Source organism: Melitaea cinxia, chromosome 13 (assembly GCF_905220565.1).
Source record: "Melitaea cinxia chromosome 13, ilMelCinx1.1, whole genome shotgun sequence".
Classification (NCBI taxonomy): Eukaryota; Metazoa; Arthropoda; class Insecta; order Lepidoptera; family Nymphalidae; genus Melitaea; species Melitaea cinxia.
Genome location: NC_059406.1, coordinates 13,803,068 through 13,867,637, shown reverse-complemented (window position 1 = coordinate 13,867,637; position 64,570 = coordinate 13,803,068). Strand labels below are relative to the sequence as shown.

General features: G+C 32.9%; 3 protein-coding genes across 3 annotated transcripts; 1 reads left to right on the top strand and 2 right to left on the bottom strand.

The window, feature by feature from the left end:
- Positions 1-9,250: 9,250 nt before the first annotated feature.
- LOC123659310 (60S ribosomal protein L36) lies at positions 9,251-12,135 on the bottom strand. Its single transcript, XM_045594558.1, has 4 exons — positions 12,025-12,135; positions 11,755-11,878; positions 10,299-10,391; positions 9,251-9,427 (listed from the first exon to the last, which is right to left on the bottom strand). Exons 2-4 carry the CDS (start codon positions 11,875-11,877, stop codon positions 9,275-9,277), a joined length of 369 nt encoding a protein of 122 aa, XP_045450514.1. The 5' UTR covers position 11,878; positions 12,025-12,135; the 3' UTR covers positions 9,251-9,274.
- Positions 12,136-15,980: 3,845 nt separating this feature from the next.
- Positions 15,981-19,261, top strand: LOC123658838 (MATH and LRR domain-containing protein PFE0570w-like). The gene is made up of 3 exons (XM_045594134.1): positions 15,981-16,123; positions 16,455-16,616; positions 17,785-19,261. Exons 1-3 carry the CDS (start codon positions 16,085-16,087, stop codon positions 19,096-19,098), a joined length of 1,515 nt encoding a protein of 504 aa, XP_045450090.1. The 5' UTR covers positions 15,981-16,084; the 3' UTR covers positions 19,099-19,261.
- Positions 19,262-28,567: 9,306 nt separating this feature from the next.
- LOC123659061 (organic cation transporter protein-like) lies at positions 28,568-54,009 on the bottom strand. The gene is made up of 6 exons (XM_045594331.1): positions 53,837-54,009; positions 47,225-47,447; positions 38,592-38,847; positions 30,467-31,099; positions 29,323-29,501; positions 28,568-29,105 (listed from the first exon to the last, which is right to left on the bottom strand). The coding sequence occupies exons 1-6, from the start codon at positions 54,007-54,009 to the stop codon at positions 28,890-28,892; spliced, it is 1,680 nt and encodes a 559-aa protein (XP_045450287.1). The 3' UTR covers positions 28,568-28,889.
- Positions 54,010-64,570: the final 10,561 nt, after the last annotated feature.

Genomic DNA, 64,570 nt, shown 5'->3' with positions numbered 1-64,570 from the left:
CTATCAAGATTAATAAAATTTTCATAACAGTGCTCTAATGCAGTGATACCACTTTTATAGTCTGATTTATCAAGTCCCTAAAAATACTCATATGCAGCACCGATGACTTCCTCGTTGCTCTTAAATTTTTTACCTCCAAGCCACTTTATAAGGTTAGGAAACAGATACTAGTCACTGGGGGCTAAATCTGGCGAATATGGTGGTTGGGAGAACAATGCGAGCTTCAATTCGTTGATTTTAGCCATCGCAAAGACTGACGAATGGGCAGGTGCGTTGTCATGGTGAAACAAGATTTTTTTTCGCCAAGTTTGGTCGTTTATTTTTCACAGCGTCCTTTAAACGTTGCAATAAATGTGCGTAGTATTGACCATTGATAGTTTTTCCCTCCTCTAGATAATCAATGAAGGAAATTCCTTTTGTATCCCAAAAAATAGTTGCCATAACCTTATTTGCTGATGAAACTGTCTTTGCCTTCTTTCAGGTTGGTTCACCTGGTCCAATCCATCGTTTTGACTGTTGTTTATTTTCAGAAGTGTAGTGGTGAATCCAAGTTATAAATTGACGTAAAAATTTGCTGGGGTTGCGCTTGTACAGCGCCAAATTTTTGATTGAAACAGTTTTTCGGGTCAACTTTTGATCGACCGCTAGCCAACGCGGCAGCCACCTAACACAGAGCTTCCCCATGCTCAAATGTTCATGTAAAATATTGCATACACGTTCAATTGATATCCTAGTATCATCAGCTATCTCACTTACTTTAATATGCGGTTCTCCATTACCATTTTATGAATTTTTTCAATCATTTCGAGAATCGTGACCTCAAAGGGGCGTCTTGAATGTGGTTCGTCAGAAGTACTCGTTTGACCTTTCTTAAATTCAGAAACCTACTGTTTCACTATTGAATATGACGGTGAAGAGCCTTTCAGTGTGGAATCCAGCGCTTCTTTAATTTGAAATGGTTTTAGGCCTTTTAAATAGAAGTATTTGATGACCTTCCGCTTCTCTGATTTTACCATTTTCACGTAAGCAATCGAGGTGTCTTGTTCAAGCGCCTCTCAAATGTATACTATCAGAGCCATCAACCCGAAAATTTATATAAATGCTAGTGAGATATAGTACTATAGAATACAAACCAAAAATTAGACCTGCTAGCGCGATCTCTAGGTCAGGCCGGAAACTTTTCACCCCGCCCTGGTAATGTATCTTTAAAAATCAACCCCTTTTTGGGGTTGAAACGGGGGATGGTACGTTGATTCACTGATCACGAAATCTCCGAAACTATAACACCTACAAACTTGAAATTTGGCAGGAAAGCTTCATATAAGACGTAAATATCCGTTAAGAACGAATTTTACGAAACTCGACCCCTAAGGGGGTAAAACGGGGGGTTGGAAGTTTGTATGAAAGTCCTATGTTTTAGAAGTAAAAGACTTGAAATTTAAAATGTATGCTCTATAGATGATGAAAAGGCGTCCAAATAATGTATCTTTAGAAATCAACCCCTTTTTGGGGTTAAAACGGGGATGGTAGGTTGACTCACTGATCACGAAATCCCCAAAACTATAACACCTACAAACTTGAAATTTGGCAAGTAAGCTCCTTATAAGACGTAGACATCTGCTAAGAACGGATTTTACGAAACTCGACCCCTTAGGGGGTAAAAAGGGGGTTGGAAGTTTGTATGAAAGTCCTATGTTTTTGAAGTAAGAGATTTGAAATTTAAAATGTATGCTCTATACATGGTGAGAAAGTGTCCAAACAATGTATCTTTAGAAATCAACCCCTTTTTGGGGTTAAAACGGGGGATGGTACGTTGACTCACTGATCACGAAATCTCCGAAACTATAACACCTACAAACTTAAAATTTGGCAGGAAGGCTCCTTATAGGGCGTAGAGATTCGCTAAGAACGGATTTTACGAAACTCGACCGCTAAGGGGGTAAAACGGGGGGTTGGAAGTTTGTATGAAAGTCCTATGTTTTAGGAGTAAAAGAAATTTAAAATGTATGCTCTATAGATAGCGAGAAGGTGTCCAAATAATGCATCGTAATCTATATATATATAAGAGAAAGTTCACTGACTCACTCATCACGAGAACTTAATAACCGCTGGATGGTCCATCCATCCAGGATGGACAAAGATGAGGCAGGGAGGTAGATTATAGTTAGTTGACGTCCGCTAAGAACGGATTTTGCGATATTCCACCGCTAAGAGGGTTTAATTAGGGTTGATAATTTGTATGAAACATATACAGCCTGAAAATAAAACTAAAAATGTGGTGTATAGAGAGGTTTTATAAAAATAACTATTAAATTATACTAAATTGTGCCTTTTAAAAAGTTACTTAGTTTGATAAGCATTTCAAGTGACTGAAATAAAAAAATAATTTGCGTTAAACATCTTAATAGTAATGCATATCTTCATAACCACGCGGACGTAGTCGCAGGTGACAGTTAGTGTATTATAAAATAAAGTCCCCAAAAGTATATGTGAAAGATTCCTTCAAAATCTACTGAACGGATTTTCATGCGATTTCACCAATGGAGAGAGGGCTTGGAGAAAAAGGTTTACGGAACGCCTAAGCCGATTTCGATAATAGTTTCACTGGAAGTTTGCCGGGAAAACTTTGTGACACACTGATTTCTACGCGGGCGAAGCCGCGGGCACAGCTAGTAATATATAGATAATTTTACGATCGTGATATTATATGATTATATAGCAAAAAATAGTAGAATCGAAGAAATAAGGATAAGCGTCTGTGTCACCGGTTGCTGATAAAGCTATCTCATGTATAACGTAATCAGCAGATCCGATCAGATTTTTTTTCACCATCAAACCTCACTATTTGATAGATTCGCTGTATGGCTACGGCAGTAAAGAATATAGCCACCCCCTTTCTTTCCGTGGGTGTCAGAGGCGACTAAGGGATAACATAGTTCCACTACCACCTTGGAACTTAAAAAGCCGACCGATGGCGGGGTAACCATCCAACTGCTGGCTTTGAAATACACTGGCCGAAGACGAGCAGTAGCGACTTCGGTGCGACAAAGCCAGCCCTGCGGTCACCAACCCGCCTACCTAGCGTGGTGACTATGGGCAAAACACATGAGTTCGCGCCATTCTTGGCGCGAACTTATGCCTATGTCCAGCAGTTAACTGCGATAGACTGAAGTGATGAGATACTTTTATTCGCAGCTTATGAATGCAAAATTACAGTTTATTAGTTAAAACCAAACCAGCCATACATCTTTTACCTCTTGCCAATAATGCATATCTTAAGTAATGTACGATATATCAGCAAACGCTCAAACATGCCCTAGTTGTATTATAGAATAGCTAGCTATATACAATATGAAAAAAATTAGGTAACCGACAATGTATAGATGTATAGTAAATTCATAAATTCCAACTTTCTTTTTGTTATAAAAACACGTGGTACAGTCAGAATGCTCAATACGCGGCATTTGGTTGTTAGGAAAACGGTTGTATTTAAATTTGACAACCGAAAGTGATGAATATGTTGAACATTAAACCGAATGTGGCCGAAGAAATGCGATTAATAATAATAATTTTATGCAACTGTATTTTATACAACATGTTACTAATTTGGTACTAAAACACAGTTTATATATTATTTTCAAAAGAGTAACTTCGGAGTTTCTTGCCGATTCTTCTCTGCAGAATCTACATTCCAAATCGTTGGTACTTAGCTTTACTTTTACAAAAATAATAATTTATTTTTAAAGTTTTAATTTGTAAAATGACGATTCGAAAGTGCTCTTGGGGCTTATTTGAATAAAGCCGTTTTTGATTTTTATTTCATAATAATAAGAATTAATGAACGCTTCACACTCAACGGATCCCCCAGTAGAATTTTCTTCTGTGTTGGGTTCCGGAAACACACACAATACACAAACACAACGCCCAGACCACGGCTAACATCTATATGGTCGATAAAAATGTCTGTCGTGAGCGGGAATCGAACCCGCGGCCGCCAGCGTAATAGCCAGTGCTATGATCGCTGCGCGAACGCGTCGTCAATATAAATAACTTTAACCCTTTAAATTCTTTTGGCTTATTCCGCCTCCTTCTTTATTCCTTGTCATTAGACCAAGATGCTCGACTCGTGGCTACAGTAAGGTAGTTAGAGATCCGTTATATTTAAAATTGACAATCGAAAATGCCATTGCCATTTTTGGCGCGAACTTAGAGAGGTCTAAGTCCAGCAGTAGACTGCGATAGGCTGATGTGATGAATGATGAATCTAAAATGAAAGAACGTGTTGCTTAAGTAATGGTTATTTATTTTTTATTATAAAATTAACCCTAAACTTAATTAATGTAGTTAATTAAAATCACGTTAAAGTTAGTCTTATTTACTTGAAAAGCGGTAATAGTTAATTAATAAATTGTAATCCTATGGAAAAAAATCTCATCAAAAATCTACTGTACTGTTAACTAATTGAACGTACCTTTGATGATTGGCAAAAGTCAGGTTGCAATTTAAATTTCGTTATGATGAAGAGATTTTGTAAATTCATATTGAATAGATCCGATTTGAAAAACCTAGGTATATAAAATATCTCTTTTTAGATAGGCAAATCCACATCATACACAATAATTAAATTAGTAAAAAAATATGTGTACGAGAGCAGACAATATCAAACCAAAACAAGGTTCGTGACGCAATTTTACTTGCAATTAGATAGCTATATGACCTGGTCCCCCGTCGTCATGATAAAAACAGATAAGAATTTGCGTAAATTTATTGTACAAATAACTTTGTTATTACAATAATAAATGAAATACCATCAAATAATAAATACCTAATGTGTGAATATAATTATGATGAAAATACTAACTCAAAGACAAATGTTAAGAGGTACCTTTTACAAAAGGCTCGTAAATATAAATAGTCTGTTTCATATATCTCGAATATATTCGTCAGCATTTGCAAACTAAGTCAGCGTATTTTTTAAATTAGAAAAATAAAAAAAAAGCTAATAGAATACAATTAAATTTTTATTTTTTTTACATCATACTGTAAACGTCAAATAACTAATACGACAAAAAGGTAAAGCTACCGAAACTACTTTCTCAACTGATTTTACTGAGGTGTTAGACTATATATTTTACTTCTATAATAATAGCTATACGATCAGATATATTGAACATGAATGGCATTAAATTGTAGTACAATTCAGAATAAAAAAAACTAACGCGCCGCTTTATCCACTTACGCTGACGTAAGGGTAACTGATATGGTAATACAACGTACTACAAAAATGCTAGTCTTTAGGAGATCTAAAAGAAAGTCCGCAATACACATATCTATCTCTGCTGGGTAAGGCAGAATTTTAAATATCACAGTACATTGTACACACATAGGTACATCACAATTACATGCAAGGTAATTTATTATGCAGTTGTTAGTGTATTAGGCAATAGCCATACATGCACGTGTTCTTATTGTATTCCAATCTAAGAAAAAAAAAAAAACTTTTTAAGTTAAACGGTTTTATGTTAAACATACATTACAATGTTTAAGATAAATGTACTAAAAACCAAAAAATAATAAAATAGATACAGTCGTGGGAATTATAAACATATGCATAGACTAGACTAAAATAAAACCGTGGGGCACGTCAATTGTCTACAATCGTTGATTAAAATGTTTGTTTTGTAATGTTACACTACAATTAGGCAGTTGTTCAACGATGACGTGTGATAAGTAGGGCTAGAATGTGGAAACAAGCTAGCAAGCTCGATTATAAGCGAGTTTTAGGGTTTCATAGTGGTGAGCGAGTAGTACTTTTATCATATGTTTTGTCGATTAAAGACAAACTACGAGCAGTGAAACGATTCCTCGCCAGCCAGCAGTGTGAATGTCCAACGATAAACTAGTTGAAACATCTCTTTTATTTACATGGAGTGTATAACTATTGGAATTTCCATGAGCAAGAAAATAGTAAGTAATTTCCTCACCGTCTGCGGGCCAACTGCCTATTATAACGACGAATTAAACGATTCTTCTATCGCACATTAAGTCGATAATTTGTAGACAATTGACGTGCCCCACGGTTTTATTTTAGTCTAGTCTATGCATATGTTTATAATTCCCACGACTGTATCTATTTTATTATTTTTTGGTTTTTAGTACATTTATCTTAAACATTGTAATGTATGTTTAACATAAAACCGTTTAACTTAAAAAGTTTTTTTACCTATTTTTATTTTCTAGTTTTTAGTTTTTATTTCGCATTCTGTTTAATTCATTTAGTGCTTCATTACAATGTTTAAGATAAATGTACTAAAAACCTTGCAAGGCCCATCTTAAATATTGAGGTTGTATAGTGCACTGTATTCTTCTTGTCAAGCCCTTTTATTTGATACCCATATTGGTGGGATTGATAAAAAATTGTTATCAGACATTTGGTAGCGGCGGCCAGCTTAGATTTCAATTTTGCATAGTAAATTGTATTCTACTTGTTGAGACCTTTCATTTGATACAAATGTTGATGGGATTGATAAAACCTAAGTTATCCGCCATTTTGTAGAGGCCGCCATCTTGGATTTTAATTTTATATAGTACATTGATTATACTGGTTGAGCACTTTCATTTGATACCCATATTGATGGGATCGATAAAACCTACCTTATCCGCCATTTTGTAGTGGCCGCCATCTTGTATTTCAATTTTTTATAGTATATTGTATTCTGCTTGTTGAGCCCTTTCATTTGATACCCGTATTGATGGAATCGATAAAACCTACGTTATCCGCCATTTTGTAGCGGCCGCCATCTTGGATTTCAATTTTTTATAGTATATTGTATTCTGCTTGTTGAGCCCTTTCATTTGATACCCATATTGATGGGATTGATAAAACCTACGTTATCCGCCATTTTGTAGCGGTGGCCATCTTGAATTTATAATGATAATGAATAAACATAATTGTATTGTCACCAAAATCCAAAGTGTATACAAAATTTCAGATTAATCGGTTGACAGGAAGAGGGTGAAATTTGAATTACTAAATTTGACCCAAGAATAAATAAAGAAAAAATAAAAAAACAAACGGGGTGAGCTAAATATAAAACCGTTTAATAACTAGCAAAACCGGCCAATTTTAATTTAGTCAGGTCCTAAATTCCGGATGTAATTCACAAAAATATTCAAGTTCTCTTTCTCCTAGTAGGATAAGGATTGGAGCTTAATCCACCACGCTGCTTCACTGCGGGTTGGCGGTATGTTCCCTACTATGAGTAATATCGTAGGTACAGTAGCCTACATCATCCAAACTGGAAAGAAATATGTTTACAATTTTTATTTTACAAATACATCTGTATATCAGCAACTACACGTAACACTACAACCAGAGCGGTTGTTAACTCCACACCTCAACGCAACTCCACACTTCTACACAACTCCACACCTTGGTTGCACGCACTTCGCGCAAAAACTGTCACTCATGCGTCTTTCATGATTTGTTTAATTACTTTGATCTGGGGATGCCATAACTTTGGTTCTAATAATATAATAACGTCAATCAAAATCCATTACCTTATTAGCTTTATGACTTTACTTATGAAGAAATGGCTACCATTAAACTAATAGCATTCGTAATTATTCGGATGTAGATATATAAATTTAATGAATTTGTACTCAATATTTATATTTTACTAACCGACCTGGCGAACTTCGTACGGTCTTATTTTTTTTTTGAATATAATAATTATATATATAACGAAATAAAATATAGCCTATCTTTTAAGTGGGATCAAACTGCACATGGAGTGTAAATTTGAATAAAATCGGTTAAGTTTTTTAGGAGTCCATCGCGGACAAACAACATGGCGCGTAATTTATATACTTAGGATTCACTTTTATTTTTGTACTGAAGAAAACTATTTTCTGTTTGCACGATGTGGTTCCCACTCCGTCGCTGAGCGCTCAATATCCGTGCCGATATTAATTTAAAACTTTACGCAGAAATTACTTAATACTTGTTATGTTGTTAATAAAATAAATATTGAACCGTCTTTCATCCTAGTTAGATAAATTTAGATTTTGATAACGTTATAAGATGATTGATCAAGCTAATATTGTGACGTACTCCTTTATTTTAACGATTTAACATAAACAAATCGAAATATGAAACAACTTTCTATGAGTTTAATCAGTTAGGACCTTGTTCAGTACTAGATAAGTTTCTCACCTGACAGAATAATTTAACTTCTATTACACTTGTTAAAATTCTTAAGTACCTACAGGCACTTATATTAAGTTGGTATCCCTATCTTTTTTTTTTGGTTTACAGCAGTAAGTTAGACTGCTACAACGCTAAAATTTGTTTTTAAATTACATCTTATCACCACTACTCTCACCTGTATTTTCAGGAAGACATTCTTTACTGAAAATAAAGGGTTAGGAATAAACCTGATAAATCTTTTTAAAATACTAACAATTTATATATTAACACCATATTGTTGTTTGTATAAGCTAATAGGAATAGAATTTAGGAAAGTTATCTACATATTATTAAATGGTAAATTTATCTTGAAATTGGCACTTGTTTAATCTATATGAAAGTTAAAAAAAATATGGTTTTCAATTTCCGTTTGAATAATAAAAATTTATATCTTACGAGTGTTTGCAATAGTTACTCACACCTAAGTGTTTTTTCTATATGATTGTTGAACGAAATTTTTTAAGCCCGTATATAAAGAAAATATGACTTAATTTTTTGTGACTTATACTGTATGTATTTACAGTATAAATATTATTGTCTTAGTAACGTTAAATAGTAACTAAATAGTAACGCTTGACGGCCGAGTGGAGATCGCCTTACGATTCGTATACAAGGCACACCAATACGATTTTTTTTTTGATTATTCTAGTACATAATTTTATTTCATATTAAAATATTTGAAATTAAGAACTTTTAAAAAAAATGGTAATTGATAAAAAATATTAGTTAAAAATTAAAAGTAATTTAGTCCTGCAATAAAATTCAAACCTCAAAAGTTTGTAAACAAAATAATTTTATATTTTGCGTTTTTCGCTGGCTGCTAAATCACGCTTTTTTCATTAAAGTAAGTTATAATAGTAAAACTAGAGTCCGACAGAAACAGATTTTTGCGCCGAAACCGAGACCCACATGGACAAATTCAGGTTGAAATTGCATAGTTTGTTTAGCTAAATGTTGAGAATCAATAAACATGTAAAAAAGAATTGTAAATAAAACAAGGCATATCTTATAGTAGTTTATTACAGATTAGTGCGCATGTGTGGTGGCGTGGTGGGCTTGAGCGGCCGCCTTCCTCATCTGTACCAACACATTGCTCATCTCTTCACGCTTCCTCTTGGCACGAATGTGTGTGCCGAGGCGACGCTTCAGGAACTTAAGAGCTCGCTTGTCTTTTGACACCTGGAATTATTATAATAATTCTATGTTAGATACAACAACCGTTCTGGTATAGTGGTGTGCCTAAACACTAGCGGTTTAGGGGTTCGACTCCCGCTTGCTATTGATATTTTTATTTGTATAGATATTTGTTTCCCATTTGGATGATTGCCCTTGTAAGTAGAGTACGTAAATCTATCCGTTCCGGTTATTGCATACACCTGATAGCGATCGTCAGTCATAGTAGAAAATATATCCACTAACCCATAGTGGAGTAGCATGTTGGATTAAGCTCTGATCCTTTTTCTACACGGAGAAAGAAGCCTATGCCTAACAGTGGGATATTACAGGTTGATTTGTGATTTTAGGCTCTCCACACTGGAGTTAATCCTATTGACCCATTGAATATGAGGGTTGTATTTGTTAAGTGCCTAATTTACTCAATAAATATAAAATATGAGACCAGTTTTTAAAGTTATTAATTGAAATTTAGACATATTTAAGAATTTTGTATCATTTTCTATAAGAAATTATAAATTTTTATATGCTTAATATACAGAAACAGCAACCTGTTCATAAGGTAGGTAACTTAAATGCATATGTTTTAGGTACCAGGCAACTGATATATAAATATTTACAACCAGATTAGGGGCAGAAGTGGAACCTTAAGAGCAAAAAGTACACTGCTTATCACCCTGACGAGAAAGCTTACTAATATAGACATATATTATAAAAAAAAATACACAAATAAATATGTATGACACCCAGAGATGTACAGGGAACCAAACCAGCCAACCCTTAAATAAAAAGGTGGGTGGGCCAACTTCTTCAATGGGCCTGCCATCTGACATATTCAATGTATTTTAATTTGAAGTTAAATCTCTTCTAAACATACCTTAAGTAATTCCATAGCCCTCTTTTCATACGGAGCGTGTCCTACGACTTCTCGGACTAAATCACGTACAAACTTGGAGTGCTTGGTTTGTAACTGTAATGACATCAAACAATATGTTTAGTAATATAATACATAAGTAGCATGTTGTATTTAAACTAAGGTATAATAAAGTTTACAAAATTAAATATTCAATTAAAAATACAGCTTTAGCTGGCTGGTATGACGGCTAAATAGTAAAAATCTTCTAAAAATATTTTATGTACGGATAGATGTGTATGGATTTCACTTAAGTTTAAATGTATGAATCTTGAATAAGTAAATAAGCAGTCTATATTATCTTAACAATATTTCGTTTATTTGATAAGGTTGTCCTAAAAAAAGTTTATTTTTAAACTCATATAACATGTTTGGCAAGATCAGATCATTTTTTTTAAGAAATTATACTGAAACAAATCGCTAGTGACTATTAACATCGTCGGTACTGCAAAATTGCATTTTTTGTTTATTCCATAAAACGTTCCCAAATAACGAAGTCTATCATCAGCTGAAGAGAAATTTTTTATTTTATGCATATATTATTTAGTTGTGTTACTTCTGACAAATCAGTACCTATTAGTCTTAACCCGTTAAAAATGTAACAAGTGACTTTTCTCATATTTACACATTAAATACCGGCTAGTAATAATATTAAACATAAATAGCCTGTACAGCATTACTTTAAAATTTCATGATCCTGCTTAAAATAAGTAAAAAGCTACACGCAATTTACACTTTGAATCGCTCTCCTGTAAAGTTGCTGTTTTTCACATCCGGCGTTTTTAATAGTCATGGGCGAAATGACCGCTCAGAAGTGTTTTGTGTTTAGTTATTGAATTAAATTAATTTAGTTTTGGTAACTTGCAAAAGTATCGTCCGCAGATTAAAATATTCAGATGTTTCTCCTAAGTATTGGTCTGTATTGAAATCCTTTCAAATGTAGAAACTAAAATAATCTAAAATCTTCAATTACTACATTAGGTTTGTCCCCATTCAAAATATCCTATTAAAAGGGAATATTCTTTAAAAAGTTATCCTCCATACAACCTAGTTTATAGGGAAACTGATATGACTAATTTTTTCATTATATTAAAATAAAAATCGATTATATTAATTTAAATTTATCATTAATTTAAAAATCGTTGTATAAGACGGTTAAGTTTAGTTAGAACAGTGATTAAGTGTTTGTTAAGTTGTTATAAAATTTTGTACTTTTCATTGTGATTGAACACTACAAGACAAATAATAATAAGTAAACATAGTATAAAACGTATTAAAATAAAATAGATGCATATATATAATCTCTAAATTATGAGGTTCATTGAATACCGGAGCCATAACTTTTTTTTTAATTTCTTAGGTTAAACTTTTTTTTAAACTTATAGTATTTTTTGTTAATTAGGCTAAATAATTTACTTACACCCTTTAGTCTGGCAGGTCTGATCTTAATCGCTTTGTCTGTAATACCCTTTTTGCCAGCGGATATTTTGGTTGTTTTGTGGCCTTTTCGCAGACCAACTGCGATCTCAAACCGGGGCGCCATGCTGAAATGATCAAAACGTAACACTTAGGAACTAAATATGTTGGCACAACAATCAATCGTTATGAAAATGCACTTAATTTAACACTTAAACTAATTTAAAATATAAGATTAATTTGATAAATACGAGTAAGAAATTTTTTTACGTACTTCGCGGATTGACAGTTTGTTCCAAAAGGGATTTATAATCTGACAGATAAACATACGTCAAAAAAACAGTAATTTTTTTTAATCTGTGTGGGTAGATTATACATCAGCAGGCTCAGGGCTTGTTACCGACATAACTTATTCTATAAAATAAATAACAAAACTAATTAAAAGTCACAAGTCATAACAACAATTTTAAGTAGTTTTTTTTATAACTTCGAGTAAAAAAATAATAGTAAAATTATTAATAAACATGAATTTTTGAATTCAAAAATATACAATAATACGATGAAATTAGTAGCATCATTAACAAATTACCAATTTAAAAATGGTATTAAGACGATTCGTAGGCTGGGCAGGTGGGTTGGTAAGCAGCTGCGGCTGGCGGCGGCGGGATCTTTGCGCAAAACACACAAGTTCGCACCATTATTGGCCCGAACTTGTGGAGGCCTATGTTTAGCAGTGGACGGCGATAGGCTGAGGTGATGATGATTAATACGATCAGGCCCAGACTTAGGTCTAGGACCTAGACCCCAAGGGGAGGAGTTAGATAGGGGATGCTACTCGCGGTTTAGCCGCCGCGGGTGGCGGGGTCTTCGGACCCCCGCGGACCAAAACCAGACGATGCGCTTCGGGTACTGCTCTGGTTCTCAGAGTGGACTTGTGAGCGGTGTGTTGGCATGGAGGTGCGGTGGTGTGTGTGGCGCTGAGACGGCGTGGAGACGTGGAGGTCGGATTTTTCTTTCCCCACGCGGCGGACGGGGTGAGCGGGTTCGCTCGCTCTATGGCGCGCAAGCACATGCCGCCGGGTAGCGCTCGGCGCCCTGCTGTTTCTGCGGGGCTGCTAGGTGGGCCCAGTGGCCGAGGAAGGGTTGGACCTTACGGTCGCCTGGACTTAGGCGGTGGGGCAGCTCCTGGACCTCGTCTCCCTCCTGCAGACGGCAGAGGGATCGACTTGAAAAGGTTGAGCGTCCCTTCCGACGGGGCCGAAAGGCCATCACCGAGGGGCGTCGTGGTAGTGTGCGAAAGCGATCCCATGGCGTCCCCACTAAGGTGCCGGCGGAAAAAAGATGTGGGTTTTAGTGGATAGTCTGGTATTGCACCTCACGCCGGGAGTTCCACACTCCCTTCATATTCGTGTGGAGGGGTTAGTGCGTAAATTCATTTCTCCAGCTATAAAAAAAAGGCGGACATTTCTCGAACAAATAAAGGACGTTTTAAAAAAAAGGCCAGGTCAAGAGTACCCTAAATCGAAGAGCATGTATGAAGGGAATAATGAAAGTGAACGAAGCGAAACAAGTATGTAAGAATCGCAAGTGGAAAGAAGTGGTCTCTGGCTACCTCTACGGGAAGAGGCGTGATCATGTGTATGTATGTATGTATGTATGTGGTTAAAATGTATCTGATAACTCTGATATTTAATGAATTTTTATTTTAAAAATAAAATTGAACCTAATCGAATGTTTGTTTGTTTTAAGTTTTTAAGAATTTTAATATTGTGAAAAAGTAATTTAAAGTAATCAATATTGTTATTTTTGTTTGTTCTCAGAGTAGGTAAGGTAGGTTATATACATTTAAAAAAAACAGTACACCTGACTAAGTGACTACACCTGCTTATGTATGGAAATTAAATTTTTTATCAGTATAGCCCCAAAGAGCAACACGGAGGGGAGTAGCCATGTACAGGCGTTCCCCTCTGTCAAGGTATAAGGCCAAATGGCCATATGCGTACAATAAAACTAGTTGCAGCTGCACTGATCACTAGACTAAATCTAGTTGCGCGATTGAATCAACGTCCTTCAAAAAATGCCAAATTGTTCTGTTTTTTGCTTCAAAAAAAGATCTGCCACGTCAAATTTACTAAAACATGGCGTTACCTTTCATACGTAAGTATTTTTAATCACATTATTACTTGTATACTACTTTTAAACCTTTTTTAAACTTAAAAATTACAAATATTATCGGTCGTGTTGACTCGATTTGTTTACCAACATAGGCCCCTCGCCCTCATACAATATGCGGACCGGTCGAACGACTGATCGGAGTCTATTTCCGAGAAGTCACTGTCGCCGAGCGATAGTGTTGTTACCGGTTTGTTTGTAGATAGCTATCGATAAAAACGGCAAAGGCAAAAGAGGTGACAGACATTTTTGAGATCTTGATTTATTTATAATATAATATTGCTAGCTTTTTTTAATAAACATAGTTATATAATAAAATTGCATTAAATTAAATATAATACGCGTATTACGAGTATTAATACATTTTACTAGAATTACTTAATGTGAACTTCGACCATAATGTTTTATATAAAAATTTGGCAGGTTTTCTGAAAATCCAAATTTAAGGGATACATGGAAAAAAATTGTAATAACAGACAGACCTGGACGCCCACAAAAAATAGTGTAATTTGTTCAGATCATATCAATACCACTAACTTTCAAGTGTTGGCGAACAATAGAAGGATTAGTCGAGGGCACCAAACCAACACTAACGCCACACTGTTTTTGTCCCGTAAGTTTTTTTTTTTTTGACTCATGTACAAGGCAATCAAGATATGGTTCAGCTTTGTTATAGTAGTGAAACGAAACTTAGATTTGTCAACTTTGAAAATTAACAATGTTAAATCCATCCTTTCAGAGTCATCAACAAATCATTCAATCTAGCAGATGACAGGCTATCATCTTATGATGCCATTAGTGCTACGCTCCCTATTCCTGATTCGTTGACATCACAGTGTACATCATCAACTCCTCAAAATGTGGGTTAATTTTAAATCGTTTATTGTAGACTGGCATTGTTTGGCACAACAACGTTGCACCAAACGTATTGTGACATAATTATAATAGTTAGACATATGCTTTCGCGACATTTTTTAACCGACTTCCAAAAAGGGAGGAGGGTCTCAATTCGAGTGTATTTTTTATGTATGTTACTTCAGAACTTTTGACTGGGTGGACCGATTTTGATAATTTTTAATTTAATAGAAAGCTGATGTTTATCATGTGGTTGCGCTTAAATTTCATCGAGATCTGATAACATCTTTTTGAGTAACCTTTGATAACGCGTATATATTACATATATTGTATTACTTGTCGATGTAATTGAAGTCAGTTTTTTTTTTTCGTTTGCGAGCAAATACAATTATAGTAGATAATGATGTATTCTACAAAGTCTTACTACATTTTGTATTTCTATTATCATTAGTTTTTGCAGCGCACGCAATGTAAGGAATTTTTTAGGATATTTTTTTATCCTTTGGGTTACATTATTGGAGTTTTAGTAAAGATCCCAAATATTTTTAAAAACATAGTATAACCTATGTCGCTCAAGGATAGTGTAGCTTCTCAACGATGAAATAATTTTTTGAATCGGTCCAATAGTTTCGGAGCCTATTCAATGCTAACAAACAAACAAACAATCAAATCTTTACTCTTTATAATCGTTTATTTTACATGAAGATGTTTGATTTGTAGTATATAATAAATTAAGTCTATTTTTATAATAATATCTTACCTTTGTATCACTTTAAAAACATTATTTCCCTAACCGAGTACTTGAATTTATCGATAATGGATATCGACAGTTGTTACAACCACGGCTGTAGGCAACTTGTCAGTGTAGTTGCGGCGTGTCATTATACTGTAATGACACAGAATGTATCTATGTGTGTGTGAAAAATGTAAGTGTGATTTTAATTTAGTATGTGTGAGTTTCGTAGTGACAGACGATTATTTTTGTGTGGGAATTAGATAAAGTGTGCATGTGTGTAATTTCCCCCCGCAAAAAATGACAGAAAGTTTTGTATCGGTAACAAACGCAATGGCCACTCCCCTCCGTGTTGCTCTATGTATAGCCCTGATACTTATTACAATTCTTTGTTGGTTTAAACGTCCAGATACCAGGCCATAAACTCCAAAAAAAAAAAAAAAAAACAATTCTTTGCAATGACAGTCGACAGATCAACAATCAACATGCCATTGCCAATAATTTGACAGTTTGACAAGTTGAGAGTGAGGATTTTGCAGGTTATATTTTGATTTAATTTTTTTTTTTAATAAAAATGGAAATCGGTGCTGTGAAACAAGACTTTAATAACGAGGTATTTATAAATTGAATACAATAGAATCAATTATCTATTGCTACGCAATGTTTATAACTGATCAATATATATCACGTTGTACGTTTTGCGTTTGTTATCACATTCTACTAATATTATAAATGCAAAAGTTTGTGTTGATGGATTTATATTTGTTACTTTTTCATGCAAAAACGACTGAACTGATTGTAAGGCAACTGTACGTACATATCTGGAGATAGAGAATACACATACACTACACACATAGGGTACTTTTTATCCCGTCGTTCGTAGGAAAATATCCGGTGAAACCGCGAGGGGCATGTAGTCAATTATATTTTGTTTAATTTTTCAGATTATACAGTTGAAAAAGAATTTAAACCAAGCTAAAACACAGACAATACATAAGCTGACGAGAAAAGCTAAGACTTTGACAGAGAAAAAATGTCCAGAAAATTTGAAAGAGAAATTCAAACGGAAGGCGGAGTCTGCAGTGAGAGAAGTGTTGGTTATAAAGGTATATATTTACAAATTTCATGATATCTTTACTCTTCGATATAGTTTAAAAAAGTTTGTTAATGTGGTTGAGGGATGGAGAAACAGACTTTAAGGGTATTGCTGCTTAGAATAAAAATAAAATAGTCATTATTGTTTGCTTGGGAACAAAAAAAAAACTGATAATTACATCAACAAGTAATCCAAAGTAAATTTACGAAAAGATAATCAAGCACAAGCATTACTAGAGGTAACACAAAAAGTAATCATCAGATTTCAATTAAATTTAAAAGGGACCACATGACAACTTTTGACTTAAAAAAGAATCATCAAAATCAGTACATCCAGTAAAAAGTTATGAGGTAGAATTCAAGATGATATATTACTTAAAAGATATTTGTCAGATCTCAGTTAAATTTAAAAAAGAAGCATCTACATCGGTTCACCCAGTAAAAAGTTATGAGGTAACATATTAAAAAAAAAAAAAACAGTCAAATTGATAACCTTATTGGATGTCAGTTGAAAATATTTACACGCCAAAAGCTGAGCCATGTTATTTTATATAATAAAGTTAATAAGTACACTAAAATATATAAAAAATCAGATGCTTTGAATCCATGCAATTTAAATTATTTTATTCTTACATCAATCATCATTATTAAATTCATTTATTTTTTGAGTAACTTTTCTATCTTTTGTAAACATGCATTCATTTTATTAAATATATTTTTTGCTTATTTTTTTAAGTCTGTGATCCCTACTTCACAAAGACTAAAATACTAATTACTAATTCTATAAAATAAGATTATATCAGCAAAATACAAAATAAATCTATTAGTTAAAAAATTGATGTAGATTTATTTCGTATTATCAAATAATAAAACGAAAATTGCATGGAGGAGTATGAAGTTTTACATAGTTTATATAGAGAAAGAGTGCAGAATGCTAATCTTTTTTAAAATTATAAATACAAAAAATTACATTACAATAAATTACTCTTCTGTTTATTATTAAAGAAGTATAGTTGACTATTTTTTTTATATTTCTACTTTGACAAAAGAACCTTGATAATGTTCGAACTTATAATTTAAATTAATAATGGTGAATTTCGACCACTGGGCGACCACTAGTATATTTAAATACGCTACTTATGAGTTGCAATTTTAAAATACCATTTCTTCTTTTTTCAGAAAGTCAAAGCAAGAGATATAGCACGGTTCATCGTCACACATACAGGAAAACTAAATGACTATTTGAATAAACCAACTATTGACAATAACAAGGCATGTGCACGGTTGCTTCTACACAAGTCACTGCAAGATAAGTATAAACATATCAGAGGGAAGTTTTCTAATGTATCAATAGATGATCTGTTTATGTCTAGACAAGAAAGATTAAAGCTTAAAAAAGAAGAAATTGAAAAACAGAAAAATAAAAAGAAGAGAAAAGAAGAAAATAGGAAAAAACGATTATCTAACGCCATTAATGTTGAAGGTGAATGGGATGTAGAAAATACTACAGACAAAAGTAAAGACACAAGTAAAAAGGACACAGTTAAAAAGGATAAAATTATAGAAGACGAAGAGATGTCTCAAGGTGATGATTTATCGGATGCTGATGATGATAAGGAAGAAAATAATAGTGTTTTAAGTGATAAATCTGATGACATTAGTGACAATTCTGAAGAACTTGATGAGTCAAATGATGAAAGTGTTCATATAAAACAAACTGATAATGATTCTAATGATGATGATGATGATGACGCCGATGATAATGATGAAGAGCGAGAAGACAAAGAAGAAGTAGAAAATATTACTGATAGTAAAATTAATAAAGAAATTGTGCTAAACAAAGTCATCAAAAATAATAGTAAAAATAAAGTAGAACTTAATTCAAATAAACCTGAAAGTGAAGTATTTGAGTTAAAAATGAAACCAAATAACAAGTCAGAAAATAAAGCAAAAAAGGTAGAGAAGAAAGTTAAAGATGTCCACAAAAACAAGAATTTAAAAGATAAATTACAGAAAAGGAAATTTAACAAAGAGTCAGAAGGTTTAGAGGCAAAAACAAAAAAAGTTTTAGTAGATCAATTCTTTGTCACATCCACTGGGAATAATTACAAGTCTCTGGTGGAACCGAGAAATCCAGATGAAGTAAAAGATGAACATAAACGTGGCAATAGAAAATATAGACGAGCTGTAATGTTTGGACATGTTTTAAAAACAAAACCAAAGAAAAATGGCTTACAATATAGCAGCAGTAATAATTTTACAAAAAAATCTAGTTATAATACTAAACAGTTTTTTACTAATCAAAATAATGTCAACGGAAAAGAAGATAATAAAAATAGACAATTTGATAATAGAAATAATAATTTAAGTTCAAAAGGAGTTGATAAAAGGTATGCAGTTCCAGAAAAACTACATCCTTCTTGGGAAGCAAAGAAAAAGCAATCTGCTATATTACCTTTTCAGGGTAAAAAAATCGTTTTTGATGATTCATAATAAATTATTATTTTATGCAAAATAGTTTTGTATTTACTATTTTAATCTTTTGCTTACTGTCAGATTATTTATATGTAATTAAATACTCTATTTTCTGTTTCGGGTAAATAAGGTGTGTTATATGGTTAGCGATATATAATAAAATATAATGAATGCCTACTAATTGGGAATATAATTAAAAAAAAAAGCTTTACTACTGCTCCTCCTTCTTGGAATTCGGTTAAAAAAATAAAATCAAATTGAAAACCTCCTTCTTTTTTTAAGTCGGTTAAAAAGAAAATGTTAAATAAACTAATATAATTGTGTTTGCTCGCAAACGAAAAAAAAAACCGACTTCAATTACATCGACGAGTAATACAACGTAGATCGACGAAAAAATAGTCAAGTAACAACGCATTATCAAAGATTACTCAAAAAGTAAATATCAGATCTCGATGAAATTTAAATGTGACCACATGATAAACATCGGCTTTCGATTAAATTAAAAATCATTAAAATCGGTACACCTAATAAAAAGTTATTGCGGATTTTCAAGAAGTTCCCTCGATTTCTCTGGGATCCCATCATCAGATCCTGGTTTCCTTATCATGGTACTAAACAAGGGATATCTTCTTTCCAACAAAAAAAGAATTATCAAAATCGGTACACCTAGTAAAAAGTTATTGCGGATTTTCAAGAGTTTCCCTCGATTTCTCTAGGATTCCATCATCAGATCCTGGTTTCCTTATCATGGTACTAAACTAGAGATATCTCCTTTCCAACAAAAAAAGAATTATCAAAATCGGTACATCCAGTAGAAAGTTATAAGGTATAATACAACGTAGGTCGACGACAAAAGGCGTCAAGTAAAAACGCATTATTAGATATAGCTCGAAAAGTAGTTGTTAGATCTCAAATAAATTTAAATGGGACCAATTGGCACACACCACCTTTCGATTAAAAGAAAATTTGTCGAAATCGCTCCACCCAGTCAAAAGTTCTGATGTAACATACATAAAAAAAAAAAAAAAAATACAGTCGAATTGAGAATCTCCTCCTTTTTTGGAAGTCGGTTAAAAATAACGCTTACGCTTCAGCCTGTAATATCCCGCTACTGGGCATTTCTCCATGTTATTTAACTAATCAAATAACGCCATCTATCTGTCTAATATGGCGTTATAAGAAAACGTCGTTACGCAATCACTCGGAACCCTATTTAGTTTCGATAGATGGCGTTACGAGCAACGCAATGTCATTCGTGCAATAGATTTTACTACTCATATTTTCATACCGAGGTCCTTATATGAAAATCGATTTTTAAGGAGTAAACTCTAAAGATCAAAATCGGTGCACTCAGTAAAAAGTTATATGGTGTAATACAACGTAGAGTGACGTAAAAAAAGTGTGTGTGTCAGCTCCGACGCACGACTGGAGTTCACTCTTCTAAGCGAATGGCGTTATTAGAAAACGTCTGAACGCCATCTCGATAGATGACGTTAATAACAACGTAACGCGGTCATTTGTTCAGTAGATTTTACAGTTCCCATTATTTCCATTCCGGGGGCCTTATATGAAAATTGATTCTTAAAAGTCGAATTGAGAACCTACTCCTTTTTTTGAAGTCGGTTAACAAAGTAAACTTACTTTAGGCCAATAGTTTTTTGGGCGGAAAATAGATTGGTTTCTAAGGTTTCATAAGATTGATGTCAACTACCTATAATAATTTCGTTTATAACTTACTCCAAAGAAGTTATGAAATATGGAAAATCCCCGAAATAAATAGTAACTTACTTGCCTACTTTTAATGTTACCTTGAAAGTGACAAAAAACTAATTTGTAATATGATATTTATTTTGGTAAATTGTGTGGATGGTTGAAAAAGTTGTGATGGAAAAAAATTAATAAAAATGTATATATTTAGATCTTAAATGAAAAAGTCATTAAGGAAAAGAACAAATTTTTCCATTTAGTTTTAGTCTTATCTTATCTATATTTTTACTAGGTAACAGAATAAAAATATATTAATACGTAGACGTAGGTAATCAGCATATTACTTGGTTTGCTATATTTTTCATATTCATAATAAAATGATAGCGTAGGAATTAAAAACAGATACAGATTAACCGAAGCTGAAATAAGATATTGCATCTATCGCCGCATATACTTAAGCATGAGCTGCCTATTACTAAAATAAATCTTTTGATTGATAGTTCTACGGGGCCCGGAAAGCAGCAATAAAAAAAAAATCACTAACGATCCAATGCCGTCGCTAATATTCAGTAATCATGAGTGAGTGTAATAAAAATCATAATTATTGTATATATTTAGGTGCTCAACGATATCCTTTAATTTTGTTGGTGACGATGGTACTAAAATTTAAATAAATAAATATAAAAAAAAAACGCTGTAAATTTGTATAATTTTGTATCTCGATAGTACTTCTAGGTAAGTAAAATAAGTATGCTCTCAAATTTAAAAAAGAAACTATAAAATTATTAAATAGTATACATATATCAGATAATAAAAAGTTCGGGAAGGTAAACTATTTTAGTCAATATGGTTATTTTCTATTCCTTCAAGGGTTCTGGCAAAAGATAGGGTGTAAAATGTATGAAATTTAGTACAAGTAGAATATACAAACCTCGAAAAAATTCAAGATATTGTTCGAAGATTTGATTTTCTACCTTACATTATTTGCGCGACGCGAATACTGAACTAAGCTCTGAACTATCGTACGTACATATCACTACAAAGCGTGAGAGAATTCGAAATTTCGAATGCAGTAAAACAAGAATATAGCATAGACTATTTTAAAGTAATACTAATAAATTAATTTGACCCTAACACAAGTCGTTTGTTTTGTTGCAACATGTACCTAAGTACATATTCCTTTAATTGCAATTGCAATTGAATTATTCTGAAAATTAATCACACCAGAATTTGGCACGTATTCTCTGATATACAAGATTAACAGCAAGACGTAGTGACAACTAGAATGTCATCTTACCCAAATATATTATGTCCAAATCTGTGGTTATCGCCGTTCGGGCACGGGCACAATATAGCTGGACGTAATGTTACATTCCTAACGTATGGCGCGATTTATCGTCACAGCTAAATTGCGAATGCCACTTGCATAGTCGACGTGTGAATTTCGTACACCTGCTTTATACTTAGATTTGATCTAACAAACGACGTTTGTAATATCTTAATTGTTATTGCTGTATAAATCAGTACATTGTTATGGTTCTTTTGAACACACATATATTCTTAAATATGACGCAGGTTTCATTAATGGAAGTTAGATTGCACAAAATTTCTATTATTTTCTATTTGGTAATATTAACAAACGATAATAATGAATCTGGCTATTGACCAGATGAGACCCGTAAAATAAGACGTAGCTAATTTGCTGTATGAATTCTTGTTAAGAAACTAGTAAAATAAGTCTCAATTTAACTCATAATAAATTGCTCGGTTAAAATCACCACCTAGATAGTTACAGGTGCAAATTACCGACCAAACTTGATTACAGGCCGAACTAGTTTGTGCTAAGATAAAATGATTAAATGCTCGTTAGTGTATACTCCTAATAATAGCTGAGTTACTTTCCTAGAGTACAATTTCATTTGAGCAAACCCATTTAATAGTTCTAGAATCAAATAGTAAAATACTTCTGGAAATTTGCTCATAGGAGTATAAATAAAGCTCATAGTACGATTAAAACAAATATTTGCCAAGTGTGGAGCTGGGTTGCCACAGTGATTTTATCCCTTAGCTGTTGTGGTTACTGTCCCGAGTTTGATCCCCTCAATGTTTCAGCCTAATACAGCCCACTGCTGAACATAGGTCTCTACAAGTTCGCGCCGAAAATGGCGCGAACGTGTAGCGCGCATGTGTCTTGCCCATTGTCACCACGCTGGGCAGGCGGGTCGGTGACCGCAGGGCTGGCTTTATCGCACCGAAGATGCTGCTGCCCGTCTTCGGCCTGTGTATTTCAAAGCCAGCTAGCTGTTGGATGGTTATCTCGCCATCTATCGGCTTATTAACTTCCAAGGTGTAGTGGAACTGTGTTATCTCTTAGTCGCCTCTTACGACACCCACGGGAAGAGAGAGGGTGGCTATATTCTTACTGCCGTAACCACACATTAAGTTCGATCCTCCCATTATGGTCAAAGTTTTATCATAAGTATGTTGACTTCCATCTAATTTTAGTTGCTTAATTTGGATTTTCACTTATATATGCTATCAATTTTGTAGTCTGAATATAAATCTTATCCTGTTCACATTGCATATAATTTGCAGGTATTTCATTAGAGGTGAAGCATCTGTATCAGCAATACACTTGATGTCACGAATTGCTGACGTTTAAACCGTTAGGGTGATGATGTTACAGTTAGGATCTCGATATACAGAGAGCATTGTCGCTTACTGAAACATAAATCCGTTTTCTATATTCAACGATTCGTAAAAAACGAATAGTTTTTGACCATTGTAAAACGCATCTTGATTGAATAGCGCTTTTTGTTTTCATCTATATAATAATTTATAATTTTTTTTTATGGATGTTTGCTGTTGTCACATTTTAGAAGAAACATTCCTACACTCAGTTGGTAGTAACCCAGCTTTCGATTTCTGCCTCGAGTTTGAATGTAATATTTATGAATGTAAGCTTTTATCCGCGGCTTCACTTGCATTAAAAAAAATTTAACAAAAATTGTCCTTTGTTACTTCTAATACCTCCAAAAATATGTGCACAAAGTGTCATAGTGATCGGTTAGGTAGTTTTCGTGTGAAAGCGTAACAAACAAACTTACATTCACATTTATAATATTACCTAGTAGGGATTATACGTAAATTTACAAAATTATTAGGCTGCGGTTTTCGCACCGTATAATGCTGATGTCAAATATTCTTACTGTAATTCAAGATGTCTGAAGTATTTTCCGTAGTAGATCTGTATTGTCTTGTATTGTAGTCATAGTCCCACAGCTAAGCTGTCATTTTGTTAAATAATTAATTATATGGGGTGTAAAAAGTTCAATATTTTGTTATTTTTGAAGTTTATTCTTTAAGAACCGATTTTCATATAAGGCCCCCGGTATGAAAAAAATATGAGGAGTAATATTTACTGAACGAATGACCTCATAGCGCCATCTATCGGAAAGATAAAATACCAAGAAACGTCGCCCAATAGGGTTCCGATAGACGACGATGTTTTCTAATAACGCCACCGATCGATCGATCGGAAAATGACGTTATTTGATTCGTTTATTTACCATTTGAAATGGTATTAATCTTTTTTAAGATTAGTAGGCCGTTTTTGTGCCTATTTAGACAGTCAATCTGAAGGAGTAAACTACAAATATGCATCGGAGCTGACGCATACGCTTTTTTTTTCGTTTCAGACCAGTTTACATTAAACTTACGTCAAATTTTAGCAATATTTATATAAAAACTAGCTGACCCCGCAAACGTTTCTTTGCCATATATGTTATTAACCCGCTGAATAGATGTTTGCCGATCCTCAGACCTACCCGATATGCTCACAAAATTTTATTAAAATCGGTCGAGCCGTTTCGGAGGACTTCAATGTTTAACACCATGACGCGAGAATTTTATATATTAGAATGATGCATGCGTACCGCTAATCCACAGCCTTCTCCTAGACGGAGAAAGAGGGTCAGCAGTGGAATGTTACAAGCTGAATTATGATGTATGTAATAGGCAAAAAAAAAAACAATGTGATTAAAAGTTTCAATAGCAATGTGAAAATTCCCTTTGACAGTCCATTCTGATATAAGTATAATTATTCTTCTATATTAAAGTGCAATTCAAGCACAATTAATTTAATTGTTAAATAATGTTATGTCAAGTGCAACACGCGTGGATCACATGTAGTCATGTAGTCAAGCATGAAAATTAATAGCGGGCCGCCGCACTGTCGTATGAGAAATTACGAATTCCACCTGTGCTTAATTATTACAACGTGCTTGCGTAACATACGGTTGTAGGTAGACTAGGTAGTAGGTAGGTATAGTAGTAGGTACTAGGTGGGCTAGAAATAGATAGATAGGCTAGATGTATTGTTTACGCTAGAGTATACTTTTAACTTAAATTAAATTATAGTAGTCGTTAACTTCAATCATTTCTGCTTAGTACTTTACCCTTCACGTTTATTTTAATAACATACGTGAATTAAAAAAAAAGTGTGTGTGTCAGCTCCGACGCACGACTAAAGTTTACTCCTTCAGGTCGACTGTCTAAATAGGCACAAAAAAGGCTTACTAGTGTAAGAAAAAGATTAATACCATATCAAATGGTAAATAAACGAATCAAATAACGCCATCTATCGATGATATGTTACAACGAGATGGCGTTATTAGAAAACGTCGTTGCGCCTTTAGACTTTACGCGATAGATGGCGTTACGAGAAAGCTAACCGCGTTCAGTAGATTTTACTCCCTAATTTTTTTTTCATATCGGGGGCCTTTTATGAAAATCGATTCTAAAGCAGTAAGCTCCAAAAAATAACAACTTATAAAATATCTTTGTCAGGTCATGGATGATTTTAATGCATAGAAGAATGAAATTCGCAAAATCGGTATTGTCAAAATTTCTGGATATTTGGAACATTACTAAAAAAGTGCGTGCGTACAAAGTAAACATGCCAGAAGTAAAACTTCTTTAGCAAACTAATTTTCAATTTTTTTAAGTCTCGTTTATATTTATACAAATCTAAAGCTTTAGATTTCCTCCGTTCCAGCGCCGTCGACAAAAACGTTGCCGTTTCATCAAAACGTTGCCGTTTCATCCGTAAATATTTCACCCCCATGGGCCTAAAGGAGTTTCACTTCAAAAATAGTAAATAAAAAGCGATTATTAATATTACAATAGTAGATATTATTAGTAGGTTATAAGCATTATACATATTATAGTTAATAATATTTATGTAATTTACTTGACATCTAATCATAAGATCCAACATAGGAAAATTTTATTAATTTGTTCACTCACGGTGTTCACTAATGACTTTAAAGTTTCTGTGAACTTTTGTAGGATAAGATGAAGAAATCTGTTTGTGATGCGATTTTTTTCATATTGATTAAAACACAGATAACTGTTTAAGTACTTTATCTTGAGCTAAAGTTATTTATCTCTTTCGATTAACTTTTTCTTGAAACGAGTGCAGACTTAATAAAGAATGAAACAAGCAAAATAAAAATGTAAATGCAGATTTTCTATATTTATTTTATTCCTAATTGTATATAGAAATTGCGCATTTGAAATGAAAAAATAAAAAAAAAAGTATTTACTATAAAAAAAAAAAACTGAAATAAAAATTCATTTTTATGACGAATATTTTGGTTATATTTTTGTAGTGTGTGTCAGTAGGAGATTTATGTTTATAGGGAGCATAGATTTTGTTTTTGTATTTATGAGTTATTATGATAAAATTAGCAGCAACTACAATCAAGGATGGTCGGAAGAGTATATTTATTTTATTTGAATGAATAAAACTCCTGGCTTTGATAATTTTTTAATGCCGTGTCCGGATAATTTAAATGAATTTGAGCCATAGAGGTGGGGCACAGGACGAAACATAAAAATCTGAAGCAGCCCGTCTGATGAAGAATTTCAACCTTACAGAACATCACAGCTAAATAACACTGCTCTCAAGCATTATTATGTTTCTATGGTGAATAAGGCGTTCAAAGCTCCTGGGGCAACACGCTTGAGACTTTTCTAGTTTTGCAGGCGTCTATAGGCTACGGTAACTATGCTTGTTTGCTTCCTTGTTTAAATAATAATAAAAAAAAATCATTATAAAAAAAACATGTCTACGCTAACCTTTGCGTTTGCTTTTTTTATTTTTAATTCAAAGTCCACTCGGTCACGTCGCTCGGAATGGGATCACGTTCAAAACGAATAATTATGATCGCGAAAACGCCAGTTTAACTAGAAAAAAAAACACCTTTAAAACGGGCAATTTGTTATAATCCAATTTTTAAATTGAATTCTGAACGTGTGCAAAATTTTGTTTTAGGAAGTTATGTGTTATATTATTTATGTGTATTATACAATAATCTAACAAATTATAAATAATTAGCTGACTCGGCAAACGTTGACTTGCCGCTAAACGGTATTTAAAAATAAGGGTTGGTGGTAGAAGGGTGAAAATTTAGGGTTGTATGTTATTTTCAACGCCCATAAAATACATAATTTATCTAAAAATTAAAAAAAAAAATTTGGGGTGGACTACCCTTAACATTTAGGGGGATGAAAAATAGATGTTTAGATGTTGTTCGACTCTCAGACCTACCCGATATGCACATAAAAATTTCATGAGAATCGGTCGAGCCGTTTCGGAGGAGTAGTATAACTACAAACACCGCGACACGAGAATTTTATATATTAGATAATAAAAAGTAATATAAGTAAAAAGTAGGTATTAAACCAAATTTTTTAAAATATTTTCCATGTTATTTCTATTCATATTCACACGTGTATAGGATCATTAAGAAATATATAATTTGTCGTAATTTTAATTAAAGTATTATTCAAACATAATAATATTTCAAACACATCGTTTAGAAAAGTGCAGCTATGGAGTCCAATTCGGACTCCATGATTTTCACTTTTCTGATGCTAAATTTGTTTCCAAAAGCATCTCCCTATTATCTAGTAATGAGGAAATGTCTTGTAATTTGTTCAATTTGGGTAGTAATAAATACCCTGTGTTACTCATATAGGTAGCTAATTTGCTACGCTTCATTTTTTATTACTTACTAAGAAAATACTTTATCCAAGATTTGAATCGTCGTTTTACAAATCGAAATTATATTAGTTTTAATTAAATAATAAATAGATAAAAAATATTTGGTGTTTGTATTAGTAATCGTGTTAGACGCGAGAGTTACAGAGATTACAGAGATTTTCTAATCTTTATATTTAATAATGATTGACGATCACGATTTAGCCAGTATATCACACAGCTAGGCATAGGCCTCTTTCCCCGTGTAGGAGAAGGATCAGAGCTTAGCCCACCACGCTGCTCCAATGCGGGTTTGCGGATGTATTCCCTACTATGAGTAACGACCGCTATCAGGTGTACATGATAACAACCGGGACTGACGACTTAATGTGCTCTCCGAGGCACGGTGGCGAGACCCACAAGGACTGCACAAACACCCAGACCACGGCAAACACCTGTATGGCCAATACAAATGTTCGTTATGTGCGGCGATCGAACTCGCAACCACCAGCGCAACCGCCACAAACAGTGGTGTGACCTTTGTGCTAACGCGACGATAATGATAGTAGAATCCATGTGCTTCATGATAATATTCTCTTCTACGTACTTTATCAAAAAAGTGCGTACCTAATAGTAACCCAATAAGAAGACATATAAATTACTAATAAGTATTACATTAAAATTAAGAAGTATTTGGGTTAAAATTAAAAAATATCAAAAAATAAAACTTTTCTATTTACTTTACATTAAATATGATTTTTATCATAGCACATGTAAATATATAAATAATTACAATTCGCATGTAATGTACAAACCAGTAGAAAGAAATACAAGTAAAATTAAATTTAAATTTTAAAGTACCTACAAATAGTTTTACTTGACTTATTTTTAACTTCGCAATATAATCTTAATTACTATAAAAAACTTCTCTCCACTTATTACATTACTCATCCCCACATACAAATCCCTGACGTGTTCAAACAAGAATAACACGAGTAAACATGTCGCACAAACATGTCCTTTTCATCAGTCTTTAGAAAAAAATTTCTATTTTTTATCATAGCCTAGTCTTTGTATCTCTCTTGCCTTCTCTTTCTTCTTCATCTCTGTTCCCTATTTCTTCTGTTTCTCCCCTTTTGTCCTGTTCTTGTGCCTCTTTGAGAGAATCTGGTAGTTTCTGATTGTTAGTCTCCGGTAATGTCATGACGAGGAAGCCGGATATCGTCGACATTATACCAAAAACAAGCGTCGGTAGATATTCGTAGAACCGGGACTGAAATTAAAATAGTATTTTGAATAAGACTCAAATGTTAAATTTAACTTTAATTAGATTTAATTCTTCTGATTTAATAATTTTGATGGACAAAATTTCACGAAAATTTCTAATTTTGAAAGAACTCTGCTAAATATTTTGGTATTAATACCTAAAACCATGTCACATTTCTGTGAAATAGTGTCTGAATAGGATTTGTCTTAAGGAAAAAACGTACCAATAATGGTGTTTGAGGAGCAACCGCAGAACCAATTCTTCCAATAGTGGAACAAATCGCCAACAATGTGGTTCTGTAATTAGTCGGAAAAACTTCTGCGGCGAAAATGTACAATGAATTGTACGCTAGCGTGATGAAGAATTTACCACCCAAGTAAAATACTGTTGACCACGTACCACCTAGGCAAAAAAAAAAAACGGAGACGATATATAAACATGTATGTGTGAATAAATTTTTTGACACAAATGGATTGGAAACAAATCTATAACCGAATGATATACATTTGTTGTAATGTGAACATACAATGACAGACACAAATATCTAGCATATATGCCTAACAATCACACACTCATATATATACATTCAAGCTGTAGATATAAACTAAAAATTTAGTTAGTATAAAAGTCAAGTAAAGTCGGCTCCTCGTGATCTCTTTAATTCAGACACGACAGAAACAAGTTTATATAAAGCGATTGTCATCTAATATCCAGCTCTTTGTGCGAATCAGCAGCCGTAGGATTAGAATAATTTTCTTATTTAGATTTAACGGTTTGTGTTAAGATCCGAGTCTTGAAATGAAATGGAACGAATTTTACTCGATCTTCATTTCGTAATTTGAAACTTTATAACAACTGAATTGTGATATTATCCTCAACGCTATAAGCTGTGTAGTCTTAGTAACCTTTAATATGTGTAAACTGTAAAAGAGTTCATTATAGTGTACTCATTATTTATATACATATTAGTATTTATGTCTCAATGGTTCATTGACATGATAAGATTATTTTAGCATAAACAAGGTATTTGTAAAATTTATGGGACTAGCTGAGCCGCGCGGTTTCAGTCACATAATTTCTAATCCTATGAGATTGTCGGAATAAAAAATAGTAATGTGTTAAGTAATATATATAGTAATGTGAATTCTGGATCTCCGTACCAAGATTCAATACGGTCTGGTCAGTAGTTACAAACATCCATCCAACCTAACAAACTTTCTTACTAATAACATTAGTATGATACGAATATAAATGTGTAAATGGAGACCAAATCAAAAAAGAAATTGATTTTTTTTCTACCATTACGGACTGTGAGAATTAGTCTATACTAAATTATCGAATGTTTAAGTCAATAATAAAATGTTTACCTGGAATAAATCCATAATTAATAAGTATAATGCCAGTCATTATAAAAGCTGCTGCTATAACACGTTTCCTGCCAAATCTATCCAAGCAAATCAATTTGCAGACATTCGCTGGCGCTTCAATTACAATAACTACGATGTAGTTCAAATAGCTGTTCCCAGATAATTCTATTGCATTAATAGAAAGACCATAGTATACGAGAGTTGAAGAGGTCCATAGGAAGGAACAGATGAATAGTCGTTTCCATATCATCGTGGATACGAGGAGTTGTTTGAAAGTAGACTGGTTCGTTGCTATGACCTCACATTTTCTCGCGTCTCTCTGCTTCATCGCATGTTTTTCTACTTGATCGTAATGGTCTTTTGGCACAGTGACATTGTTGACCTTCTCGGCTCTAGTGAGAACATTGAGACCTTCCTCGTAGCGTCCTTTGCTGAAAAACCACCGGAAGCTCTCACTGAGCGCCCACAAGTAGAAGAAGACTAGGATGGCTGGAATGTAGATGATCAGGAGTAAGTATCTCCAACTCTGTAGCCACCATGAAAGGATGGTGACAGTAACTCCACCCAGGATGAACATTGTGTTGAACAATAAGCTAACGAAGACTCTTCCTTTCGGTCCCACCAGCTCCAACGCTGTGAACAAAAGATAATGTAAGAGCAGAAGAGCTATTGCATTAACAAGAAAGTGTGGCAGCATCAATATCTTTTAGACAATACTTTCAAGACTTCATTTTTGTGATTTTTTCGAGCACTGGTTGTGTGCGAGAGGTGTGTCGATGTAAAATAATACTAATAACATTATTGATATTCATTGAACGAATAAAAGAACATTAAAAAAACGAGTGTTCTTTGGACCACACGACTAAAGTAAAACTTCTGCACAATAGGCCTGCACTGTGTTTTAGATAACGTAACAGGTTATGAGCGAAAGAGAGAAAGGAAATGTGTGCGCACACTCACATCATACTTTTCGTAACGCTCCCGTCACGCATTCACCAGCTTACTCCCAAGTCATATATACATAATATGTCATCTTTAAATTATTATTTTTTTGACAAAGAGGACCAATAGTGACATCTTTTTTTGGTTAGCAATGATCAAGTTATTCGTTATCGAGTTAATCAAGGACAAATACTAAGAAAGCTAAACAATAAGCACCGGAAATATTGAGCGAGCAAAAACTGTAATTAGTCACAAATAACCGATGAGCCGTTAAGGAGACGGTTGAATGGAGTCTCAAAATCCTAAAATACGATTTTCCTGAATTATAGTAATTAAAAATTACCATCGTGACTATAATGGAGGTCGATATTATTTCATTGGTATTGAATCGGTTTTTTGCTGGAGGCTAATATATTTGTATACGTTGCTTATTAAAGCGAATTCGAAAAGTTAGACCAGTTATTTTATTGACCGACTTAAAAAAAAAAACAATAATGAGGTTTTCATTTGAAGTGCGTTACCTCATAAATTTTTACTGAGTTTTCCGATTTTATAATTTTGCTAAATAGAAAACTATATGGTTTAATTTAATCTAAATTTGATACGTAATTTTTTTTTATTTAAAATTAACATCCACGGGCTCAAAATGCCTATGCCTTTTGTAAAACAAAGTATTATATACCACACAGGCGCTTTATCATTAGAACTACAAATCGTCAGTCCTGTGATTGTCTAGTAAAGCTAGGACGCGGTCCGACGCTGACGGTTTTTTTTTATATTTTTACTTCTCTTTTTATCTCTATTTATAAAATTATATATAAATATTCACGCACATACCTGTCCCTCACCTACAGGTTATTTTATTTTCTTTGTAGATCAAACAACCCCCTGGTGTCCACTATTACCCCACGCCTGCCCTTCCTGTCCTGAGCAAAGCCCTTGCGATGTTTCCAGATATTAATAATGTCTATTTATGTTATTATTTCAATTACCTACGTTGCATTACTTGTTCTTTATTAACCCTTTAATAAGAAGGATTTAAGATATTTTATAAATTCCATATATTAATTTTTTTCTTCGTTTCATCAATTTAAACTAGTCGATAACGAATTTGTCACCTATATTGGATCGGCTAATCGGTTTATGCGGATTTATAAAATGGCCTTTTATATTTAGAAATATCAATTTAGTATGCTGGGTAAATTTATTTGCACGCGAAAAAAATATTTGCTTAAAAATTTCGGAACGGAAACGATAAACACATAAACAAGTAATATGTATCTATATTTATTTTAAGATGTGCAGTTTTTTTTGTTTTGTTTATTCTGTTACAATCCTAAAATAATACTAAAAAAATCAGTAAAAGTAGCAGATATTTTTAGCTAATACCAAGAACTAAGTGTATTAAAACTATTTCTATTTTTATTTTTACTGGCGACTCGTGAACTCGACCATGAAAATTTAAGTAGAAAACACATAATAGGTAAACTGTTTTTATATTGTTTTTTGTCCAAACTGAGTTTACTGTAGAAAGTTGAATTGTTCTCGTATATTTTTTTCTATTTTTAGAAACGATGTCACAGCCAGCGAGTTAATTTTTTTATCCAAGGTCAATGTCGAATTACTTTTAATTTATTCTATATTACGAGTTCTATAGGCGCAAAAAAGTTTTCTATTTTTAAAAAATAAATAATTTTGATGAAATTTAGCCAACGCTCATGGTTTTTAAAAATATGTGTTAAATACATAATATGTATATCAGGAGGTATACATGTCATCACTAAATTAAAATTTATAGACAAAAATTTTCAAAGGCATCTGTCAACTATCAGAACTAATTCCTTTAAAATCATATCGAATATAATGTTTCTGCGTTAAATATAAATTGAAGTTGGTCCATATTAAAAAATGCTATTTTCAAATTATTTTTTAGCGTTATCATAGGTAGAATTGCTATAAATTGGAGATGAGTTCTTTTGAAAATTAACACCTGATATATATTTGTAGTACGGTAATAGTCTATGTATAATATAATAATAATAATCGTTTATTATCCATAGTGTATTATTACTGTGTTAGTAACAATATTTACTTATAATCTGTGTTAGTTATTGTTAGTAAGATGATAATAAAATAAATATAGTAAAAATAATATGTATATTTGATAAAATAAATATAATAAATAAATTGAAGTAATAAGGTAGTTATAGCGGGAAAAAGAAGTAATATTATTTATTTATTATTTCAGGTTTTCTAACTTACAGTACTAAACAAAGCCGTTGTAGAAACTTCTTATCGATTTTCTTTGAGAATGTGATAACTACTATTTCGATATACACACATAGCTTATCGTATTAGTAATGTAGTGAATTTAGTAGCTCAACAACCGATCCGGTATAGAGAGGGAGTAGTCGCCTAAAACACCGACGGTTTGCGAGTTCGATTCCCGCTCGGGATGTATATTTGTATTTGAACAAATAATTCTTTCCAGTTTGGATTTCTGTCCTTGTGGGTCTCTCCGCCGAGCCTCGGAGAGCACGTTAGGCCGTCGGTCCTAGTTGTAATCATAAATACTCGATAGCGTTCGTTACTCATAGTAGGGAACACATCTGCGAACCCACAGTCGAGCAGCGTGGTGGATTAAGCTGCAATCGTTCTCCTACATGGAGAAAGAGGCCTATGCCCAGCAGTGGGATGTTAAAGGTTGAATGCGAATTCAGTAGAGGCTACTTTTGTTGGTTGGTGAATGATTACTCAGATTTTATAACATTTGTCTGAAAATCATCACAAATATGACTACCTTGACAGATACCAAAATGCAACATAAACAAAACAAACATATAATAAAATATATATGACAATTTTTGATATTTGACGCAAACTTGGGCAGGCCATATTTAACAGTGGACTGCGATAGGCTGAAGCGAGTGAGTTACATTATTACGCACACTGGGCATAGAGCTCTTTCCCCGTGTAGGAGAAGGATCAGAGCTTAATCCACCACACTGCTCTTATGCGGGTTGGCGGATGAGTTACATTACTATAACGCAAAAATTCAGTAATACTAAACAACCAAATTCTAAGCCCGTAAAATATACAACTAATATTATTTTCCATTAGTAAGCTTTTCTTGTTATATTGGTAAGTTGCAATTTTCCAGATTAAATTAAACGATTCTACTCAAAAACGTCTAGCCAGAATGTATCATACAATTATAACACTTAGTTGTCGTCCAGTCATAAAGCGTTGACCTCAGTGACTTCCTCTTGAAGTAAAGCGAGCGGGCTCGTAGGAAATTGTACGAGGAAATGTTTTGGGTGCTATGTATTACTATTGTGATTAAATCATGCTTGTAATTCTTTGTGCTTTGTATATTTTATGACATACATTGTTGTAGTTGAATTTGTCGTTTTAGCATCTATTGTATTGTATTTTTTTGCTTACTATCTTGAAGTCGCTTGTCTGTTCCAAATCTCAGGGAAATAGTGAAGTAACTTTCTTGTAGAATAGTCTTTGTATTATTGAAAAGAATTTATCAAACGAGAAAGCAATAGGGCATTCAAACAAAGAATGCATTAATTTAATTTCTTTTCTATTAATATATTTTATTTTTATTATAAACCCTAAAACTAGAAACTTGTGTGGTTGTCATGTCACACCGTTATCTATGTCAACGACAAAGAACCGGTGTTCTAGTCTCAGCAAACATTTTTTTCGAGATAGGCTTTAAAACATCACGCTAGAGTGCATGGGAGCTAAACAGTCAAAATCAAGTCAAATAAAACTACTTGAAACATAATTATTTACGCCTTGATTTAGTAACGATAACGGTCATAAGTTAACGGAATTAGCTATGTCTTAGCTTTTTTGTCACTCAAGCGCATATGATCATATACAAGAAATTCTCATATGAAAATATCTATATAAGTTTTTTGAATACTATAGAAATATATTTATACCCATTTACTACACATACAAATATATAAAACTATAACGTCATATATATTACTTGATAGTAGGTAGTGTAGATGCAATTTAAGATGGCGCGCGCTTGGCTGGACAATGCCTATTCATTCTTCCTCTGAAAATACCCGGATTATAGGATATCGTTGGAAATACGGACGGAAGGGCATTCCAGTCCTTTGCGGTCCGCATTAAGAAGAGGACATCGAAACGTTTTCGTACGTATTCTTGGAATCTCAATCACATAAGAATGAAGTCAGAAGCCTGCTTCGATGGTGATAAATATGGTGATTATATAAGTGACAATAAGAGTTTAACGTAGATAGTCACGGAGAAATATCTTCCGTCTGTCCGTATGACTAAACGTAGGAAACAATTCTTTTCTTAAAGATAAAATTTTGAGTTTCTTGTCGGTTTTTCTTAGAAGAATTTACATTTCGAAACGTACATAAATGTAATACGTACTAACGTACGTTACGTCCGTATCGAACCTTCATTTACGTTATTCATTACCCGTACGTACTAACGTACTACGTAATAACGTACGTAAATGAAAGTTCTAAATAGTTTTGGATGACTACAAAAATAGAGGAAATTTTTAATTTCTGATTTTTTAAGTTATCCTTTTTTTGTTTTTTATTACATGGAAAAACGATATATTTAAGAAAAAAAGTTTCACTTCACTTCAACCTATATAGCCTACTACTACTGCTAGACAAAGACCTCCCCAAGTTCGCGTCAAACATTCCGGTTTTCTTCAATATCATCCAGCCAAAGAAAAAAAAAGAAAAAAGTATATAAAGAAAAAATGACATTGGACTCTTGAGGGCTGATGAATGGATGGATATGGCAGAACAAAGTTAGTAATAATATTTACTGGTTTTACACATATTCAGATCTGAAGTTTCATACCCATAATATCTCTAGCAATAACCACATAGTTTTAACAAAGTAACACCTTCTTTTAAACAACTAGACCACTACATACATCGTTTGTTCGATGTAATTAATGATAGCGGGCGTTAATAAAGCGATGATAGTGCTAACAATAGAGCATTACCATAGCAGTATAAAATAGCTTGAGTCCCGAGCGACCGCCTGATATACTTTTATGACCAACAGCATGAGCTATCGTTCCTGGAACCATGTTTTCTTGAAACATTTTACTGCAATTGTAACTTTATCTCGTATTTTGTATTTGTTCGTTTTAATTTCAAGTTACAAAGCTTAATACTTTGTATGGTAGAATACGTTAATTCTGTGGCATTGTTTGTCTTAACTGAGGTAGGGCACAGCAGGAAATTTCCTGCCCAAAAAATGGAGCAGCCCGATTGGGGTAGTACCTCGACTTTACAGAAGATCACAGTTACATAATACTGTTTTCAAGCAGTTTTGTGTTCCTGTTGTTGATAAGGGTAACCAAAGCTCCCGGGGGAATTGGTGATAGGGTCGGTAACGCTCTTGCGACGCTTCTAGTGTTGCAGACGTCTATAAGCAACGGTAATCGCTTACCATCAGGTGAGCTGTACGCTTGTTTCACAATCTACGCTTCAGCCTGTAATATCCCACTACTGGGCATAGGCCTCTTTCCCCATGTAGGAGAAGGATCAGAGCTTAATCCACCACGCTGCTCCAATGCGGGTTGGCGGATACATTCCCTACTATGAGTAACGATCGCTATCAGGTGTACATGATAACAACCGGGACCGACGGTTTAACGTGCTCTCCGAGGCACGGTGGGGAGACCCACAAGGACTGCACAAACGCTCAGACCACGGCAAACACCTGTATGGCCAATACAAATGTTTGTCACGTGCGGGGATCGAACCCGCAACCGCTAGCGCAACAGGTACAATCCATGGCTGTGACCGTTGCGCCAACGCGGCGTCTATCACAATCTAGTTATATTTTAAAACAATGTAGCCTGTTTACTATATCAATTTATTACATTAAAAAAAAGTAATGCGGTACAGTTACGATTGTTTTCAATCAATGCACGCGTTTCTATCAAGGAAATATTTATACCAGAACTAACGTGCTATAAACATTTCTGTTTGTTCCGGATTGTCCTTTGTGTGATAACAACCGGTTGACTTGTAAAAGGCCGCTTAAGTAAAAGTTTTGTTAGAGGTCCGGGACTTGTTTTCTACGATTAAATGTTATCTGAAAACGTTATTTTTTATAGCGCCGATGCGCATTGGCCTCTTTAATCGAGTTCAAAAAGGGTAGGAGGCTCTAAATTCGCCTGTATATTTATGCGTGTTACCTGCGAACTTTTTACTGGGTGTAGGTAGGTACTGGTCTTGATGGTTCTTTTTTGAAGTAAAACTTCTTTACGCATGCTTGACTTCGTGAGTTAGCAGGTGAAAGCGTGACGAGAGCATTACGAAAAGTGTGATTGGGCGAGGCGAACGGAGCAAGAGAGAGAGGTGCGAGCACACCTTTATTTCTCTCTTTCTTTCATAGCCGGTTACGTTTCGTATATCTAAGGCACAGAGCAGGCCTATTGTGCAGAAGTTTTTCTGCAGTCGTTTCGTAATAGAAAGCTGGTGCGTCGAGTCGTCGTGTGTCGTGTGATCCCATTTAAGTTTGATCGAGATCTCACAATCTTTGAGTTATCCCAAATAAAGTGTATTTAATTTTCATTTTTTGACTGCTTGCGCATTATTTATTTATTCTCAATTTAAACCAAAATACAGACACATATAAAAAAAGATACAATACAAGATGTACAAAGGCGATATTATCGCTAAATAACGATTTCTTCCAGATAGCCTTTGGGTACTGGACACGATACAGTAGCAGCGATAGATAGATACAGTATCGATGTTCTCATTTTATTGTTTATCGGTGTAATCTATTTAAGCCGTTACAATTTTTGTATTTGTGTAAGTACAGTTTATCCACCAACTGACCACAGGAACACAACTTGAGTGTTGTTTTATGTAGCCGTGATCTTCTTTTAAGTCAAGGTTCCCATTGGGGCTGCTCTAAATTTTGAGTAATACTTATATTTATTCCTGGGTCCAACATCAATACACAATATCGCATTTCTTTTGTTCACTTTTTTTGAGCTTTGTTGTGATAATATGGTTTAGAATAAATATGCTTCAATCAAAAAAAAAAAAACTTAATTGATTCAGCCAGTAACATCCCACTGCTGGGAAAACTGCAAAGTCCTTATTCTATATATAATAGAATGCTTTAATAAAAAACTCACCAAGAACAAAACACGCCGTGTACACTCCACCACCAAGCGCCGGTTCCAGAAACTCCAATACGATGAACATTTCGTAATTCAACGAAAACGCCCGAATGACTCCGAACACGCCATTGGCTACGCTCGCGAATACGAGCGCGAGCCGACGCCCGAACTTGTCTGAGATCAAGCCGGTCAAAGGGATTGACACGAAAAAGCCGGCGTTGTGGACTGTACCCACTAGGGAACGCTTCCAGTCTTGACAGCCGAGATTAAACTGAAAACAAACATGGATTTTTATTTGGAACTAATAAACCTAAGCGAAAAAAGTTTCATGTTTTAATTCAGTGCAGTTTTTTTATTACAAGGGTGGCAAACAAGCGTATGGTTCACCTGATGGTAAGTGGATATCGTAGCTTATGGACTTCAGTAGCACTAGGAGTATTGCCAGCGTGTTGATGATCTTATCCCTGACCATTTTAGGAACTACGACTACTTTACTCATTATAGGAACATAAAACCATTTGAGAGGAGTGCTATTTAGCAGTGATCTTATTTAAATTTGAGGTGTTCGAAATTCAAGTTCAAAAAATCAGGCTGTTCCAAATTTTAAGCAAGATATTTTCTGCTGTATCCTCAAAATAAAATTATTAGTTATTGCAATTATTTTAATCTTCTATGTGCTACGGTAATCGCTAACCACCAGGATAGCCGTACGCTTGTTTGCCGATTAATTTGTATAATAAAATGCAAAATAATAATAAGTGTAGTTATAAGTAAATTATTATTATAATAAATAAATAAAAAAATATACTTAATGAATGAATTAAGCTTCAACTTTGTCTTTAATCTGTCATAACAATATTATTAGCGATTTTACACATCAAGTAGGTAATCAACGAATGCAATTAAATGTCAAAATGACGGACAATTCATGTTTTATCTGAAATGACAATCGTAGGTACGTTTTGTGCAAATCAAGTAATCAAAGTAATTTCGTACAAAATTATCTACTTTGTAGTAACATGGTAACATGTTTTTTTTTACGACAATTTGAAATAATTTCAATCAACAATTTATTATAGTTTTTATACATTGTTATTTTAAATTTTTTAATACATGAAAATTGTCAATGAACGTATCTAAGTGTTTAGACATGGACGCTCGATTTGTTCACCAACATTGCTACACAATAGATACCGTGAAATTATATTGACATTTCGTCCTTCGAATCATAGCGGAATTCCTATTATGCCCTCTGTATAAACTTGATTCGACGATTCAAGATTCATTATTTTTTTTACTCCAATAGGGTGACAAAGCATTCGGTATGTTTGATGGTAATCGGTTACCGTATTATAATGTACTTGTAAGCCTGCAATACCAAAACCGTCAGAAGCGCATCGTCGATTCTACGTAGCAGCCATTTTTGTCGTTAGTAATCAGAATAATGTTGTGTGGCTACGGCAGTAAAGAATATAGCCAACCCCTCTCTACCCCTAGGTGTCGTAAGAGGCGACTAAGGGATAACACAGTTCCACTACCACCTTGAAATTTATAAAGCCGACTGATGGCGGGATAACTATCCACCTTCTGGCTTTGAAATACACAGGACGAAGACGGGCAGCAACGTCTTCAAAGCCAGCCCTGCGGTCACCAACCCGCTTGTCCAGCGTGGTAACTATGGGCAAAACACACGAGTTCACGGCATTTTTGGTGTAAGTAACGATCGCTATAGATGTCTATATGATTACAATTGGGACTGAGAGTTTGACATACTCTCTAAAGCACAAGGTGGAGATACACCCAGACACCCAGACCGGAAACGATATTTGTAGGAATACGAACAGGAATAGTATCCACGACCGTCTCTCTTTAGGAGTCTAAACGTATCACTAAGCCAGAGTCACCACGGTTGTCAGTTAGTGTACACTGAAATTTATTTTATAATTTGAACACATACATCTACAAATCAGTTCAAGCGTACTTCGTAACGGTATTAAGCGCGATAATAGTTTTAAATACAGTACATTCGTCATGCAATTTTTTAAACAACAATAATAATGAAAAACACGATAATAACAAGGCACTTTGTCATGTTTAATGAAAAACATGTGTATAAAAATTACCTACTAAATTACTGTCAATGTGGGGAGTCGTTATGTTTTTTATAATTGCAAAAAGTAGGCTAAAAGAATAATATTTTGAAGACATATTTTTTTTTTCATTATTTTTATTGTTTTTCTTTATCTTTTACTTATGATTGCTTTCCCATAAGAAGTATTATGTTACAAATAAATGAATAAAAATTCAAATAAACTAATTATAATAACTACATAATAATGTATACTTTCATCAAAATATAGAACAAAAAGCTTTATTTCATGCAAAAAAACTGTTTTACCTTAAATAAAAAAATATGGAAATAAATTTCTAAATTAAAGAATTGGGAACAGTGAAAGAGATATTATTGACTACAATCCAAAAATTGTTTCATTATAATGAGTGGAATTCGCGTAAACAAAAATAAAATTCGCTAGAACATTCTTGATGCGTACGGCTAAAGAATAGCGAAAAATAAGCGTCTGTTTCCTAGCTACAATCTGGGAATATTTAAGTCGCGAGTGAATAGGCTACTTCTAGGTAAGCGTGCTCCATCCTAGACCACATTCTCACTTAACATGAGGTGAAATAGTGGTGAAACGCAAGCCTATCTAATTATTAAAAAAAATGTGAACCAGTGCGGACTGGAAGCAGGCCTCCCGTGACCATTGTTGCTGTAAAGTACCCGAAACGTCGGCCATGTAAAGAATCTAATAAACCGCGATAAAATCCGAAAGAAGTTGTTTCATTATAATTAGTGAAATTCGCGTAAACATTAGAAAACAACATATTTTGATACATTTTTAAAATTAAACGTTACAAATACTGTGTATAACCTTATAGTTTGGATCAATTATACGATTTCTTAAGAACTCATACAACTGAGTAGAAGTACAATCATAAATTCAAAACGAATCGATTAGACAAACTTGTGAGTCACTTAATAATTCAATATTAATTTCGTTTCGTATTTGCCTTATTATTCGTAATTTAATGTGTACCTAACCTACTAATATGAAGATATGGCGTGTGAGAGAGTTTTAAGAATATTATTTTTCATTGAGTTGTATAATTTCATAACACATGAGTTCACGTTATTTTTGGCGTAAACTTGTGGAGGCTTATGTCCAGCAGTGGACTGTATAGGCTGTAATGATGTATAATTTCAGCAATTCTCTTCTTTAAAGAAAATTTATGTAGTTAGATGTATAAAAACTTAATTTAGTAATGTTGTTAACAATTTTGTTATATCTATTCTCTACCTAAAGTCGCTTGGTAGAGATAGCAGTGTTAGTGATATTGCCTTTTTGTATCTGTTTTTAGCCGACTTCAAAAAAGGAGGAGGTTACTCAATTCCACCATATATATATATATATATATATATATATATATATATATATATATATATATATATATATATATATATAATTTTTTTATGTATGTTCCGGGATAACTTCGTCGTTTATGAACTGATTTTGATAATTCTTTTTTTTCGGAAAGGAGATATCCCTGGTGTGGTACCATGATAAGGAAACCAGGATCTGATAATGGGATCGCAGACAAATCGAGGGAAACTCGAAAATCCGCATAACTTTTTACTGAGTATACCGATTTTGATAATTTTGAATTTAATCGAAAGCTCATGTTTATCATGTATTACATTTAAATTTCATTGAGATCTGATTACAAGTTTTAGAGTAATCTTTGATAATGCGTATTTACTTGACTGATTTTTCGTCATCTACGTTGTTATTACTTGTCGATATAATTGAAGTCGTTTTTTTTTTTTCGTTTGCCTGCAAACACAATTATTTGATTTTAATACGCTTCAGCCTGCAATATCCAACGATATCACGATAGTAACGATCGCGATCAGGTGTACATGATAACAATAGCTCAACGTGCTCTCCGAGGCACGGTGGGGAGACACACAAGGACTAACAACCAGACCGGAAATAATTATTTGTATAAACACAAATATCCACTCCGAGCGGGGATCGAACCCGTTGCCGTCGGTAAACAAAAAAGCTTTTAATGTACTAGAATTATTTTTACTGGGTTTTATTTTGTACTGGTATTTTTAAACAACCAAAATATTTTTGGTAATTTCAATCATTAAAACCAAAACCATTATTCATTTAGGAAATTGTTACTTTGGCAACACTTTACATGTACGTGATTTATGCGGTAAATATTTGTTAATTTCCGGTTGTATATGATTTTTATTTATTACTTTTTGCTGTTTAAGTATGAAATTATTTTGTTTAAACTATGTAAATGCAAGATGTTACTAGTTTATTGTTATTATTAGTTTCATACAGTTGTGATATACTTTGATTTGTCTTATCCTAGGTTAACGGTTGACCATAAAACACATATTTTCTTCGGTCTTCAAATTTAATTAAGATTGTAATCTCGACCGCACCGAGAAACTACTTCGTATTTTTAACCGACTTCCAAAAAAGGAGGAGGTTCTCAATTCGAGTGATTTTTTTTAATGTATGTTACTTCAGAACTTTGATCGAAAGGTGGTGTGTGTCATTTGATCCCATTTAAATTTATTTGAGATCTAACAACTACTTTTCGAGTTGTATCTAATAATGCGTTTTTACTTGACGCTTTTTTCGTCAACCTACGTTGTATATACCGCATAACTTGCTACTGGATGTACCGATTTTGATAATTCTTTTTTTATTGGAAAGAAGATATCCCTAGTTTGGTATCATGATAAGGAAACCAGGATCTGATGATGGGATCCCAGAGAAATCGAGGGAAACTCTTGAAAATGCACAATAACTTTTAACTGGGTGTACCGATTTTGATAATTTTTGATTAAATCGATAGCTGATGTTTGTCATGTGGTCACATACAAATTTTATTGAGATCTGATAACTACTTTTTGAGTAATCTTTGATAACGCGCAGTTACTTGACTATTTTTTCGTCGATATACGTTGTATTATTCGTCGATGTAATTGAAGACGGTTTTTTTTTCATTTGCGAGCAAACACAATTATCTTCATTCGTATTAATTCGTGATTTCGCCAATGTTACGTCCAATCGTTTGAATCCAAATGAATGAATTTCGTATAGTTATATATTATTAAGTATAATATTGTAAGCGTTATGTCAGCTGTATCCTTCTCCTAAACGGAGAAAGAGGGTTATGCCCAGAGGTGGAGTATTACAGGCTGAAGTGAAGCGTAAGCTGTCAGCTACCCCATCAAAGGTTTTTAATTAACAAATCTTCGACTCAATAATTCTATGAGGCGAAAAAGCATCATTTTACAAACATATATTAATAAACGTTTTCATTCAAAATTTTCTGAAATATTTCTAAAAGTTTTGTTTAAGTAAAAGCTTAATAATGTTTAAATATTGTTTCTCTTAAATGCTCCAAGAGAAAGAATACTTATTAAGTAAATTCTCGTAGAAGTTTTGTGATAAACGTTTGTATTTTTTACTAAGAGACGACATATTAGTGTTGTTGAAGTGGTTTGGAGTGCAACTAATCGGTCGATGATCCGGGTATGAACTTATAGATTTTTAATCGCATTGTCCGGTCATTTCCTCTCCAGTTAGGTGCGTTACAGTTCAACTAAATTTAAGCCCATAAGGTTGCGATTAGGTAGATTATTTTTGCTATGATTTCGTTGTATGTGATGTATTTTTAGTCATATTTTTTATGGAATTAGATAATTATCACAAATGCAAATAAATTATAAATTTTCTTAGTGCATTTTTCGATAATGGTTTGATAATTAATTAGCAATATTCATTTTTTCGATATTATTTAATATTAACGATTGATTTTTAAATATTCATCGTTCTTGGCACAATTTCCTCACCTTGTACAAGTATTAAATGAGTATTATTAACGCAAATGAGTTACATTTTCAGATCTCAGTAAAGTTACTTAATTTGACTTGCGTGTTTTTGGAACCGTTTAGATTCGTATAAATTTTTCTGTATTCAAATAATTTAATAATAAAAATAAATCAGCTTTGGGCTGGTAAAATTTATTTAAAAATTGATTGAAGAAACAATAGCTTTCGCTTTTAACCGACTTTAAAAAAGTGTGAAGTTATCAATTCGACTGTATTTTTTAAGTGTACCTCATAACTTTTTACTTAAAAAAATGGATTAAACCTGTAAAAGCGTTAAGGTCGTTTCAACTTAATAAGAATTATCTTATGGTTTATGAGACGTTGTCTATAAAATACGATTTTCCCTCATTTTACTTATATGTAATAACACATTGGCTCTATAGAATAGTTCAAGTGACGTAAATTGTTTTTGGTAGATGCCCTTGTTGTATGCATAAATATAATTTAAATCATTAAGAAGTAATGCATATAGAAAAAAAAAAAATAAAAAAAAATAATACAAATTAAAAAAATTACTATGTGAAACTTGCCAACACTAATTATTTTCATGTATTGTTGTTATTTTTAAACAGATAGATCTGTTGTCCGTTTCTTTTAATACGCAATGTAACTGAAGTAATAACTAATGTTAATCGGCAAAACAATTTAAAGCATGATGAAAAATTACTAAATTAGTACTTATTTTAATTCTATTATATTTAAGGTTTGTACAAATTTTCATAAACTATTTATACTAACTAACGTTTTTCACTTCGTAAATTAGCAATAATATTTCAAACAAGGTATATACATATTTACGATATTTAAGATTTATTTTCCTGAAAAAAAAATTGAATGAAACGGAAATCGTTGGAAAACTACTTCATTCTTTTTTTAAGACGGTTGATATTGACAAGTGAAGTATAATATTGTTACCATAGATGGCGTTGTGTTATGAGAGAGCTTTACGTTTAATGTCAATAGATGGCGCTCAACAAAGTTCTCAACCCTATGAGATTGCAGCTTAAGATTTTGTACACTATTTTTGCACTTAATCCAAATGAATTAATTAATGAATTTTGTCCATCATATATATTAATACGCTGAGGTTAATATGTTTGCTTCCCTTTTAAGAAAAAACATCACAATTAATCCACATAAATTATCCATCATTTTATAGATAATTGCTTGCTCTACCGGCACTCACAACCGAAAAAAAGTATTGCTTTTGTTTTTGTAAATTAATTAATTATAATAATTATATATGACGGCTTTAATTTCGAAATTACGTCAACATGATTGACGGACGTTAAATTTTTTTGTTCAATTTCAGGCTATTTTTTTCCTCAAATCAACGCGGGTGAAACCGCGGAGTCCCGCTAATTGTTTATAATATTTTAAATTAAAACGGTTATTTTCATTACTAAAATTATTTAAAACGGAATATTTACCATGTTTTTATTTTTATTTTGCGGAGCTCGATATTTCTATGAATGTGTTGTTCACGAGAAATTTTTGAACAAAAAAAATTATTTTTATTTATCGTATCACTCAAGTGTACCAAATTATCAAATGCCAAAAAGTGTATTGTTGATTTTAGAGGTTAGAGAGGATTGTTGAAAATTATCTTTATTCCAATTGCCAATGGAACACTGTAGTGCTTAGGGATTAGATTGTTTGATGTATTTGTAGTGGATGGATAAATTTACAACTATTAGTCTCGCTTATAGTTCCCATCATACAATATTTTGCAGAGTCTGAATATTTCCACTTGTTTGAGGATTTGGGTTAGTTTATTGTTCGTATTATCGAAATTATGTGTAATATATATTATACATAATTTCATAATTTAAAGTAATATTTTGTACGTGTGCTATCTATAGAGATACACAAGATATTTTGTCTTTTACCATGTACTATGTTTTTTATTGCCGGTTAACTATACTTGTTTGTAATATTTAGTAAAAAACGTCAAAATCACCAATGTTATATATTTTTTTCTGACGAGTAGATTATTTTTTAATTTACAGAAATATATTTTTGATAAACATTCAATTCGTATTTTTTTTTTGTGAATTATCTTCACTTCCAGTCCTAAGCTTTGAATTTGAAGTATTGTTAAACCTGATAACTAGCCAACATTACATTCCATACAATATCTAGACATAAAACTCATTGGAGCGGGTTTCATAAGCTTAGTGTAATTTGCATTTCAAATCCGTGGTAAATTTCTATTCATAATAGTATATTATTTTAAAATTACGATTCCAAATATCTTTTGGAGCATGTTCTGATTTCTTTTTGATATGTTTTAAGTAGGTTTATTAATCTTCTGTTGAATTAAGAATTTAGTAAAAATTATATAAGCTAAACTGGACTAAAATCATCTGTAAATGTTCCATAGCAGGGCAAAAGCCTTTTGTACATATGAAAAATGTGATTATGATTATTGCGCTATGTGACTCTAGTGCAAGTTAGAAGATAAGACTATGGTAAATCCTAACAAAAAAATTACGCGTTTCCCGAGGAACCTCTAACAAGATCTACAGGAGACTAATTATAAGTACCACATAACAGAAGTAAATATTTGTATTGAAAATTGAAAAATTTCTGCCTTTTGTCCCTAACAGAATTTGTTCATCACTATATTTGGTATTGTGTAATTTCAATAATATCATAGAATTACCTCTTTCACAATAGAATGTTCCTCAAAATACACGTACGTGTCGCATTCGATCTCGCTCGATGTGTCGAAATACTGCGGCAGACACGTGTCGTTGCTGAGAGACGAGTTTGTGAAGTCGGTGACGTTGAAGAGCGCGTACCGAAGACATTTGGAAGGCGTTCCGTCTTCTAAGTATGGTATCGTGAAATTGACATTTGGGTCTTCACATTCTGGCGTTGAGCATCTGTGGAAAATTTAAAAAACGAACAAAGATCAGCTAAGCTTATTACATTTATAGATATTAAAGTTTGTTAAAACTCGTACCTATACAGTTTGAGTGATGCACCAAATAAATGTCTAAGTAATGAAATACATAACAATGATAAAGGGTTGCTGTTATGAGTGTATTAATTATCAACCGCTAACCGATAGATTAAAAATAAGTCTTAAGTGTTATTCCTTTTTTTACACACTAACTTCCTAGCGTTAAAAGAATATTACACTCATCATCATCACCATCATTACAGCCTAAACAGTCGACTGCTGGACATAGGCCTGCATAAGTTTACGTCAAAAATAGCGTGAACTCATGTGTGACTATGGGCAAAACACATGAGTTCACGCTAATATTACACTATCCTCATTTAATGTAATGTTTTATAAAATTATCAAAAATAATGATTTTTATCACACTTCGTGTTAAGCGGACATAGTCACGAGTATCTCCTTAGTTTGTAAATTGTTCATTTTTATTTACGCATACACTGCGTTAGACGCGCAAGGATCACCTGGCGCTATTAACTATTTATGAAACAGCGGCATTCCATTAGTTTTTTTATCTTTTCTATATATAAACACTGTTAACGCACTCTTAAGCTTGGACATTGATGCTACACTTGTTATTATTAACTGGTTTAAACAGAGAAAAAAGGTAAAAAATAAAGACTGTAGTTCGTACATTTACTTCAGAGGTTGTAAACCTTCGGTTGTAAAGCAACGGGTATAAATAAGTATTTATATGACTCTCACTAAGGTTTATATGTAAAATGGGATATTTAGTATTGTGTATTGTCAGTAATTCCGTGTTACCGATATTTCGGTACTATTGCAAAAAATATAAATTGCGAAAATGGGCCAGTCGACATAATGGGCCGGGCATTAAATATTTAGTTACAATATTTTCACTTTATGCTATACGTAAAAATAAAAATGTGCTTGTCGAACTCTATATATGGACACAACTTCTGAGCAACGAAAACAAATCGAATAATTCTTGTTTGTGTTCGTCATTGTCACGACAAGGTTCGCTAAAAAGTAAATAAAAAAAAAAAACAATGTATCAACAAAAAAAAATATGAGGATACGAAGTTCGCTGTGTCAGTTAGTTTTTAATAACAAACTCTGTTATGTTTACGTTTAAAAAAGGTTTAAGACCCCTTCTTAATGACATTACAGCAGGCTATATTCGCTATTAATAACTCGTATAGCGTAAAAAGGGAATGCGGTTATTCTCGTAATAAGTTACCGTCTACGATAATTATATAAGCACACCGGTTCATTTGCTCGATCCTTTCTTTTATTAGAATTCCTGTAATCGAGGATATGATTACAGTTTAAGTTCTTTTACGCACAGATGTTCTGATTATAAAGTCACTGATTTTATTGAATATTTTTTTGAAGAATGTGGAGGCTTAAAAACGTTACGCTATTATAAGAAACGCAACGGGAAACGATCGTGTGACTAAGGTTACAAAGGTTTCATAATTTCATTGATAATTGTTTGTATATTCATATGGAAGCATATTCGGAGACTTTAAATGCAACTTTATATGATAAATATTAGAAAATAAATAAATGTGACACTCAACGACTACCATTAGGATTTAGGCAAACATAAAACCCACACAATTACGAGCATGTCATGAGCGGGAACAAAACAGCGAATGAGTCAATTACTAGGACTGTTACGCGAACCAATCTTGTAATAACATACACCATATAATCATTCAACATACTACATACATTATAGAAATTGTCCAAGTCTTTTACAAGCATTATTATTTACTACAAGTATATTCACAAGGAAAAAAAAATTCAACTGCTGAGAGCAATTAAATTGTAATTTATTGCAGTGCAGTAAAGGTTAAGTTGAATTTGTTAAGGGTAAGTAAACAACTTTTTTGTACCTAATGTCTCATTATATGTAACTGTAAAGTGTTATATTCAAAATATTAATTGTAATAATTACGTTCGCTCGCAAACGAAAAGAAACCGACTTCAATTTTCATCGACAAGTAATACAACATAGGTAGGTGAGCCAACTGTCCGTTTGCCCCCTCTTCTATAAAAAAAAAGGTAGACGAAAAAATACTTAAGCAAATACGAATTATTAGAGGTAACTTAGAGGTACTTTAGAGGTAACAATTATTATAACTACTGTCGCCTAGTGGTCGAATTTCGACCATAATTAATTTAAATTACAAGTTCGAACATTAAACAAAATAGTATATAAGCGTGTGTTGACATGGTAGTAAGTAATGTTTTGATGGTAGTCTGAGTAATGTTTTTTTTATTGATTTAATATATGTTTTTGCATAATTTAAAAAAATAATAATAGCATCTGCCCTCCTTCCTTATATAAACTATAGGTGTGCGAAATTTAATATTCCTCCGTCTGCGCAACTATCGTAAAAAGAGGTACAAAGTTTTTGCTTCACGTGTTAATATATAGATTATTCGGTTTATTATCTATGGTTATAATAAAGTTAAAATTACAAAAAAATTAGGGTCACATGATAAAAACCACTCACCAGCTTTCGATTCAAAAAAGAGTTATCAAAATCGGTACGCCCAGTAAAAAGTTATAAGGTAGTAGTAGTGGTACAAATAAAAAATGTAGGGAGATGGTTAGGTAATAACGAAGTTGCCTCCGTTGTATTTATCAATTTCAATATTTAATTTGCTTTTTACAATATTTTTCATCATTATTATTAATGAGATACTGTTGGTTGCGAAGCGTACTTACTAGTCGTTGAATTAATAAAAATATTAAAATAATGAAATCTTCATGCTAAAAATTGCTTCGTCAAGTAATATTTATTTTTTTACATTTTAGATAACTATTTATTATTTTTAAAATGGTAGCAATAGTTTATGGCTCAGTTGAATTGTTTATTTGGTCGCTTATAACATAACAAGTCTTATATCAGCTGTTTTAACTACGTTTAAACATACTCTTAGATTGTTTTACAAATATATGATATTTGTTAAGCTGTTATACACTTATATGACATAATCTATAATATGGTATAAAATAAATCCAAATTAGTTGAAAAGGAGGGAGACCATGATTTTGTGACATACATAATTTGTCGATAGCCATCGGCTTATGTTTATTTAAATATTTACTAACAAGTAAATTAACAAACAAATTACATTCGTACATCTATATATCAATATTATAAATATGTATTACTATCGTAAGCACACAAACACTTAAATCCAAAGGTTACATCGGGAGCATCACAAGCGCGGTGCTTGTGCTGTGTGGCTACGGGTGCTGTGTGGCTACGGCACTAAAGAATTTAGCCACCCCCTCTCTTCCCGTGGGTGTCGTAAGAGGCGACTAAGGGATAACAAGGTTCCACAACCACCTTGGAACTTAAGAAGCCGACCGATGGCGGGATAACCATCCAACTGCTGGCTTTGAAATACACAGGCCGAAGACGGGCAGCAGCGTCTTCGGTGCGACAAAGCCAAGTACTGCGGTCACCAACCCGCCTGCCCAGCGTGGTGACTAAGGGCAAAACACATGAGTTCACGTTATTTTTGGCGTAAACTTGTGGAGGCCTATGTCCAGCAGTGGACTGTATAGGCTGTAATGATGATCACAAGCGCGGTAGCGAGCTACCATCGCTGTTAACACAGCAAAGGAGCTCTGTTTATGTAACGATCATCTTATATATAAAATTCTCGTGTCACAATGTTAGTTATCATACTCCTTCGAAATGATTGGACCGACTTTTATGAAATTTTGTGTGCATATCGGGTAGATCTGAGAATCGGCCAACATCTATTTTTCATACCGCTAAGTTGTCATGGGAGAAAATAACATATATGTCAAAACAACGTTTGCGGACCATAAAACCATTTTTGGCGCGAACTTGTGGAGGCCTATGTCCATCAGTGGACTGTGATAGGCTGAAGTGATGAAACTATTGTAAACTACGTATTCGTTCATATTTATTATAATTATTTACATTACAACTTGAAACAAGAAGAAAAATCGAGTTAACTTTTATAGTTAGACTTTATTAATCTACGGTGTCATTTTGATATCATTATTTTTTTATTTGACGTCATTTTTTTTATTTTATCGCCCTCCGGCTCGCTGCATCGACGATCTACGTAAGATCGCCGTTGGGGGCTAAGTCCAGAATTGGATTCTGATAGGCTGAAGCGAGCGATACATTGTCATTAGGAAATATTATGCATTCCTCACCTTCGTTCTTCAGTTCACGTAGAATAAATAACAAATATTTAAATTACCTGAGGCGTTGCAGTGGTCATAGAATTAGCGGCGGAGTTCGATCTCCGCTCATGACAAATATTTGTATAGACGTTAGTGCATGTGTATTGTGTGTGTGTTAGAACCTAATCTTGTGTTGAACAAGAGTGAAGCCTGGTCGGATTCGTTGAGTGTGAGGCGTTTATTGATGTAGTTGATGCGACGTTGTCCTTATGAAAAATTCAACGCGCGAAATTTAAATATATTTATGATTTTTGCTGTGTGGCTACGGCACTAAAGAATTTAGCCACCCCCTCTCTTCCCGTGGGTGTCGTAAGAGGCGACTAAGGGATAACAAGGTTCCACAACCACCTTGGAACTTAAGAAGCCGACCGATGGCGGGATAACCATCCAACTGCTGGCTTTGAAATACACAGGCCGAAGACGGGCAGCAGCGTCTTCGGTGCGACAAAGCCAGTACTGCGGTCACCAACCCACCTGCCCAGCGTGGTGACTATGGGCAAATCACATGAGTTCACGTTATTTTTGGCGTAAACTTGTGGAGGCCTATGTCCAGCAGTGGACTGTATAGGCTGTAATGATTGATTGATTATGATTTTATCCAATTATTTATCTGCGCTATTTTCATAATTCATAATATTATACGAACTTCCTACAAAGTATTAGAAAACTTAAAAATAAAGTTGAATTGGTGTAGTTGTTGTCGAGTTTAGCGCCATGCAATATATTTTTTAATTTTTTATTTTTATTTATTTATTTTGTTTCAGACATAGTCCCTATCTTAATGTTAGTATTACAAAAACAACTTATATCTAATGTTAATTATATAAATATTTTATATAAAATATTTTGTAATTAATTTTTATTTTTATGGATTGTTTATCGGTAAACTATGACTACAATTTCCATAATGAACTTACGGCCATTTTCAATACTCAACGCTCGCAATTTGCTTACCAGAGATAGAATTTTGACGTAAACTTCATACAAAATGTCAGAAACCTATAATTATAATAATACGTTAGCTATCTATAATTTATCTCAAGCATTTCATCACGTACGCAAGAAAAAATAATTTCTAAATATTACACGTATCACGTTGATTAAATATAATTTATATGAGTCCGGAGGTATATATATATATATATATATATATATATATATATATATATATATATATATATATATATATATATACCTCCTCCTCATATATATATATAAATATTATGTAAATATTATTTGAATAAATGTATGTTTTTGTGTATATATGTGTTCCTATAAAGTATGTTTTCTTTTTTGTTTATATTATGTATTTTATATTTGTAAGTTTTATTTACAAATTATGCAGATAATTACGCTGGTGCACCTAGTTTTACATATTTTCCTATTTCTAAAGGTTGTCTGGAAGAGATCGCTACTAAGCAATGAGACCGTCTTTGTACATTACTATCTCTATGCGTAAATAAGTTTTTTATGTAAATCTTTTCTGAGTGATGTGCAATAAAATATATTCTATCTATCTATATATATGTATTTATTTAGGTTCTCTTTCACCACTTCTGGAAAAAAATATATCTTGGTAGCTGTTTTTTTTTAATTAATAAAGTACAACTTTTTGATACATATTTGAAAATAGAAATATCTCATTGATATAGTAAAAAAGCTTTTATCAATTCGATACAGTCATTCGTCAAATAGCGTTATCCACAGCAGGAAAAACAGTCTCTTAATATAGGTATTAAAATTTACTTTATAAATATTAATATTTTACTTGCAATACAAGTTGTGGTACGAATTTTTATTTTTTTATAAGTATAGTCTTCATAACTTTGTCATCATATTTGTATTCTTATTGCAATGTAATTATGTCATTAGAATTTTTATTAAAAAACGTATAGAATACATGTCCCGCGGGGTTGGCAAAGACACTTTAATATCTTTATGCTAAAGGTGTAATTTTTATTTGAATTTTTATTAAATTTTTATTTGACAGATTAAAATAATTTCTTAATCATAATGGTAGCTTCAATAATAGTAATGTAAAACTGTTTTCAGTATAATATATCTATCAAAGCGAAATTACTAATAATTATTAAGAATCTTACTTGTATCTAAGATCCATAGCTTCAAAGTTGTACACAGACGAATACATTCCCGCTAACAACACAGGAAATAATATTAACATATAATTATAAACATTGAATATTCCGAACGGTCCTAAAATTTGCAAAATATCGTCCACTGTCACTTCATTTTCTTTACTCTTTTCCGGATCCATTTTTAAATTTTTTATTCGTCAAACATTAATTGATTTATAAGTCAATTAATTGGTTCTTAATTCAATTAATTGGTGTATTGTATTTTGCACATCACTATTATTTCAATTGAAAGTGTCGTGATATTTCGTTTTGACGCGACGCAACTGTTCGATCGTCGGGGTTATAGTGCGCGAGAGTGTTTGATTCATGACATTTTATTGTAGTTTATACTTTTTTTTTGTTGCAGTCTTATCGCACCAATGAACAATTTCTTTGACCGTTAAATTTTTATTACCATTAATAGATTGTAGATCGAGTGTTTTTATAAGGTGTAAACGGTTTAAATGTCTGTATATGACTAAAGAGTTTTCTTTATGTAAAATAATTGTATGACTCACAATTTTACTATTAGTAAACAAGAGATATAGATTAAAGATTATGCTAAGGAAAAGAAATTAGAATTTTTATTTACAAAATAAAAAAAAATAATTTTAATAATACTGGCATGTTTTATAGACAACAAAAAAAAAAGTAGACATTTTAGCATTAAAAATATTTAACTAAAAGGCTCTACGAAGTTTAATTATTAGATTGTTAGATATTAAGATTACGGTGTAATACAAAATAATTTTTGCGATTTTCTATTAAAATACTGTATCGTGAAGAGTATGTACATGAGAACTCAAGAGTAGGTAACATATGAAAATGTAGGTACAACCATAAGCGAACATTGTTACTTAAATTTGTCTATTAAGTTATTAGAATATACGTCACGTAAATATACATCAAATCATTCAATCAAATAGCAAAATAAAATTTTCAATTGAAACTTCGAATCTGGAATCAATGAAAAAAAACAAAACAAAAATCAACATTTCTTCTACACTCCTGTTAAGAGTACGTTTTCCCTATTTAAGACTTTTCAATTAAGATATTTACAAACAGCTTCACAAAGCAAACTTCATGAGATTTTATTTACACTTGACGGGCGATGTTTGCGATATGAAGCTAATTTGTTTGGTGTGAAATTAATTTGTTTCTGTAACAGAAAAGTGTTTATGTCGTCGTAATTAAATTTTTACCTGTCAAGATCTTTGCTACATATATATTAAAAAGAAAGGGTTAAAGTTGACCACTGAGTAATATTCATTTTGCCAGTTCAAAGAAATTTATTTAATTTTTTTGAGGTTCGATCGATCAATTCAGCCTATAACATCCCACTGCTGGGCAGGACTTTTTCTTCACCTAGGAGAAGTATCGGAGCTTAGTTCACCACGCTACTCTGCGGTTTAGCGGGTTCCTTACTATGAGTAACGTTTGCTATCAGGTATTTATGATAACAACCGAGATTGTCAGCTTAACCTGCTCTCCGAGGCACGGTGGGGAGACCCACAAGAGCAGATATCCAAATTGGAAAGAAATATTTGTACAAACAGAAATATCCATCCCGAGTGTGGAACCTGCAAACAGTCAGTGTTTTAAGCGCCTACACACACCACCACACTAGATTGGTTATTTTAGAGGACAGAGAGTTTTAAAAAATTAGATTTAAGCAATGGGTTTAATGGTTTTTTTTTAACCAATTTAAAAAGCCGGTGGTTTTCGATTCAAAAATATTTTTATGTGTGTAGGTACTGATTTTTCTATTATTCCTTATATGACAGCTGGTACTATATACTATATATGTATACTTAATAATACATATTTATTTGATTATTTTTGTTGTATTTCTTGTCGATATAAATTGGAGTCGGTTTTATTTTCCATTTGAGAGCAAAAATAAGTATAATATAATATTATATTTATGTCAATTAACTTATATTATCAATCCCCGTGACCATGGTTGCTGTAAAGTATTCAAAACGTCGGGCATCTAAAAAACAAAACGAACGAGTGAAATTCGCGTAAACATATGCCAATAAACCTTAAATAGGCTGTATTTTGAAGTCTTTTTTATCTCTTCACAATCAAATGCTATTCTAAAATTACGTTACCAGCATTATACAGCTTCCCCAGTTTTATCTGGAAGATAAGAAGAACTACTCCAGCATCTGTCGTTGAGTTCCATTGAATAATACTAAATTCCTAGCAATAAAGTTGAACTTAAAAATATATAGCAAAGAAATTGGTTGAACTTTAAACATATTTTATATTATTTAATGAAATAATTTACGTGAATGTAACATTAACACCTTAAAAGATCATTTATTATTCGAGGTTTAATTTAATAAAAAATTCAGACATACGAAAGACGACTTCATTAAAACTATCATATTATACATAAGGTAGTTTCAAAATAAATAGTTATAAGAAAATAAATCAACATAGTTAAAATCAATTAAATGCATTATTAGAACTCAAAAACTACTCATCACTTTTCGCTTTATATGACTACACGACAAACACCAGTTTTCAAATACGAAAGGAATCATCATAAATATGTTTGCAGGCAAACGAAAAAAAACCGACTTCAATTATATCGACAAGTAATACAACGTAGGTAGCCGAAAAAATAGTCAAGTAAATACGCATTATCAAAGATTACTCCAAAAGTTGTAATCAGATCTCACTGAAATTTAACTGTGACCACATGATAAACATCGGCTTTCGATTAAATTAAAAATCATCAAAATCGGTACACCCAGTGAAAAGTTATGCGCATTTTTGAGTTTCCTTCGATTTCTCTGAGATACCATCATCAGATCCTGGTTTCCTTATCATGGTACCACACCAGGGATATCTCCTTTCGTAACGTATATAAAAAATACAGTCAAATTGAGAACCTTCTCCTTTTTTGAAGACGGTTAAAAAGCATGACACGTACATTAACGTCATATAAAAATAATTATTCTCCGAACAATCGATTTATTCATAATCAAGTTTTAACATCTTCACGCTTATGCAATTTCTAAATGGTTTTACTAATACTTAGAATTGACGAATAATACTAACTGGTATAACATGATGGATTGAAAATGAAATTATTTTTACGTCTGTAAAATTATACAAAATATTTTATTATTATAATGGAATTTATGGATTAGAATTTTATTAATTTGGGGAGTAATTTAATAACATGCGTATAAAAGAATAATAAAACATATAAAAACTTAATTATGTAAATAGTAAAGAGAACAGATCATTCTTACTTCATTCAGTTTTGCTTTTAATAAACATTTAAAACATTTTAAATATTTAAGCATTTCGAGTAGGTCCTTGTTGATATTGTATTTAAAATATAAATTTCAATTTAAAAAAATACATTTATGCATTAAATGAGTTTCGTAACGGTTGTAACCGCAAATAACTTAGCTTTAAAACTGTTTATTTCAAACCTCAGCGTCGTTCATTTATTATTTACCGCAAAAATTAAATAGTATTAAAAATTGAAATGTTAAATTATTTTTACATGAAATGCCAAAAGTATAAAATTATTGTTTTTTTAATGTATGATTTTGTGTAATAGCCAGCCCTGCGGTTACCATCCCGGCTGGCCAGCGTGGTGACTATGGGCAAAACATATGAGTTCGCGCCATTTTTGGCGCGAACTTGGGGAGGCCTATGTCCAGCAGTGGACTGTGATAGGCTGAAGTGATGATGATGTTGATGATGATGAGTTATAATGGGAAATATGGTTTCAAACTAAGCGTTTACTCTATTGTTAAACGTTTAAAAAGTATCCCATTTGGTGCAAATTGAGGGTGCATTTAATTATGTAACGATATCCAGCACCAAAGACTGAAAATAGGTTGGTTCGGTAGTGTAATCAGTAAATCTATACTAATATTATAAAGCTGAAGAGTTTGTTTGAATGTTTGAACGTGCTAATCTCAAAAACTACTAGTCCGGTTTGAAAAATTCTGTTAGTGTTAGATAGCCCATTTATTGAGGAAGGTTATAGGCTATATATCATCATGCTAAGACCAAAAGAGCGGCGCACCAATGAAGAATGTCAAAAACCAAGTTTGTTCTAAAATAATGCATTATTTGCGAATATGTTTTTATAAACATGATATTAATCCTTATCTAAATAAATACGTTATTCATCACTTCTTATCTTTTACCAGCCTATCCCTAAAATTAATTAAACGTAATGAAATGTTAAATATTTCGAATAGAATCTTTTTAACCGACTTCCAAAAAAGGAGGAGGTTCTCAATTCGATTGTATTTTTTTTTAAATGTATGTTACATCAGAACTTTTGATCGGGTAGACCGATTTCGACAAATTTTGTTTTAATCGAAAGGTGGTGTGTGCCAATTGGTCCCATTTAAATTTATTTGAGATCTAACAACTACTTTTCGAGTTATATCTAATAATGCGTTTTCACTTGACGCTTTTTTCGTCGACCTACGTTGTATTATACCGCATAACTTTCTACTGGATGTACCGATTTTGATAATTATTTTTTTGTTGGAAAGAGGATATCCCTAGTTTGGTACTGTGATAAGGAAACCAGGATCTGATGATGGGATCCCAGAGAAATCGAGGGAAACTGTCGAAAATCCGTAATAACTTTTTACTGGGTGTACCGATTTTAATAATTTTTAATTTAATTGAAAGCTGATATTTATCATGTGGTCACATATAAATTTTATCGAGATCTGATAACTACTTTTTGAGTAATCTTTGATAACGCGTTGTTACTTGACTATTTTTTCGTCGATCTACGTTGTATTACTACTCGTCGATGTAATTGAAGTTGGTTTTGTTTTTCGTTTGCGAGCAAACACAATTATTTGTAATCTAAACGTAATAATGTGCGTGTGTATGTCACTGAACTCCTCCTAGACGGCTAGACGGATTTTGATGAATTTTTTTGTGTGAGTTCAAGGGGATTCGAGGATGGTTTAGATTCACAATTTGGTCCACTGGAAAATGTTTATTTAACTAATTTTTCATTTATAAGTATAAATATTATTCTATTTTAATTTCAGTTTGTCCCGACAGTTGGTGCTGCGATCAAATTGAGAAAAATATTTGAAATTTTGTGTTATGGCAAAACAACGTTTGCGGGGTCAGCTAGTATTACTATACGATAATCGGAACTGGTCATTCTTCCAAGGTTCAGGACTAACAAGGAAATCCCTATTAAAAGATCGGCTATGAAAATAGACTATCTCATCAGTGCCGGCAAATTTTCCTCTTATAGGTTTTTGTAATTTCGTCAATATACGTTCTATACTAGTGGCTCTAAATCTTTGCCACTAGTATAGTGCAAATCGTACTTTAATCTTTTGCCACGGACCACCAGCTGAATCGGTGTAAAATCTAGTATTGTATCCTATTTACTTATTTGTAGAATAACATATATGTAGAGATGTATAGAGAATATGAACGGACATAATGATTGTGTTTGCACGTAAATAAAAAAACCGACTTCAATTACATCGACAAGTAATACAACGTAGGTAGACGAAAAAATACTCAAGCAAATACGTATTATTAGAGGTAACTTAGAGGCGCTTTAGAGGTAACAATTACTATTACTAGTGTCGCCCAGTGGTAGAATTCCGACCATAATTAATTTAAATTACAAAGTCGATCAAATTTAAAAGATTCATCAGATCTCAATCAAATTTAATAGAAACTACATGACAAGCTCTAGCTTTTGATTTAAAAGTGAATCATCAAAATCGGTACATCCAATAAAAAGTTATGTTTATTTAACGTTGGTCGACGAAGAGAAGGTCAAGTAAATACGCATTATTAGAGATAAATTAAAAAAAATGCTTGTCAGATCTTAATTAAATTTAAATTACACCAGATGACAAACACCGCCTTTCGATCAAAAATAGAATAATCGAAATCGGTCCACCCAGTAAAAAGTTAGTCAATTCAGTACAAATAATTGAATCGAATTGAGAACTTCCTCCTTTTATGAAAGTCAGTTAGTACATCATTTCATTACAGCCTATACAGTCCACTGCTGGACATAGGCCTCCACAAGTTTACGTCAAAAATAACGTGAACTCATGTGTTTTGCCCATAGTCACCACGCTGGGCAGGCGGTTTGGTGACCGCAGTACTGGCTTTGTCGCACCGAAGACGCTGCTGCCCGTCTTCGGCCTGTGTATTTCAAAGCCAGCAGTTGGATGGTTATCCCGCCATCGGTCGGCTTCTTAAGTTCCAAGGTGGTTGTGGAACCTTGTTATCCCTTAGTCGCCTCTTACGACACCCACGGGAAGAGAGGGGGTGGCTAAATTCTTTAGTGCCGTAGCCACACAGCACAGTTAGTACATGTCTGGTATCATATCGAATACGTGTTTCATCGACTGGGCTATCCTAACTTTCATAATTATATAAAAAAATATTAGTTTTTTTTAAATTACAATTTATACAAACTTTTAAGCCGCTAATATTAAAATGAGTCATATGTGGAAAAAATAAATTAACAGAACGAAAAAAGTGAGTTGTTAAAGCAGCGGAAACAAGCAGTCCTTTGACAACAGACTTGTATAGATGTTAAAATTTTCATTCCGGACGGTATTGTGTTAAGATTTCCGTATTTATTCCGTTGTCGTGAACCCTGTATCCGATATTGCACTTCCGTCCGATATTCTAGTGATTTCAATTTAATTTATCGATATAATTTATATTTATTTAACTTTGTGACCTTATCGATAACATGACATATATCCGTATCACTGGATAATTAATTTCTAATGTACACAATGTTAAGATGTAAAATGTTTTCATTGATTTGTTTTTGTTACCTTGAATTTTTATTTTTGTTACTTTGAAAGTATTTACATTTTTGTTCGTATAATCTTTTTTTGTTGTGTGTTCAATTACATTATGGTGAAATAAATGATTTCATTTTACTTATGTCCTCCTAATATTATAAATGAGAAAGAGTATGAGGATGGATGTTCGCTTATTACCCTTACATACAAAAGCTCTTGAACTCATTGTAATGATATTTTGTGCGTAAATAACTCCAGAATCCAGAATATCACGTAGGCAACTTTTTATCCCGTATCTCTTGAGTACTTTTTTATACCACAGGGGTGGTAAACGGCTACCAAAGCAAATGGACGCCTGCAATATGAAGAGCGTGTTGCCACCCGTATCAAAACCTCCAGCAACACAGCTGTAAACACAACGTATACCTACCCAAAATAACAAACGCGCTCTGGCTACCTTACTTACCACAGGAAGGCAATTTGAGAGCAGTATTATTTGGCTTTGGTCTTCTATAAGGTTGAAGTACATCCTCAGTAAGACTGCTTCAGATTTGGAACAAGATATTTCCTGCTGTACTCTACTTCCATAATTGAAAACACAATTTAGAATGTTTCAGTTATTTCTTTTTTACCGTCTTCAAAAAGAAGGATAAAGTTCTGAATTCGACTGTGTTTTTTTTATATATATTAATTACCTCAGAGCTTGTCTTCTAATTACACTTCAATTTGTTTGAGATGTGCTTAGTGCTTCTTTAGTTACCTCTAATATTGCGCATTTACCGGACAATTTTGTCTACCTACCTAGTATTACTGGTCTATGTCATTGAAGTCGCTTTTCTTTCGTTTGCAAGCTAACACAATTATTTATCAGATTATGAATCAAACTTACTTACTATTTCCTGAACTTTATTAAAATCGATCTGGACATCAACATATGAGTTGTTAAGTGCATACCGGTTATAGAAGAAATGATTAATAATAAATATAATAAGAATGATTCAATAATTTGCTCGTGTTTATCTCACGGAAGCAAGTTTGTTGTAATATTGAAGATTTATATTAAGTACTTACGCTTAATATGTGTCCATTAATTACAAACATGTTTACAAAGTCTTATTAGGTATTATATTCATGTTTCTATGTTCTTTAGGAATTAATAAAGATTCATTAATGTGTAAAATAAATATTTATGTTTACATAAATTTCAATTACTTATTCTTTGTCTGATTGATGCTTCTATTGTCACAGCAGCCGCGGTCTCGACATTGATTGTATAGGCTATAAATGCTTTTATTTGTGGTCTGGCCATTTGTGTTTGTATTTGTGTTTTCGCAGTCACGACACAGGTTTTATATCTTTCTGGGGTTGCGCTTAGTATTAAACGTTTAATTATTTATTTGTTACACACCACATTGATGTACATATTTATGCGAATGTAATAAACGATGATTATGTACTTTTGAAATTAATTCTTTTTAGTAAAAATTTAGATAGTAAATCTGTGATTACTAATACTTCTCAAATTTTATAAATTACAGTGCCTAGTTATAATAATCTAAATGGCATTTAACGTTTTATCGATATTTTTACTGTCAATATTTTACCAACCCTAGTTTTTGTGTTTCCAAGTAAAGCTCTTTGTGGGATTGAAACTTTTTGACTCTGAGGGATTGTTATCTGCGAGCATCGTCTAACATCTAACGTATGCGCTCTCAAATAGGCAAAGTGGGGTCGAGGAATAAAACTGTTCTAATACATTATTCATATTACTTGAAACCTTTGCTTTTCTGTTTGAATATATAGTTTCAAAATTGTTTTTATATTTCAGTTTTACTTAGTGGGTCAAATGATTATTTTAAGTAATAGATTTTGATGAAGTCAAGGTCTCTTACTCAGATTTAAACTAGTTGTCGTAGTCATCATCATCATCATCATCATTTCAGCCTATCACAATCCATTGCTGGACATAGGCTTCCACAAGTTCATGCCAAAAAATTGCGTGAACTCATGTATTTTGTCCATAGTCACCACGCTGGACAGGTAGGTTGGTGACCGTAGGGGCTTTGTCGCACCGAAGACGCTGCTGCCCGTCTTCGGCCTGTGTATTTCAAAGCTAGCAGTTGGATGGTTATCGCGCCATCGGTCGTCTAGTATCGGCCAACTACTAGTAAATTGTTAAATTACAACTCTATCAGTTGCACTATTACTAAGGAAATACTGAGATAGGGCACAGCAAGAAATATTCTACTCAAAATCTGGAGCAGCCTGACTGGGAAAGTATTTCGACCTTACAGAAGATGACAGCTAAATAATACTGCTGTTAAGCAGTGTTGTGTCCCTGTGCTGAGTAAGGTGACCAGAGCTCTTGGGCGGGGATTGGAGGTAGGGTCAGCAAAGCGCTTGCGATGCTTCTGGTGTTGCAGGTGTTTAGAGGATATGCTAAGCGTTTACTATCAGGTGTGCCTTACGCTTGTTTGCTGACCTAGTTGTATATATAAAAAGCTGAACGAAATTAGCCTTTTAAGCGTTACACTATAAGGCAGAGCCTCTTCATCATATATATTTGTTTGGATATGAATAATGGGTTTAATTTTTTAAATTTATAATTGTATTTGCTTGCAAACGAAAAAAAAAACCGACTTCAATTACATCGACGAGTAGTACAACGTAGATCGACGAAAAAATAGTCAAGTAACTGCGCGTTATCAAAGATTACTCAAAAAGTAGTTATCAGATCTCAATAAAATTTATATGTGACACATGACAAACATCAGCTTTCGATTAAATTAAAAATTATTAAAATCGGTACACCCAGTAAAAAGTTATTGCGGATTTTCAAGAAGTTCCCTCGATTTCTCTGGGATCCCATCATCAGATCCTGGTTTCCTAATCATGATACTAAACTTGGGATATGTCCTTTCTAACAAAAAAAGAATTATCAAAATGGGTACATCCAGTAGCAAGTTGTGTGGTATAATACAACGTAGGTTGACGAAAAAAGCGTCAAGTAAAAACGCATTATTAGATATAGCTCGAAAAGTAGTAGTTAGATCTCAAATAAATTTAAATGGGACCAATTGGCACACACCACCTTTCGATTAAAAGAAAATTTGTCGAAATCACTCCACCCAGTCAAAAGTTCTGATGTAACATACATTAAAAAAAAATACAGTCGAATTGAGAACCTCCTCCTTTTTTCGAAGTCGGTTAAAAATGAAATTTTAAATTAAAATAACATATTACGTCTTAATAATACGTTCGCTGAAAGGACACGTAAATCTTAAAAATATTTTTGTTTCGTTGTCATAATGACTATATTAATACTAACTTTTTGTAAATTTTTCTTTGTGGTCTACTGTACTTCCACTAACTTAGCAAAAGTCTGACTTATTTTGTTATCTTTAACTGTATAATTTAACTGTATAATTAATTATTTTCAAATAGTAAGCAAGTATTTATTACAAGTCGTTTTATTTCTATTTTATTTATTTATTTATTTTTGATAGGCCGAAAGAAGTGACCTATATATATAATATTTTTTATTGAACTTAAATTTTTTGTACAATTATTTGTATACAAATTTAGTTAGCTACGGTAGACTTATCTCTAAAAGAGATCTCCAGTCAACCTGTGACAGTGAGAACTAATGTTACATAGCAGGCTAAGGAAGTGCAGTAATGTAGATAATATACATATTCTTGAAAATAAAAAACTAATAAAATAATATTCATAGCATCATATAATTATACGTGTAGTAGGTATACATATACATACTACACATATATGATTATACACATCACAACTTATATAAGAATATACACATGAATATTACTAATATAATTTAGTTATTAGTTAAGTTAATTTATTAATACACAATAAAAGTAAATATTAATGA

Excerpts from the sequence above, each read along its gene's own strand:
- LOC123659061 (XM_045594331.1), bottom strand. The coding sequence starts at position 54,009 with ATGGATCCGGAAAAGAGTAAAGAAAATGAAGTGACAGTGGACGATATT. Across the intron at positions 29,502-30,466 it reads TAATTATGGATTTATTCCAG|GTGGTACGTGGTCAACAGTA; the intron begins GTAAACATTTTA and ends TTTTTTGCCTAG. Across the intron at positions 29,106-29,322 it reads CTCCTCAAACACCATTATTG|TCCCGGTTCTACGAATATCT; the intron begins GTACGTTTTTTC and ends TTTTAATTTCAG.
- LOC123658838 (XM_045594134.1), top strand. The coding sequence starts at position 16,085 with ATGGAAATCGGTGCTGTGAAACAAGACTTTAATAACGAG. Across the intron at positions 16,124-16,454 it reads AACAAGACTTTAATAACGAG|ATTATACAGTTGAAAAAGAA; the intron begins GTATTTATAAAT and ends TTAATTTTTCAG. Across the intron at positions 16,617-17,784 it reads GAGAAGTGTTGGTTATAAAG|AAAGTCAAAGCAAGAGATAT; the intron begins GTATATATTTAC and ends TTCTTTTTTCAG.
- LOC123659310 (XM_045594558.1), bottom strand. The coding sequence starts at position 11,877 with ATGGCGCCCCGGTTTGAGATCGCAGTTGGTCTGCGAAAAGGCCACAAA. Across the intron at positions 10,392-11,754 it reads GACCTGCCAGACTAAAGGGT|TTACAAACCAAGCACTCCAA; the intron begins GTAAGTAAATTA and ends ATGTCATTACAG. Across the intron at positions 9,428-10,298 it reads GGGCTATGGAATTACTTAAG|GTGTCAAAAGACAAGCGAGC; the intron begins GTATGTTTAGAA and ends TAATAATTCCAG.